Source organism: Culex pipiens, chromosome 3, assembly GCF_016801865.2.
Source record: "Culex pipiens pallens isolate TS chromosome 3, TS_CPP_V2, whole genome shotgun sequence".
Taxonomy (NCBI): Eukaryota; Metazoa; Arthropoda; class Insecta; order Diptera; family Culicidae; genus Culex; species Culex pipiens.
Window position 1 is genome coordinate 185,178,423 of NC_068939.1, and position 59,625 is coordinate 185,238,047.

At 40.5% G+C, this 59,625-nt stretch overlaps 5 protein-coding genes across 8 annotated transcripts in view; 1 reads left to right on the forward strand and 4 right to left on the reverse strand.

Annotated features, from left to right (window-relative positions):
- Window positions 1-8,566: 8,566 nt before the first annotated feature.
- On the reverse strand, window positions 8,567-41,346 carry LOC120414317 (ATP-dependent Clp protease ATP-binding subunit clpX-like, mitochondrial). 2 transcript variants are annotated; one of them, XM_039575454.2, is made up of 7 exons: window positions 41,189-41,346; window positions 32,324-32,596; window positions 13,460-14,378; window positions 10,125-10,401; window positions 9,918-10,067; window positions 9,634-9,855; window positions 8,567-9,576 (listed from the first exon to the last, which is right to left on the reverse strand). In XM_039575454.2, exons 2-7 carry the CDS (start codon window positions 32,394-32,396, stop codon window positions 9,361-9,363), a joined length of 1,857 nt encoding a protein of 618 aa, XP_039431388.1. In that variant the 5' UTR covers window positions 32,397-32,596; window positions 41,189-41,346; the 3' UTR covers window positions 8,567-9,360. The 2 variants fall into 2 exon arrangements, with proteins under 2 accessions (XP_039431388.1, XP_052565404.1); XM_052709444.1 differs by lacking the exon at window positions 41,189-41,346 and adding an exon at window positions 32,733-33,041.
- Window positions 14,388-20,701, reverse strand: LOC120414318 (uncharacterized). The gene is made up of 2 exons (XM_039575455.2): window positions 17,135-20,701; window positions 14,388-17,071 (listed from the first exon to the last, which is right to left on the reverse strand). Exons 1-2 carry the CDS (start codon window positions 17,567-17,569, stop codon window positions 16,895-16,897), a joined length of 612 nt encoding a protein of 203 aa, XP_039431389.1. The 5' UTR covers window positions 17,570-20,701; the 3' UTR covers window positions 14,388-16,894.
- LOC120414365 (SET and MYND domain-containing protein 4-like) lies at window positions 41,189-43,663 on the reverse strand. The gene is made up of 3 exons (XM_039575529.2): window positions 43,538-43,663; window positions 43,159-43,473; window positions 41,189-43,097 (listed from the first exon to the last, which is right to left on the reverse strand). Exons 2-3 carry the CDS (start codon window positions 43,455-43,457, stop codon window positions 41,711-41,713), a joined length of 1,686 nt encoding a protein of 561 aa, XP_039431463.1. The 5' UTR covers window positions 43,458-43,473; window positions 43,538-43,663; the 3' UTR covers window positions 41,189-41,710.
- Window positions 43,664-47,147: 3,484 nt separating this feature from the next.
- Window positions 47,148-49,655, forward strand: LOC120414341 (E3 ubiquitin-protein ligase Iruka). 3 transcript variants are annotated; one of them, XR_005605070.2, is made up of 5 exons: window positions 47,150-47,395; window positions 47,506-48,144; window positions 48,207-48,351; window positions 48,422-49,103; window positions 49,188-49,655. XR_005605070.2 is itself a non-coding variant. In XM_039575497.2 (4 exons), exons 1-4 carry the CDS (start codon window positions 47,309-47,311, stop codon window positions 48,721-48,723), a joined length of 1,044 nt encoding a protein of 347 aa, XP_039431431.1. In that variant the 5' UTR covers window positions 47,148-47,308; the 3' UTR covers window positions 48,724-49,655. The 3 variants fall into 3 exon arrangements, 2 of the variants coding, with proteins under 2 accessions (XP_039431431.1, XP_039431429.1); XM_039575497.2 differs by having other exon boundaries at window positions 47,148-47,395; window positions 48,551-49,655; XM_039575495.2 differs by having other exon boundaries at window positions 48,422-49,655.
- Window positions 49,656-53,066: 3,411 nt separating this feature from the next.
- LOC120414316 (DNA topoisomerase 2-binding protein 1) overlaps window positions 53,067-59,625 on the reverse strand; it is a 34,714-nt gene continuing 28,155 nt past the window's right edge. Inside the window, exons 3-5 of the mRNA XM_052709990.1 lie at window positions 57,055-59,446; window positions 53,634-53,962; window positions 53,067-53,570 (exon numbers count right to left, since the gene is read on the reverse strand). Coding sequence (XP_052565950.1) covers window positions 53,154-53,570; window positions 53,634-53,962; window positions 57,055-59,446 — 3,138 coding nt within the window. The 3' untranslated portion in view covers window positions 53,067-53,153. The remainder of the gene's footprint in view (window positions 53,571-53,633; window positions 53,963-57,054; window positions 59,447-59,625) is intronic.

A 59,625-nucleotide genomic window follows, 5' to 3' on the forward strand; every position in this document is an offset into this window, starting at 1 on the left:
GACAACAATCGTACAATCTAAACAAACAAACAAAAAACACTGGAAAGAAGCTCACAGGATTTCACACTCAACCACACACACACAGATACTTGCTAGTTCTTTGTAGAGAGAGAGTTTGTAAACGAAGCTCAAGACGTTCGTCACTCGTGATAGCGATAGCGTTCGAGCTGATAACACAACAAGTTGTAACGATATCACAAGAAATTACCAAACAAAAACACACAGAGACAAAACCAGGACCAGTCTTTCCTTTACACACCGTCGTAAAAGTGTCGGTATATTTGTTGTTGTAGATAGAAAGTGAGCAGAGATAACAAGTTGATATTAACACGTCAAATCGCAACCGCGAGTGTGTTTTGTGTATTGTGTTGCTTAAGCATGATGTACCAACTCAATAAAACTATTTATCGCTGATGATGATGATGCGCGCTGAACCAAGAATAAAAGCAGAAAGGAACCGCGAAACCGGGGCGAACGCAACACGGATGATATTTTGATAGTCAAAGATGAGAAATAATAAAATTATGAGTGGAGAGAAGAATGAACTGTGTTTATCTTCAATATCACAACGTTATTCGAAAAGACTAGACCTACCAATACACATATAGGGAACGGTCAAAAACGGTGATTGCCTGAAATTTTAAAGAGCTGGTCAGTCTGCTTTTATCATCTGCTCGACATTACGAAGGGACCGTCAGTGAACGCACACGAAGATGAAACGAACGAATGCCGAGCTCCACACTCAAGCAGGCGCGCGACCCGAAGGCTCATGCTCGTTCTTTCTTGTTTTTCTTTTTCTTCCTTGTTTGTGCAGTGCTGCGTAGTGACAGCAATCATTTGAATGCAGTCATGGGTAACCGGTCAAACCGGTAAAATTTGACGAAATAAATCAGATGTTTACAAGCCCTGGTCTCTTCCACGCTACACAAAATTTGTATGGGAAACTTCTTTTTTGTGATGGCTTTTACCTTAAAAAAAAGACTTCTTTTGAGCTATGGCACAAAGAAATGCTAATTAATTTGCACATGTTATTTTTTTTTATTAAGGAGATGTTACATTTGCACAAGTTATGATTTTTTTGAAAAATAATCATTTGCAAATATCGAAATCATGGGCAAGATTTTTTTTAATTTTCTGAGCTTTTTTTTTAAACGTTAGCTGAGTTACTTTAAAAGTCAAAATCAAGCTTTATCATCTTTGAAAATATGTTTTACCTCAAAGTTTGTTCAAAACAAGAAAAAATCCAAAAATTCCGAATAACGTATTGTTTATCAAAAAAAAAAAGTTTTTAGAACCTCTGCCATTTTTTGTTACTCAACTTAAAAAATTGTGGCACGTGTAACAAGGGAAACATAATATCCATTTCAAATCTGCGATAACCCAGAAGGGTATTTTTTTACATAGAAAAAAAACAGTCTAAACCGTTCGACCAATTCTCATCACTGTTGCCGTTTTCCGCTATCAAATCAACATTTTCAGATGTATCAACAATGGAGAGTTGCTTGCTCACTTTTAATTGAGCTATTTATTCTTTTGGAACAGTAAAACACACTTTATTAAAGCTGTAGTAATTCATGATCAAAGTGCTGATAGGCCGATAATAGAAATAGGTTGAAAAAGGGTATAGTTCCCCTATTTCGTGATGGTTTCAAAAAAAACCCTTATGTTTACACATCAAAATGTGTGTAATTGTCTGCTCAGTAGCTCGGTTGAACATTGATACACTCAAAAAAAATAATCCTGCAAAGTTACAAAAAAATCCGAAATTTAAAAAAATATTTCCGACAATCTTGTTGCTGTTCTAGCGTATTTAGGTTTTACACCGTGACGTCATTTGACAGCTCGTGTGCACTGTTTACATGGTCTTCGTCGATTGTCGACGATTTTCCCCGAACAAACACTGGCGAAGACAGCAACCAAAACAAAGCCGCTGCGAAAATTTTCCAAAATTTCGGTGATTTCCGCGTTTTACACGTAGTAAAAAGTGTCCAGTGCGCATACAAGGCCGCCTCGGAGAAAATAAAAGTGTTTGCCAGTGATTCTCAGTGTTTTTAGAGGATTTTTGAAAACTTTCTATTCCTCCTCTGGGGGAATTATGTGTTAAGTTTGTTTGTTTTGAAACGTCAGCGCCGCGAGTGTCCAGTAGCGCAAGTATCACCCAACGTCCGACATGCCGGGAGAAGACATTTGCGCCGCCTGCAACCGTGGTTCGCCTCGTAAGAGCAGGGGAAAGAAGCAGCCAGTGAAAGTACAGTGGATCTGTTGCGATACCTGCCAGCGACGGTTTCACTCTGTCTGCATGAGGATCTGTGACTCTCTGATGGAAAAAGCATCCGAGTTTCGCTACGAATGTGATTCCTGCTCGGTGCGGGGCCGACTGATCCCGAAGTCACCTGGTCCTTCTGCCCCTTCCTCCAGTGAAATCGGCGAGCTCAAGAAGATCATCGATGACCTCTCCGCCGAGGTAATCAAACTGCGAGCAGAGCTCGAGACCGTCCGATCCGCGAGCAAAAAGCAAGTTGACCGGCTCCGTAACAACATACACAGCACCATCCGCTCTGAAGCCACCACGACTCGTCTCTCCAGCGACCTGCAAGGAAAACTGGAGACGATCGAGAGAGGTGCCCAACTTGCGAACACCTGTTCCCGGACGGTCAACTCGTGCAGGCTTGCGATCAACAAAATCCCGCTCAAGGATGGTGAACAGGTCAGCAAACTGGTCGAGGATGTTTTGACCCTGCTGGGATGTGGAGAGGAAGTAACGAGTGTCTCGAGCTGCTTCCGTGTTCCGGCGAAGCCGTCGAAATGGTCGGACCGTTCGCTAACCCCAACGATCGTAGCTGTTTTCAACAACAACGAGGCAAGGCAGAGGGTGTTGAAAAGGTACTTTGAACGGCACAAGGAGGCAAAACTGTGTAATTTGAGGACTGGTCCTGCCATTGACTACCGATTCACCTTGAATGAGGTCCTCTCCATCAACACGTTCCGGATACGGAACTACGCACTCCGCTTGAAGCAGAGAGGTCAGGCCCGATCGGTTTTCGTCAAGAACGACAGAGTATCTGTGCTACTCCCGGGACAGCAACGGTATACTCCCGTCATCTCCATCGAACAACTTCAGGAACTCACAGGCTCCACCACCGAAGACTCTTCACTGTTCTACGATGCCTTGTCTGCGGATGTCTCAGCTTCATCGCGTTGCTGACACTTCGTCGCCGACGTTTCTATTGCACCCCCCATTATGACAAACATCTCAAACCTGCGAATCGGTCACCTGAATGTCAGGGGCCTCGAACACCACATCGATGGTGTGAAACTTCTTCTTGACACCCAACAGTACCACTTCTTCGGTGTTACTGAAACCATGCTGAAGACATCTGCCCCGGTTGGCCCGGTGCGAGTTCCCGCCTACAACCTCCTTCGACATTCGTTGCCATCTAGCCGCGGCCGCGGGTCGAAAACCTGTGGAGGAGTGGGGTTATACGTGCGACAAGGGCTCAAAGCAACATCCGTCATAAAATCCACGCACGATAACACCGTTCCGATCGCGACGAGGTTTGAGTACATGGTTGTCCAAGTCAAGATCAACGAGCTTAACATCGGCGTTGCCGTAGTTTACAACCCATCGTACTCTAATCCGTCGTTCGCCCAACGGTACGAGAAGGTCCTGTTGGAGATGATGGACTACGGCTTCGACAGAACTTACATAGTCGGGGATTTCAACATCAACGTTGCCGCCACCGTCCCTACAATGAACTCGACCTCGTTATCAAGAATACACTCGACCTTCAACCTCACAGTCCTGCCTACCGGCCCCACAAGGATCACGGACACTTCATCGACTACGATTGATCTGCTGATAACTGACGGTCCTCAGTACATCACGAAAGCCAAGGCCACTTCTGCTGGAGCCATCTCTGACCACGAGCTAGTCTACCTGCTCGCCGACGTTAAGGTACGGAAGCAAACTCAACGAACTATTCGGATCCGGAACTTTCGGAACATCAACACGCTGCAGCTGCAAGCGGATTTCCAGGCTACAAATTTCCGGCGTTTCTACGAATCGGACAATGTAGACGAAAAAACCATGCTGCTCACTGCCGAGATTAAAACCCTGCTTGACGTACACGCACCAGAAAGGACCGTACCTGCTCGAGACGAAAGAACGCCCTGGATCACGCAACAAATCAAACAGGCCACGGCGTTGAGAGACCTTGCCCTGAAACTCTACAAACGGAACCCGAATCGGAGAAGAGGAGACCAACAATGGATGGAATACAGCCGCCTACGTGACCGTGCAAACTCGCTGATTTATGCAGCCAAAAAACGTTACGCGGATCATCATTTTGGTCATGACCTTCCCGCTAAAAAGCTTTGGTGCAACCTTAGACGGGAGGGAATCCACAACGCCGCCAAATCCAGCTGCCCTACAGGTGATATCGACGCCGACGAACTGAATCGCTTCTTTTCCGATGGCCATCGCGCGCTCAGAACAGCGACTCGAACTGGTAACCAGCAGCAAGAAGAACCAGCCCACAGGACAGCAGTTGATCATGGCGAGAACGGATTTAATTTTCGCCACACCAACGTCGAGGAGGTGAGTCGGAAACTGTTCGAAATACACACCAACGCTACCGGCACAGACGGAATTCCGGTTTCGTTCATCAAGTTACTGTGTCCTTTCGTACTTCCGCAACTTTGTCACCTCTTCAATGCAATCATCGCTGCCAAACGCTTCCCGTCGCTGTGGAAAACTGCTCTCGTGACACCGATCCCCAAGACCCCTAATCCCAACCTGCCCAAACATTTCCGACCGATCAGTGTCCTACCAGCTGCTTCCAAAGTGCTGGAGAAAATCTTGCTCGAACAGATCACGGACCATCTCGACAACCCGAACGCTCGTCTGTTAGCCAACCATCAATCTGGATACCGAAAGGGATACGGGACGACAACTACCCTGGCGAAAGTGACGCATGACATCTACAGCAATCTCGACAACAATCGCTGTACCGTGATGGTCCTCGTTGACTTCTCGCTTGCGTTCAACTGTGTCGATCACCGCCTGCTGGGAACCAAGCTCAACGAAGAGTTCGGTTTTTCGAGAGGAGCCTGCCAACTGGTCTCTTCGTTTCTCGAGCAAAGACAGCAATCCGTTCGCCAAGGCGATATGGTCTCAGCAGCACGCGACGTCACTGACGGAACACCTCAAGGCTCCTGCCTGAGTGCCCTCCTCTTCAGCATGTACATAAACAGTCTACCAGCAGAGTTAACGTGCCAGTATCAGCTTTACGCTGATGACCTCCAAATTTACGCCTCCGGGCCAGTCGAGGCGATTGACGAACTGATCGGCAGAATCAACAGAGATCTCGCCACGATCACCAGCTGGGCCCTCGTGAACCGTCTCCACCCGAATCCTCAAAAAACGCAAGCCATCATCTTCACGAAGACCGGATCGATCGTACCGCGGACAGATATTGTCTTCAGCGGTGAAGTTGTACCGCTGTCCGACAAAGTGGTAAACCTGGGTCTGCATCTGGACAAAAATATGACCTGGATTCACCAAATCAACACCGTGACGCAGCGAGTTTACAACACCCTGAGGACATTCCGCCGGTTTTCTCCAGTTCTTTCCACATCAACGCGCCGCAAGCTGGTGCAGGCCGTGGTTGTACCTATTTTCACTTACTGTGATATAGTTTATTACCACGGTCTCACTGCGGCGCTCAAAGAACAACTCCAGCGGTGTTTCAAATCGTCGGTGAGGTTTGTCTACAATCTACGACGACGGGATACTACGGCTGCTGTACGGAACACCATACTAGGACACGATCTACCAGCCAACTACCAACTACGAACATGCTGCTTTATGAAACGGGGATACGACGGCGGCCTGCCGGAGTATCTCCAACAACACCTCGTACGTGGACAACTGCAACGAACCAGATCGCTCATCACCCCCAGGCACACAACGATAAGTGGGAGGAGTGTGCTGGTTTCCGGGGTTAAGTGCTGGAACAACCTCCCTCTGGAGCTGAAAACTAAACCCACATTGTCGGCATTTAAAAGTGCAATCAGAAGCTCATTTCTAAATTAGTTTTAAACTTTTTAATTAACTTTGTTTGGAAAATTTGTTTTTCTTTATTTTGGCTCTATTGTAAAATCCTACAGTTCCTTCCTTGACTTGACAAAAAGTACACACTACAAGTTATCGTATCCAATAAAGCAACAAATTACAATTAAATTACAATTAAAAATAAAAAAAAATGTTCTTTAATCCACGTTTAGGTGGTTGGTGCCTTCCTCTCATTTAAATAGTAATTGGCCCCTATCGTGATACCAGAACCTAAGAAGACCTGATAAAAATAAGTTATGAATTAAAAAAAAATCAAATTGCCTACAGGCTTTTTGTCAAGAATATACAGACTCCGCCTTTGAAGAAAATGGCAACCCACGGCTTTTTCGTGGCGATCAGACCGGGAAATTTGAAGTTATGCTGAAAATCACCCTTTTTATAGTTTTTTAATCATAACTTTTAAACGACTAAATGAAACATTACAATTTTCATTACCGAGCTGTAGGACCTGAAACTGGGTCGAGTGGATCACATCCGGACAAAATTGGTTCAGCCAAAGCCTAGAAAATCAAGTGACATTTGTTCAGAATTTGATTCTGAGTCGATGAGTATAAATGAAGGTGGGTCTAGGATGGGTGGGTCAAATTAAAAAGGTTATTTTCCGAGTGATTTTATAACCTCTCCTCAGTGAGAAAGGCAAAAATAACCTTCTGGGTTATTGCAAATTCGAAAAGTACATTAAATTCCCTTGCTGACACGTCCATACATTTTTTTTGCAGTTGAGGAACACAAAATGGCTGAGGTTGTTGTTTTTGTTGTTTTTTTCTGAATTTTGAGCAGTAAATTTACATAAATGTTTATTTTTAAGCATAATTCCATATCATTACCATTCCAGGCTGCAAATTATTTAAAAAAAAAACACGTTTTGGAATGTTCAAAAATTAACAAGATTAAGCATTTGTATTTTTTTTTTATGCATGCATGCAAATTTTTCAACATTTTGAGGCAGATTTCCACAATAATAAAAAAAATGTCAAAAAGATTCCTAAAGGGCCTAAATTCGCAATTCGCAATTTTCAGTGTAAGAACGAGCCTTGACCGATCTTATGCACCAGGTTCCCGACGAACACGCACTGCCCTTACACCTACATCTCACCCTTGCTCTGAGTCAGTACGAGCAGCACGCTAGAACACGCTTTGAGTGTTCGTGCCAGGCATGCACACCTTCTTTTCCGGTTACGCATTTTAACTCGGCCGGGGGTGGTACATTACGTAGGGTTTGATGTAAGTATAAGCGCCTAACCATTTATAGTGTGCCTATCAATTTTCATTAAAGCAAAAACTGTTTTATTTTAGTTTGAATTCAAAAACTAATTGTTATTTACTGTGTACTGTTTTCTCCTGAAATCTTGCCTAATGTTGAATCGTGTTAATCTGTTGCTATTTCTTCTGTCGCGGTGTTTTGTTACAATATTTTGGTCCTAAGCATTTTATAAAAGTTTTTCAAAAGTACAACAGTAATATTTGTGTTAATCCTTTAATCATTCCATAAATTGAGTCAGGGCTCGAACCTCACTTGCTTAAGAAAAAGGTGAAGTTTCAAAACAATGGACAGTGAAAGAAATATACTATGTAAAGAATCAATAGTAAAAGAAAGATAGTAATTTATGAAGAAGATAAAGAAATTAACAATAGTTAATAAATAGAGGTAACAAACATGCTTAGATTGTATTGGGGGCAGTTTACAGGGAAGATGAGAAATTATTGAAATAGATAAATAAAGAAAAGGCACATGATAAACAAAATTGACATTGCTGCCAAATTAAGGGAAAGCAGACAGTTTGTTGCAGCAGCATCAATTGGTAAAATGGAATGGAAAAGCGTTGAGAAATAAGAGAATCAAATAAGTAAAATCGAAATCAAATGGAGGATAGTAAACAGAAGCCGTTTAAGAAAATCAGTGAAACAAAATAAACAGATGATAGATGGTAGCTGGAAATGGAAAGGAGAGAGGAAACCCCGTTTTGCAACGTTCAGGTACATCCACAGCAGTTGACTCAACATACTACGAATCAAAACAATACCGTCTACAATCACAAATTACTTCCCTTTCCCACATTGACGCGCCCCTTTCTTCTAGCCGTCTCGACTCTGACCCTCGATGGTCAAAGGTTTACGATCCGTTTCCACAGGCCACCAGCTAGGTCATCATGAAAACCAAGCCAACGTGGAGGTAAGAAAATAGGACACTTGCAAGGAACCAGAGCTATACTGTCCTGATCAAGAAAGATCTAACAGGACTACGGGCGTAGTCAGTGACGCTCCTTCCAGGATGTTCCTCGCCTGAGCGTCAACTGAAGAGATATCATCAGAATCATTCGCACTTGGCCTGCAAGATTCCTAAAGGGCCTAAATGCTAATTATTTAAAGAGATGCAATGAAGAGTCAGGGAAATGTTCTCATTATTTTCCGTCAAAATACAAGCCAACGAAATCGAATCAGTTCGAATATATTCTCTCATTTGTAAGGGGCTGAAATTATTTTACCTAACACTAGCCTATTATTCACGTTTGTCGCTTTCTTTCTGTCTATCGTCTATGCATATATTGTTTATAGTTACTGCTATTACCACTAGCAAATCCAATTATATTTACACGAAACGTTTGATTTTTTTTTCCAAGAAGCAAAGTTGCTTCTTTCCCATCAGCTCGCTGCGGAATAGAATTGTATGATGTATTGCTCCTTTCATTTCCATTTTTAACGTGTTAATCGTATAATAAAGAAGTAGGGACGAATCGGAACACTTTTGTGTCGTTTGTGGGGGGAGTTAAAGTAAATTCTTTCACCTTCGAATATGCTCCTGGATTTGCTCAAAAACAGGAAATCATCATCACATTTCGTGCAGAAGGGTATCTCAACCTTCTACACTTTAAAAAGGAACCTGAACACCGCTAACGGTTTTTTGATGAACGTTTTAGAACCATTAGCAAGCTATGTTTACATTGTTGTACGTTTGATTTGCTACCACGTTCCGTAATTTTATTCTCTTTTTTTGTGGCTCTTGATTCGGAATGAATCAAGAAGATATTTACAATGTTTTTTTGCACTTTTTTCTAAAACAATTTTGTAAAGTATTTTTTCACAGTCGTCTCGATGCGTACGACAAGTGTTGCAAACAAGCAGCGCAGGAAATACAGTTTAAAAATTTCAACAAATAGAAGCCATCGCCTTCTAATACTTCCTACCTGTATGTTGTGAAGATAAAAGTGTGTCCTTCCGTGATCTCCTCACTGTTTTACGCGCAGCTTCGTGTTTTCCTCCTCGTCGGACGCCTGCGACGAGCTGTTGCTGTTGGGCGTGTCCGGCCCGCTGCTCGTCGAGTTGGACTGGCTGCGACGGATGTACTCCGGCTCGGCCTGACCGCGCACGCAGTCATCCGTAATGTGGACCGTTTTCACGTCCGATCCAGGCACTTCAAACATGGGCTCCAGGAGAAGCGTTTCCTAAAATAAGTTTCGCTTAGAACTGAACTTGAAGGTTTGGATTCCGTAATCGCTTACCATGATGGCTCTCAACCCGCGCGCTCCCGTCTGCCGCTCCATCGCAAGCTGGGCGATCTGCTTGAGCGCGTCCTCGGCGAACGTAAGCTCGACCTGGTCCATGCCGAGCAGTGCCTTGTACTGGGGCACCAACGCGTTGCGCGGTTCCGTCAGGATGCGAACAAGCATTTCCACGTCCAGGCTGTGGAACGGAACGAGCACCGGGAAGCGACCGACGAATTCCTACGAAGGAGAGATATCGACGTTGAGTTGCACTGATTAACTCCTAGCGACACTTTACTTACAGGAATCATTCCAAACTCAACGAGATCCTTGGCCTGCACCTTGCGCAGATTGGCGTCCCGCTCGACCTGATCGTTGTCCATCGGCGAAGCGGACGCTTGCGCCGCTCGTCGACCTTCCGAAGAACTAGCCGGCATACCGAAGCCCAGATACTGAAAGCAACCACAAAAGGTAAGCACCACGAACCTCTCTATCTTAACTCGACCCACCTTCTCGTTGAGCCTCCTGGCGATCAGGCGATCCAGCCCGGTGTACGCACCGGACGCCACGAACAAAATGTTAGTGGTGTCCACCTGGACGGTTTCGCCGCGCAGCTTCCGCGGCGAGTTGCGCTCGGGCACGTTTACGATGGTACCCTCGAGCATCTTGAGCATGCCCTGCTGGACGCCCTCGCCGCCCACGTCCCGAAGCTGGTGAATTCCGGGCACGGCGCCGATTTTGTCCACCTCGTCCAGGAACACGATGCCGGTTTGAGCACGATCGACGCTGGAACAAAGAAAAAAGGGGATGAGTGTGTTGCAAATTGTACACATATTACAAACTATACAAACTAACACAAAGTTCAAAATAATGATACTTTGGAAAAAAAAACTGTGAAAACATTATAGTTTTTAAAAAACGTTTTTAACAAATTTGAAATTAATAAAAAATCCTCAAATTTTAAAATTTCAATACTTGAATAAATTGAAAATTCCAGAAATTTTAAAAAATATGTATAAATTATTAACAATTTTAAGAAATTTAAATGATGTACTAATTATTTAATAATTTACAAAATTTATGATATGTATTTAAAAAGTTTAGAATACTCTTCAGGGATGTTCATCTTAGGAGCAGGGTATTATTTACCTTTATTTACTATCCATTAAAATTCTAGGAATAACACAAAATTGAAATTTAAAATATAAAAAAAATAAACTTAAAAAACCTTAATTAGAAAAAAATATTAGAGACTGACTGACATTTTACACACCTAATTTTTTTATAATTTTTAAACATTTCACGAATTTCGTAAATGCAACAATTAAAAAAATAATATAAAAAAAAATATTTTTTTTAAATCAGATTTATAAATTTTAGAACATTTAAATTTAAATTCCATACTTTACAAAATACATGAATTTTACTAGTTCAACAAATTTACATGTGTTTTTTTTAATTTAACGATTTTACAAACTATGTTACATTATGGTTTAACAAATTTTAAAATTTGGTAAATTTTAAAAAGTAATAAAAATTTTGTAATTTCACAAACCAAAAAAGATTATCAAAAATGAACCTCCTTTTTTAAATTTCACACTCTTAAAAATTTAGTATTGACCCTTTTTTAAATAACAACTTTGAACAGTTTTATAAATTTTAACAGATGTAACCATTTTGGGACCATCCGTAAACCACGTCACACCATGGGGGGGGGGGGGGGGCGATTGTCCACGCTCCATACAAAAAAGATTTTATTTGTATGGAAATTTTCCGCAATGGGGGGGTGAGATTTACCAAAAAAGTGTCCACGTGGTTTGTGGATGGTCCCTTTACTAATTACAATTTAGCAAGTTTTGCAGAATCAGCTTATTTAAAAAAAAATACAAATTATACATTTTTCAAATTTTGGCAATTTACAAATGTTATAATTTTTTACCAATTTAAATTTTTTACTAGTTTTTCAAAAAATAGAAAAATTTGGCATATTTTTCAGATAAACCAAGTTTTTAAAATTAACAAATCTTAAACATCTTAAAAAAAGTTAAGATTAAAAGATTTTTGTATTTAAGTATCTAAAAGAATTGTGATACCTATTTTGAATTGTATTATATCTATATTTTAAAGCGAATATGGCGTTACGAATGGTGCACGCTCGAAATGTCAAAATCACGCAGTGTACCAACATTAGAAAAAAAACCTGGCTGTCATGCCACGGCAAATTTTTTTGTAATTTTGGTACTACTGTGTAATTTTGACATTTCGCGCGTGCACCATTCGCTTAAATATTTGGATAAGAATTTCAAGCTGAAAAATTTTAGTATTCCAGAATTTATAAACAACAATAAGACTGTAGAATTTCATAATTTTTGAAATTGAAATTTTGGATTTTTATACTTTCAGAATTTCTGATTTCTTCTTATTTTAGGATTCTAAGTTTTAGAATTTTAGCATTTCAACTTTCTAGAATAGTCAAATTTTAGAATATTAAAAGTTTAGAATTTTCATGTTGAAGGATTTCAGAAATTCAGAATACAAGTTTTTTTTTTGAATTTTAGAAGATTACAGATGTATTGAGAATGTTTGAGAACTTAAGCAAATTTTTGATTTTGGAAATTTTATAATTGGGTACTAAAGCCCTGTGTAAATTTTTATGTACAACGGTAAAAAAACACGATTAAAAACCATTTCTGATTACTTTTTTTCATTTTAATGCCAATTTTTTTTTGACAAGACAACATTTTTTCGATGGATCAACTATGGTCCCCTTGGAACGAGCTGTCAAGTAGGAGCTTTTCTGTCAAGAAGGACCGCGAGGTTAATTTTTCAAAATTGGTTTAAAAATCAATTTTAAACTCTTTGTGGTCGTACAAAGGGTCATTGTACTCAGAAAAATAAGCTTTATCGCTGTAAACAATAATATCAGCAATCTAAGCTTCATTTTAGGACCCAATTAGAATTTCTGAGTTGTTTCGAATTCAGAATTTCATAAATTTTTAAAACAAGAACTAAAAAACAGAAGATCTTAGAATTTTATCAAATTTTAGGAAGTTACAACTTATTATTTTTTTATTTTAAGTTTTAGGAATACAAGAACTTGATGATTCGAGTTCAGCGACCCCAAATTAGTTAAATTTGAGTAGTTGATTAAACGTGAAAATCCTTTTATTGTGATTTTTCAATTCAGCCGCCATGTTGGACGCCATCTTGTAAATCTCGGTTCCCTTTGAGAATCGGGAAAATCAACAGGCAGATTCGGATTCAGGAGGATCGATTTAGTCTAGGTCACTCCAAAACTGGCCTGTTACACGATTTGCTTCTAGACACGAAAAATGAGCACCTATTTTGAATTCGTGTAGAAAACTAAAAAAAAAACTCTGATTTTTTTATAATATTAGAGAAATTAAGAATTTGTCAATAATAGAATTTTAGGATTTGAGAATTAAAGAAGTTTAGAATTTAAGATTTCAAGAATTTAAGAATTTCAGATTTTTCTAATATCGAAATGTCATAATTTTTGAATTTCAGAATATTAGAATTTTTGAATTCTAAAATTTAAAAATTGAGGAATTTAGCAACTTAAGGGTGCACAGCAACCAAGAAAGTCGTTGTCTTCTTATTCCTAAATTGTCAAACTTACGGACCCAATCCTGCCAGAACCTGATTGTACAAATAGTCAAACTTTGTTGTAAATGACTACGAAGACAGTAATTTAGGGGATGAATAAAAAAATATTTTGATAGCTCCCGTAGTATTGAAGATACTAAAATATCTGTAACAAATATCTGGGTGCAAAAGCAATGGTTGATGTGTACCGTTAAGAATTATATCGCACGCGTCGTACCTGTAATTGGCATCCTGGAGCAGCTTCGCGATGACACTCTCGATGTCCTCGCCCACGTAACCGGCCTGGGTCAGCGTGGTACAATCACAGATTGCGAACGGAACGTCCAAACATTTGGCGATCGTCTGGGCCAGCAGAGTTTTGCCCGAACCAGTCGGTCCCAGCATAAGAATGTTGCTCTTTTCCAGCTTGAGCTCGTGGGTTTTCTTGTCCAGCAGTTCGGAGCCGGGGTTGTGCGCTTGGGAAGCGCTCGACGTTAGCGGAGGTCGCGGGACTTCGGACGGGGCAGAGCTCATCATGGTGTGGCCGATGCCGGAGATGTGCAGCAGGTCACCGCTGCGGGACATGGCATCGATTTGCTGTGATCCGGACTGAGCTCCGGTGCTGGACGGTGGCGGGAGATTGTGGTAGATTCGCTTGTAGTGATTGTACACCGCAACCGATAGCACCTTCTTGGCAAGTTCCTGACCGACCACGTGTCTGTCCAGGTATTCCATGATCTTCTTGGGTGGTGGCGGTGGCTTCCGTTGACCCTTGGCCTCTGTGTCCTTGATGGTTTTCTTCGAGTCTACCTCGCTGAGGACCACGAAGAAATGATGGCATTTTTCACACTTGACGAACCTCGTCGAGCTGACAAAGGTTTCGACGTGTGTGCACGGATCTCCGCACTTTGGACAGGACAGGACGTTCTTCTTGTTGGGGGGTTCCTTGCCGTTGCCATTCTTGCCACTACCTCCACCACTGGCCGCCGATGATCCTCCACCGCTGCTCCCCGACGGGGTGTTTGAACCATCCTTTGACGATTTGGCGCTCACCGTCGACAGATGAAATCGGCGCAGCTGCTGGTGATCATGGCTGTAACACTGGCACTGATGCTGATGCTGGTTGTGCTGGTGTGACGCTAGCAGACATAGCAAACCTGTAATCAAACCAAATACGCTCGTATTAGTATAACGGTCGATAATTGAAGCAAGCTCAACCTTGTCAAGGTGTGTACGATGTTCTAAGTACGGGCGCTCGCCTAATTCAATCAATCAATCAAACGCAATTTCCCTTCATTTAAGGCCATTCCAACCGCACGTGAACCAGTTCCAGTTGGCAAATTATCAACTTGGGCACGAACGCGGCACGTTGTGTGCAGTAGGTTGACCTTGAGATGGTTGGAAAAAGAATATGGACAAGAAGGCAAAACAGCTGATCGAGTAGCTACTAACGCGCTGTCGATTAGTTGGTTTGCATTTTTTTTTCGTTATTTGAACATAAGTCAACGACCGGTTGCAGAAATGTGTCCCGTTCACTTCTCGGCGATCAGGGTTGATATTTGTACACTGCCAAGTTGCCATGTTTTTATTTTCTACCGTTATTCGCCCAAAATATTCACCACTTGGGATTTTAACTATCAGCGAAATAGCGTTCATGACCAACTCAGCTGAGAGTTATTCATTTTGCTGATATTTGCCAAAAATGTCGTTAAACCAGCGAAATTTTCGGCTAAAACCAGAACCTGTGCAAAATTATACCAACCACTAAGTTCTGCTGGTTTGTTTTCGCTAATAAATTACTGATTTTTTTTTAATTTAAGCCGTTGCAAAAGTTACTCAACGAGTGTAAAATGCATTTAAAACTATTTTTTCATCCAAATGTTGAAACCAAGGCTTGTAATTTCATTTTTTATATTTATTTTATTTTTGGACACCCTATGCAAATTAATTCTTAAAATTTAGAAAAAGTAAAAAATAGATTTTTCATCACATATATCATCTGATATTTTTTCTTGAAAAAGAGGCCTTTTTTCAGGAAAAGAGGCGCATTAAAAAAATCTGATGAAAAATTTATCTGGGCTGAACAAAAATCCCGAGGGGCGTCAATGCATTATATTTTCTTGATAAAATGTAAAAATAATAGTTACCAAATATTTTTTTCAGAACAGATTTTTCAAGTTTCCTTTAATTGCGATTTGAAATTTCACAAAAACAAAAAAAAATATTTATTACACTTGATTGTTGGCCCCTCGGTCATTTTGGTTTGTTTTTTTGACGTTTGTCTTGTTTAAGTGGGCTCAGTTATAAATACAGATTGTCAAGGGAAACAGATTGGCCAATGTTTGACATACCCAAACGCGCTGGACCTAGATTTCAAGATATCAGTTAGAAATGAAAACATATAGAAAAACTTTTTTTTTCTCGCAAAATAAATCTTTAAAAAGCTGATGTTTGAATTGATCATCATCGTCACGGAATTACGGAACACTGTAGAAATTTTATCAACAGTATTTTGCAAGATTTTTTTTTATCTGGAAAAGGTAAACGCTTAAGGCTCTGAAAGGCATCATTCCGATCGGACTTTGGCGGCCATGTTTGTTTTCGAAAAACATTCAAATCTTGGTTCAGAATGTTTCAATCAAAAAATGGTTTTCTTTGTGTTGTTTGTAGAAATTTTTTACATATGGTGATTATGTTTTCATTTCAATTTACTATTTCTGGATCTGAATTCAGAACCATCATTGACAGTCATTGCCAGTGCTGAAAATGTCAGGGGTCATGACGCGAAAATCGGCGACGCTGACACAAATTTTTGAGATCCATTCACTGAACCGTAAAACCGTGACATAAACAAACCCGACGCAGTCGTGAGTGCCCTAGCTCATTGAGCAGCTGCAATACGAGGCAGTAGTCGACCAACGCTCATTCGACGTTGCACGCACACACATAAAGAAACAAGTTTTTACACAAAAAGTTCGTATTTATGCGTGGAAATGTAATTTTGAATATAAGTTAAGATTGTTTTAAGTATTTTGCACAGTTTACAACCATTCAATTGTTTGAAAATAGTCAAAATAGTGTTTAAAGAGGATTTTACGAATCAGTCATATGACACGAATTGAGTGAGTGTAGCTCATTTTTTCACGTCTCTCATTCTCCAGCAGCCGACCGGCACAAGTCAGGCGGCAGTGGTTGAATAGACACAGTAGGCTTGCAGTCACATGCTAGCAGTGAACTGACGTTTTGGTTTGCTTCATGTGTACGTTGGGTTGAAAACTTTTTGCAAGCCTGGTCATTGCCCCAAAAGTGAAATACACCATCCACCACCTTAAAATTTTGTAACAGTAACCTCCAACATCTGTCTCCAACATTTTTAAAACTGTCCAACCAAAGGGGTATAACACACTCGTGTCTGACGTCAACGACCCCCCCTCAAATTGCCTAATTTGCTGGCCAAATTTTGACCTGCAGCAGCGGGGTGCGCAAAACACAGAAACAGTGTCAAGCCTTCTCGAAATATTATTGCAGAAGGAGGCAGGAGTTCGCCTCCACGATCGTTCATGACGCACTTCTTTTCGTGGGGATCTCGGTCGTGAAAGATCACAATGTTCACAGTTGTATTTCTGTTTCGAAGTTTTCGATTATATTTTATTATGAACACACCGGATTCTGCCTATCCCATGGACAGATCAAACAGTCCCTTCGCTCGCACGCTGTAGAATATTTGAAAGTCCACGATGGTCTCGTTCGCCTTGTCGAAGATTCTGGTGTCGGCCCTGAAGTCTCCCGCGGGTAGAAAGCTCGGCATGAGACCTTCGTCCAGCACAAAATCGGACATGTTCTGCAGGCCCTGGTTGTGAGAATTTGCAAAGGGTTACAAGAATAATATTCAAGAAGTCACAACGATACTCACAACGTACGGGCACTTGTGCAGCCAGGTGATCTGAGAGGTGGCAATTTTGTACATAAAGTTCATCAGGACGTTCGTTCCGCCGCCCTGTTCAGCCATAAAGCGGCACATGTCGAAGGAATCGTCGAACAGAAGCGGCTTGTATGTGGTGTACTTGTAGTTCAGCACGTAGGACAGATACATCGAATTGACTGGGCGCTGAATGTCGAAGGCCAGGTTCAGCTTGGCCGGTTGATTCCGGGCCAGTTTGGCCTTGCACGTTTTGACCACCGTGTAGGCGTACGGCTGATTGACGCAGATCATCTTCAGAACCTTGATGGTGAAAGGTCGGGAACTGTTTTTACCCGTGGCCACCTCCAAATCGGGCAGGTTGACGTTCGCCAGAGTAACGGCCAATCTTAGTAGCAGAACCCACGCGGTAAACCTGGTCAGCCACATTGTAAACTAGAAGTGGAACTGACTAAGCTATCTCGAAATTCAAATTGCGATAAGTTTGCATGTTTGAAGTACAATTTTCCGGTGTCTAAACCCAATAAATATGTCACCAAAGTGGTTTAAACATTCAAAATATTGTCGACTATGATTTTGGCACTTTCAGCAATCCCCCATCAGCTACGTGCATCGATCGCAGTGACCTTTGCCTCCGATCCCACTGGCGACCATGATGGCGCGCGCGCGTACTTGCACGGCGACGTGATCGTCCCTGGCTGTATTCGGCGCGCGATGTGATGGAAATAATTAAAATTCGGTCAACGTGCTTCTGGTGCGGTCAAGCTCCATTTTCGAGCATCCAGCCTACTACTGGTGCTGGGTGACTTTTGCTACTGTTTTCAATATTTACCGCACGCCACGCCAAGCCTGGCTGCCCCTGAATGGTCCAAACTATGGTAAACAAACTAAAACCAACACAGTGGGGGAGACAAAAGGCGTGAGGCTTGGCCTGATGGCGAATAAAACTGCAGCAAACAGCAACGGATTTTATGGGCTCGCTCGAGCGCGCGGCGCGGGTACTTTGGCGGTTGAGATGATGACCGATGACGCATGGCCTGCCTGGTCTGTTGTTTAATTTGCAATCATTGACAGAGTAGTGTTTACGCGGCAACAATGAATGCAGCCTAGTTTGATGGACGGGTCACGTGTTTGCTTAATGTGGTGCTCTTGCGCCCGTAAACACCTGCAAGGGACGAGGCGAACACCTTTGTACAACAAGCTATTTTACATAATTTTTCGCACTATTGAAACTTTAAGTTTTCATTTCCCTTGAGAGGATTGGCTACAAACGAGGAAAGTGATCGTCCAGACTCGATTATTCAAAACCTCGATTGTCCGAAGGTTAGAATGGGACTTCGGATAGTCAAATCCTCGCTTTCGCTAACTTGTCTATTTTTTACCTTTATAGATCCCCAAATTCGATTTCAATCCTGAGATATTCAACAAAAACCGAAAAAACTCCGTGCATTGTTGTAACTTTTCATATGAAAGAAGCTTCAATCTTGTCGTGCTATCTTGACACACCATGATCATTACTGTAAGTGCGACAACTGGCCAAAGGGATTTCAGGTCATAACGCGTTTGACACACGTATATGCCCGACTACCGTAAACATTTGTTATTACAACTCGGCAACCAAATTTAACCAAACTTTGGGAAAATGCACAGAATGATTAACCAAACAAAACGTGTTTGTTATTGTTTACATAGCCTGCTCTATTGTTGGTTTATTCAAGGTCAAACGAAACCAAAAAAAAAATTTGTAACATATTTCCCATACTCAGAACATCGAGGTCAGGGCTGTGGAGTCGGAGTCGGAGTCGGAGCCGGAGTCGGTGGAGTCGGGTCTTTTTGGGGACCTGGAGTCGGAGTCGGAGTCGTCAAAACTCGAACAGCTGGAGTCGGAGTCGGAGCCGAAGTCGGCTAAATTTTAAGAGCTGGAGTCGGAGTCGGAGTCGGAGCCGAAGATTTCTGATAACCCGGAGTCGGAGTCGGAGCCGGAGTTATCTTAAATTTAACAAAAAATATGTTTTTTTATTATTCGGTATTTCCTATAGAACAGCTTAATTTACAAAACATCTTATATTTTTAATTGATTTATCAGATCAGTTTTTGAAACTTTTTATTGTGATTGAAAAGCTCTAATTGTGTTATTACACTATAATGACTAAATGATAACCTCTTACCCAAGTTTGTAGTATCATAATTAAAAAAATAATAAATAATATTGGTTAGTAGTCAGACATATCTCATTGATTCTTGAATGCTTCCTTTTTCCTATTTTTATGTGCCTTTTCAATTCAAATTTGACCAAATTTCATCCAGTTATTTCTGAAAAAGTACACACACAGTCATCTTTTACCCCGATAGCATATGTCTTGGAAGTTTTAAGTTAAATCATTTTTTAGGAAAAAATTACGAGGTACATAAAAAGATTAAAAATAGTAATCACTGTTTTTGCAAATCGAAAAAAGTCACTGACAGTTTAACTTTTGTAACAAATAATCAACGATAATAACAATCTCTTACTTGGAACTCAACATGCGCATTTTGTTTATAACTGAGTACAAGAAAATCAAAGTGTTGCATTTAAAATAATTGAAACTAACAAAAAATATCAAAACAAGTTGCAACAAATTTTGAAATAATCATTGATTGTTGATTTTAGGTAAACTATTTTGATATCGTTGCAAATTATCGTTGAACAAATCTCAAGAATTCAGTACAAAAATGAACTAATAAAAAAATGTGTAGAACAAAATATAGGATTTTAATTTATTTTTCAAATATTATAAAAAAAAAACAAAATCAAAATATTATCAACTGGTACGAATTTTCTCATACTGTTTGTCCCACGCCAATATGACGGAAGGTGATAATCATTGCATATCAATGTACCTTAAAAAAATAAAATATTTGTGACCTAGAAAATATTTTACTTGTGGATATTTGTTTTTTATTATATTTTAAGTTTTTTCATATATTTTGATGGAGGCGCAAGATCATTCATAAAGCTTCGTTTTAGGTGAAGATTTAAGAAGTATCGTGCGCCTCCTTTTTAAAGCATAACATTTTAAAATTAAAATAAATTAAAAATTTCCAGGGTAAAATATTTTCCTTGTCACAGATATTTGAAAAGGACATCTTAAGCGTCCTTTCCACGAAGAAATTGTTTAGATTTATTGATTTGCAATAATAATCTCCTTCAGCCATGGCGTGATGTCCATGTACGTCTTAAAAAAAAAAAAAATGTTTCGTTTAAAATTGTCATTTAAAAACAAGGTGCCTGTCACTGTGCTACTTACAAATGTCAGCCTGAATGTGAGCGAATTGAATTTTAATGTTCAATAGATCATTAAGGCCAGGTTTCTTTTAGTGATTCATTTAAAAATAACAATTTAATATTTAAATTTATTAGCTTGAAAAAAAATATTTTCAAATTCGAGGTTAAGTAAATAAATCCAAATTTACTTACAAAACTGTTCTTCTTAAAATGCCTCTAAAACTGAAGATATTTTTTGATTTCTGTTTCCATAACGTATAAAACTTGTAACCTAGAAACTTTTTTTCCGTTTATTTTCTTTACTTTACTTTTAGTTAACTTATTTTTCTTGAGAAAAACATGACGCTTAGAGAGTATTTAAATAATCCTTTTATCAATGTTTAAAAAATAATTAACTGATAATAGTTAACTAACTTTTGAAACATTTGTTGCAGGGTCTTAAACGTGGTGGAATTAGAACGTACTCGGAGTAAAAGGGAAACACAACTAGCTCGTGTGATACAAGAGGGAAGAATGATTTATTTGCTACGTGTATTGGCACAACTGCGTTGATGTCGATCAAACCAGGGCTGCCAGTAAGGCAGTCGACGAATCAGTCGATGTTCGGTCGAGCCAGTGGGCTCAACACTCCTCCTCAGCGCTGCATGAGTCGATGCCAATCGCCTTCTGAAGTCCCAGTTCCACCACAGGCAATGGCTTCGCCAGCAGACCCGCTTCCGCCGACGGAATGTACTCGAGGCGCACCATGCCCGTTTCCAGCAGGTTCGCGATTCTGGTGTTCTCGGTGAGCACAACGCACGTCCATTTCTCCTCCTTTGCCGGAGTCGGAAAACAGGCTGGTCCTCTTACCCACTTGAGCTTCTGATGATATCTGACAAAGGTGTACTCAGCCTCTGCGCTGAATGACCCAACACACGTTTGTTTATTGTGCCCCCACCCGATGACGTCACCACCGAGCTTGAACAGGTAACTTGCAGATGTACTCGGTTTGTTTACGTCGCCTGCCTTCTTCCAGCCAGCTTTCGTCAAATGTTGCACTCGTTGACCCAGAAGGCTGGTTTCCGGTCGGCTTATCACGGTTGCGTACAACAAAGCTCCAACTAAGCACTGATTTTGTTTCGCCGACACCAGCTGCTTACCCATCTCCTCCTTTTGTTGTTGGAAACCGGAATCCATCAGCACTTTCGTCAGCACCGCTTTTGTCAACTGCATTTCGCCTTCCACCGCTGAATCTCCATCAGCGCTTGGTACGCCAGCTGTCGAGTTCTGCGAACGCCGTGGTCCCGGCGCTGGAGATTCTGGAACTGGTTTTTGCGGGTCATCATCTTGTCCAAAGAGTTGAGAAGGACATTCTTTGTTGTTCCCCGATTGAGCATGCTCCTCCTCAAAGTGAGCACCACCGTGACTTGCAACCATCTTCGCAGCTGGTTTGCCGAAGTACACTTGCACCGTTTCGCTATGTTCGGCTGCTGCTTTTGCCTGCTGCGATCCATCCTTCTGCTCCAACCCGCTTGCCAGGTTCTCCCGCTGGTTCTCGCCGAGCACCTCCGGATCGTTTTGATCGTCGCGGTCTTGCCAGCTGTTCTTTTCGTGCGGTTGTACCATCACTTTCGCGACCCGATCCGGGCACGTCCGGAGCCAATACATGTCGCACTTTTTATCACCGATCGCGATAATTTGGTTCGCGAACACGAGTTTACAAACCGCACTGCCAAATTTAGCGCACACTCCTTTGGCCGTTAGTTTGCTGATCGAAATCATGTTGCCACTAATACTTGGAACGAACAACACGTTGGTGAGTGTGAGTTCTACAACTTCACCACTACTGTTCAAACATTCGATCCGGCAGTCACCAATACCCTCGGCGCGCTTCTCGGTTCCGTCCGCGACAACTACATTCGAATGCGAAACACTTTCTAATCGCACAAAAAAGTTCACATCACTACAGATATGGGATGTCGCACCCGAGTCCAACAACCACGAACGCGCGAACAATGGACTTTTGTTCCGACGCACCATAAAGGTGAACGACTTTTCGTCGTTTTCGCGCACTTTTAGAACTCTTTTCTCTGCCTGCGCCTGCCTTTTCATTTCCAGATACTCTTGGCACTGTCTCTGCAGGTGCCCCTTCTGGCCGCAGAAAAAGCATTCCACGCCCCGTGCCCTCGTCTCGCCTACCGCTTTTAGAGCACGTTCACCGACAAAACTGTCGGTTCCATAGAGCTTCTCGCTCTCGTCGATGAGTTTCGACCTGACCAGGTCCATCGTCAATTCCTTGTCCGTACGGCTCTCCAACGCTGTGGTTAGGGTGTCAAAAGCCGATGGCATGCTCCGGAGCAACATGGCGACTTGCATGTGCGCCGAGAGCTTTTCACCAGAGTTTTCCAAACGTGCAAAAAGGTCTTCCATCCCGTACAAAAACTCCTCCATGTTCTCACCCTCCTGGTAATTTGTGCTGCAGACCTCCTTCAGCAGCGCAACTTTTCCGGTGAGACTCGCCTTGTGGTGGTGGGCCTTGAGCGCATCCCACGTGGTTTTCGCCGTTTCCTTGTCCATGATGAGGTTATGTTGATTGTCCTCCACCAATAACACGATGGTCGCCATTGCCTTGGCGTCCCCTTCGGTCCAGGCAGCTGTTACTGGATTTGGTGGTGTTCCCGGTTCAATGCGGTTCCATAAGCCTTCTTTCATCAGGATCATCTTCACTTTAAACGACCACGAGCGAAAGTTCCGGCTGTTAAGCCGAGTAACGCCAACTTTGGAAAAGTCCATTTTCGCTTTCCACGAAACTTCCCGTTTTTTACGAGTCTCGCACGAATTTACTATAACTTTTCGCGTCACGTTACTTTTCCCGAATTTCCCGGCCGTTCCAGTGGTGGCACATAACCTGTTGCAGGGTCTTAAACGTGGTGGAATTAGAACGTACTCGGAGTAAAAGGGAAACACAACTAGCTCGTGTGATACAAGAGGGAAGAATGATTTATTTGCTACGTGTATTGGCACAACTGCGTTGATGTCGATCAAACCAGGGCTGCCAGTAAGGCAGTCGACGAATCAGTCGATGTTCGGTCGAGCCAGTGGGCTCAACAACATTTAACAATATGTGGAGTCGGAGTCGACGCCAACCATTTGTTGAAAGCTGGAGTCGGAGTCGGAGTCGGCTAGAGTTGGTAGGCCGGAGTCGGAGTCGGAGTCGGAGCCAACCATTTGTTGAAAGCCGGAGCCGGAGTCGGAGTCGGCTAATCTTAGAAAGCCGGAGTCGGAGTCGGAGTCGTTTGAAATATGACCCGACTCCGCAGCCCTGATCGAGGTAAGTGCAAATATTTTTGAAAAAAAAATCATTTTCTGTCAAGAAGGACCGCGAATTTAATTTTTCAAAATTGATGTAAAAATCCATTTAAAGTCCTTTGTGATCATTGTACTCAAAAAAAAAAAAGCTTTGCCGTTGTGAACAGTAATATCACAAATTTAAGCTTAATTTTAGGACCCAATTGTCCAGCGCCAAAATTTTGCGTGGGACAAGTATAAGTTGATGGAGTGGATTTAATGTCTCAAAGCCATTATTAATCTTCTCATTGAAAAGTGCCGGCGACAAAATTGGGCGAAAAGTTCACCGCCCGGAGATCGCGAGTTGGCGCGAGCGAATGAACACCGCGAAAAAAGATTCGGGGTTGCATTGGGGTTAAATGATCATTTCGTCATTCGGTTTAATTTAAAAATAATTATTTTTTCGTAAATATCGCTACTTTGTTGCGATGTAATTCATTTTTACAGTAAATTAGGCATTGTTACATCAAATTTGACCTTTCAAACGCACTAGAATGGCCAAATTTTAAAACATCAATGTTTGCCAATTTGACCGTTTTACCCCCAATTCCCCTTGTAGAACAAAAGAAAAGTTCATCCGCGGTCTGTCAGCAGCGCGCTGTTTTGTTTGCTGGATCAACATTTGGAAATGTCGAACGTTGAAGGAAATCGCTCAAAAAATGGAAATTAACCGATTTCAAATGTTATGGCCGCAAATGAAAGGTAAGGGTGGCTAATTTTTTATTCCGATCTGTAAAACTAGTTCTGGCGAGGGTTCTGGGCACTGCGGCAATAGATTTTACCGGCGGGTTGCTTCCGTTTGCATTTGATTTGAGGAGAAGGTTTTTCAATCCACCAGGGGCTTATTCGGGGGCAACAGTTTCGGTAATCCGGAACTTCCGGTAAGTTTCATATTTGCAGTGTTTAGCATGAAAAACAAACTCAGACCAATCTTTCAAGTGTGCGCTCTTTTGAGGAGAGGCGCAAACCGAAGAAGAGCGCAACTCGGGGGAGCGTTATTTCGGGGTTTGAGCGCAAATCGAAGGAGCGTTATTGCAGGGTTTTGGCGTAAAATGGGATTTTCTTTTTTAATTTTATTTACAATTAAACGAAACATTTATATAACCACAAAACACTGATAATGGGCCATCCTCAAATCTGGGTATCCAAGAACTCCCGGATGTCATGGCCTAGATAGCTACCTGATCAACGGAGGTCTATATGGGTGAATTAACCATCGCTATACACTCAACCCCCGATGGTTGGTCACTTTTTCGTTTGACACTTTTTTAGTTTGTACCCCGTTGGTTGGTCAAAGTCAAACTAAAAAGTGACGAACTGTCACTTTTTACACGGCGCTCACGCACACTATCAAAACACACGTTTGGTAGTGTGCGTGAACTACGTGTAAAAGGGGTGTCAAACTAAAAAGTGACCCCGTTCGTCTGACAACAGTTGGTGTCAAACCATCGGGGTTTGAGCGTAGCTTCAGTGAACAACGATGGACACACTGGGGTACGTTGGATTGCTATAAGTCTTCTAAGAACTCCTTGATGTTATGACCTGGATATCAACCAGATCAACGGAGGTCTATATGGGTGAATTAACCATCGGTATAGCTTCATTTTGCTTCAGTGAACCACGATGGATACCCTTCGCCATGTTGGATTATTATGGGTCCTCCAGGAATTCCCGGGAGTTATGACCTGATGATCCAAGGCTGTATATCATAGGTACTCACGATCCTGCTTTGCATTAGTGTGAGTGCATGACTCCGTGCCACTAAAACCAAAACAATAACAAACGAACAATGGACCGTGCCAGGAAAAGCAAAACATAAACAATGTCACTGGCAGTGGAGTGAGAGAGTCAGAGATAACGATTTTGACAACCGCACTACTACACACTCGCGAGTACCTTAGGTAGAAAGCCATGCTGATGATCTACCTAATCAACGGGGGTCTATATGGGTGTATTAACCATTGTAACTATAAGCTTTTTTAGACTAAAAAAAGTTTTTTATTCAAACCTGGTCATAACTTAAAACTTTGCCAATGGTTGGTATTCAGAAAATCTTATCTCAAGATACAGATTTGCGAAAACATTCACAGCACTTGTGTATAGACAGACACCATTTTGTATGAAGAATATGAGGCAATAGTGCACAATAACTATTATGGTCATAAAAAAACATCAATGGACAAGGTTTCATACAAATCTGAAAATGCAATCAAAAGTCGATTTGCAATAACGAAAGGAATTAAATACTTTGTTGAATCCAAATTAACGCCTCATTTTTCTGTTATGTTTCTGTTTCAATTGGGCCCAAAGGTGAATCTTACATTTGTGATATTATTGTTCACAACGATAAAGCTTATTTTTCTGAGTACAATGACACTTTGTACGACCGAGAAGGATTTAAAATCGATTTTAAATCAATTTAAAAAAAATCACAGCTCGTTCTAAGCGGACCTTAGTTGATTCATCAAAAAAATGTTGTCCTGTCCTATTTTTTGCATTTAAATGAAAAAAAAAATTATCAAAAATGGGTTTTAATCTGTTTTTTACCGTTGAACATAACAATTGACTCAGGGCTTTAGGACCCTATTGTCTATATGGGTGAATTGATCATCGGTGTGGCTTCAGGTAGCTTCAGTGAACAACGATAGATACTCTGGGGTACGTTGTTATCGATCATCCAAGAATTCCAGGAAGTGATGACCTGATGATCTACCTGATCAACGCGAAACTATATGAGTATATCAACCATCGGTATCGCTTCAAGAAGCTTCAGTGGACCATGATGGACACTTTGCACCATGCTGGCCACCCTTACCTTTCATTTGCGGCCATAACATTTGAAATCGGTTAATTTCCATTTTTTGAGCGATTTCCTTCAACGTTCGACATTTTCAAATGTTGATCCAGCAAACAAAACAGCGCGCTGCTGACAGACCGCGGATGAACTTTTCTTTTGTTCTACAAGGGAAATTGGGGGTAAAACGGTCAAATTGGCAAACATTAATGTTTTAAAATTTGGCCATTCTAGTTGAAAGGTCAAATTTGATGTAACAATGCCTAATTTACTGTAAAAATGAATTACATCGCACCCCCGAATCTTTTTTCGCGGTGTTCATTCGCTCGCGCCAACTCGCGATCTCCGGGCGGTGAACTTTTCGCCCAATTTTGTCGCCGGCACTTTTCAATGAGAAGATTAATACATTTAATGTAGTTTATTTATTGCTTTCTAGCTTTTCTGAGACAGATTGATTTAGGGACCAACAAAGTGGTTAAATCAGTACAAAAGTTATTTTATTGTTTTCTACATATCTCGAAATATATTTGCTTTGAAAATATTCCTGAAATCGAGAAATAATGGAGCCGGTGCTTACGTCAATCCGCGTTAGCTACCTTGAAATTCCATTTACAAGCATTTCAGAAGTTGACATTTTTGTCTCTTACGTCGGTTTGTGGTGTGTTGAAAGTAAATTTGATTCACAATGACAAGAAGCATTTATAATTACTATTTCCGATACCTATTTTGAATTACTTGCTGAGTTCCCTCGACTTCATAGGAAATTTTCTTCAGAAAATTTTGATAACAATTATCATCCTGAAGCATCCAAGAAGCCACAGGCAAATTACTTCGACGTGTACCGCGAGGTGACTACGTGCGCGATTCAAGTACCAGCGAATCCGTGATTAATGAACCATAAATACCTCCAACAACAACAACAACAACAACAGCATCGGTTTGACATTAAGGACCAACAAAGCAACCAGCGGAATTGGGTCAATGTCTTTCTGGCTGGTCCAGACAAGACACAACAACACAATGAATGATGATGAAGCATCACACACAGAGCCAGAAAGAGAGAAGGAGAAGAAAAACAACTTTTGTTGCACCCCGATGACATTGCGTTGCTCGCGATGCAATGCATTTTTATGCATATTATGATGTGCGTTTTGCATCGTTAAATGAAAATTAAGAAGGAGTAGAAGTTGAAAACTGGTTGAGAAGTTTTTTTTTTTTAATCGAAATTATCGAAGAGCAAGTACAGAGCTCAACCATAGAGCTGCAGCTGTTCACATTGAAAAAATAAACTCGTTTCACGTGCGGCGATGCAACGCGTTTCGTTTGCAGCACCAGAAACGGATATATTCTGAAACTTTGCATCGAGAGCCGGTCGTCGTCGTTGGTCCAAGGATCCAAGTTCTCGTTAACCTCTCTGTGCATTGAGCCCCTGCCCAGGGTATATTGAAGGCTGACCGGCCGGTTGGGGGTTGCATCGCCACAAGGCGAAAGCAAACGCACTTTTTGAAGTGCTTTTGCGTGGAAATTCAGAGATTCGTTTTGAATGAGTATAGTTCATTTAGAGAAATACTAAATATACAACATTTCGTTCTTTCGAAAGTTGTGACCTCGGTGCTATCCGTGCCAACACGTTTGCAGAAGTTCTGTTCTGCCTACATCAACTGTAAATAAATACTGCAGAAATTGTTGTCCTAGGTTTGTTACATTCAGTGATTGCTTTTCAGTCAAAATATGCACGCTCAATTTTATTAAAATTAGTTCCCTTTGATGGTTCCCTTTGTTAATTTCGATCAGCCTATAGTTAGCAAGTAGCCACACGTAGAAAAATGGGTTCCCAAAATCGTGAACAAGCGTTCATGAATTTGGGAACCACGAACTAGGTGTCCAAATAATCGAAACTCCAGATAATCGAGGATTCGGATACAAACGTTCCGTTTTTTCGATTTGTTTATGTCAGGTATGTGAAAGCAATTTGTAGAATTCACCTAACCGAGCAATCCACAGCCTGATACGTACGGCAGCGTTGACCACGCCAAGACCTTGGCGCCTTAACATTTTTGTTGTACACACGATCGTCGATCGAAACATGATCGCGAACAATTGCTTTTTCGCGCGCGCGCGCACGTAACCTACACTAAAATGCTAAACTTGCCAAGGCCAATAATCGCAACAAAAAAAAATCGCGAAACTCTCCAAAAGGTTCTGGAACTGCGAGCAATCGAAAGCGTATCAAAAAGTAGTTTCCTCAGAGGGTTTTGATTGCAAAGGTATCATTTCAATTTTTCAAATTGAGATTTCTAAAGTCGATCTTGGAACACTTCCTTCGATTAAGACAATTGAGCAAATAATGCAATTTTTCGAATTCCAAAGTCGATATTCATAAAATATGTTTTCTTCCAACAAGAAGCTTAGATTCGTTAACGCTAATGGTCTGCCTTAGTCAATCAACTCGACAGTCTGAGAAATTGTGAACGCCATCGGCAGTTGCCTGGCCTGCACAGAAAAAACAATTATCAGCTGACATTGGCCGAGGTCGCCGGCTTCTTCCTCTGACGGGGTGTCTGTATTTGAGTGTTCGTTCTAGTGTTAAGATAATGGAAGCATTATTGCACTCACGTTCGTGTGCACATGTCTTGATTGAATTGTTCGAGTTGAGGATGGTTTGGGGCGAAATTTGGACAACAAAATGCACTTATCAGCTGATTAGAGCTTTCGTTGAATGTCTTATCAATACCATGGTTCGATGTTCCAAAAATAAAGCGATTTTCGCAAAATCAGCTTAATGTGCTTTTTAAACCTTGCAAAAAATGATATAAAATTGAAATAAACAAACGAGAACTACACACCCTTCTCCACCATAATAGCTCTCAATTAAATCAATATATGCGAAAACGCTTCGTTTATGACGACGCGACGGCAAGCAACAAACAACTGCGAATAATAATAAACAATTATGACGTGTGTTGAAGGAGGCGTCACGCCACCGTCCGTTGGCCGAATCAAGTGGACACATCTATCCATTCATCTGTCCGTCCATCCGTCATTCGAGGCGCAACAACGCGGTCAGTTCTATTTATCCACCCGGCGAGTGTTTGTTGATCTATGGCGAAACGAGCTTAAGTCATTATTTTTTGCTAGTTTGGTGCGGGAAAAGATTCTCTTTTAACCATGTACTATTCACGAAGGTAAATTTGATAACAGTAGTTTATGCAACAAGTTGCAAAAAGAGGATTTTTTCAGCACGAGTCGTACATTTATCCAACGAGGTTCACCGAGTTGGATAAATACGTCGAGTGCTGAAAAAATCAAGTTTTGCAACGTGTTCCATACAACATTTTTTGCAATTTCGAAAAACACCAATTGAGTGAAATTTTAAGTCGAATTTTCATGTATTTTGTCAATAAATCGTTTAAATCAAAAAAATGTTGAAAAGTGTTACTTTTCGAAACAAGTACTGAAAAGTTCAACTTTTCAGCACCCATTTCAGTGCTGAAAAGTAGAACTTTTCAGCATTTATTTTGAAAAGTGTTGCTATTCGATTCTTATATTTTTGGTACAGAAAAGTAGGCTATTTCGTCGTTCAAGAATGACAGGAAAAGTAAGTAGTTTCACGACGGAATTGCAAAAAAATACTTTTCAGAAAAATATGCCTATTTCTAATTTGACTTTTTCGCTGAAAGTTGAATTCCCAAAATACGTATTTTAAACAACCATTTCAAATCAAATGCATTTGAGGATAACATGTGTTTTTTTGTGATCGCCGAGTATTTTAACTTTTTTGTTTGAATTGATATTTTTCGGCGAGAAATTATAACACTATTTTAAACGTTTTTTCATACGTTTCGGCTTAATTTCTTCCTTTCGGCAATCATCAGAACTTAAAAATCTCTTCCAGATTTTCCAGATAGTCCATGAACCACTTGGACACGTTTTTAAAAGGTATTTTTCGAAAAGCCCCCCATACAAAAAATATTTCCGAAAAGCAAACAATTTTCCTTTTTTGACTTTGCTGATCGTACTGCTGGTTGCTAGATACAGCATTGGGATGTATATATTTTTACTAACTGAAAATGCAAATGAGATATTTTTGCAAACAGGGTCAGTACTAGGCCCTCATTTCTCAACTCGCGATATCTCGATAACTATTAGAATTCTTGAAGAATAAAAAATATCGATGCCCGTGTGCTCTCTTGTACTATCTAGATAGGAATCCCAGCAAGGTTGGTACAAGAGGGACACCGGCATCGATATGTTGTTGAAGTTATTTTTTATTTTTTGGCGGTTTAAAAAAAAGTCGTGTTGAAAATATTATAAACCACAAAATAAATAACATTAAATAAAATGAAAGATACGAAACCTTTTAGAAAAAAAACTCAAGAAATTTTTGTTTTTGTTGGTATTTTGAAGTTTCAACAGAAATTTAAATTTGCAACTTCATTTTGGTGGTACCTTTTTTAAGTATATTAAAACATGTATTTGCCTGGGGACCATCCATAAACGACGTGTACATTTTTTTTTAAATCTCGAACCCTCGTCTATACGAAAAAAATCTTTATGTATGGAGCGTGGAACGTGTCCACGTGATTTATGGATAGTACCCTGGTTGGTATTGACAAACCATTTTAAAAACTCAACTCATTTAGGGAAACCGTGGAGATTTTTCCTTATCTCCTTAAAAAAGTGGAGCAACACATCTTGTCAATAAATGGCTGTTATGGTGGTGAGAATTTGGTTCAAGAGGAATTGGTTCTATTCCCAATTATCAATTCCTAGGCAACTTGAGCTTAGACAATGATCACATCACATGGCGAAATCCAGTCTGTAATCGAAAAGTCGGTACAAAGTTGTAAGTTCTTTAAAAAGATCCCATATTATCTCATTGAATAATCTTTGGATTCCCCCATAATCCGGAATCCGGAAGACCAGTCACATCTTACGATAAGAGCCACCGAAACGCATTGACCTCTTGAGCAAAGCGCTTCATCTTCTTTCTAAAGGGGGAAGAACGCAGGCAAATTCCTCGCGCGCGCCATTTGGATTTCCATAAAATTTGAATTTCCGATTAAGCCGGGGCGTCGATCGCAAAGAAGCAGATGATGATGATGATGGATTGGTGGTGTTTGAAGTTTGTTGTTTTCGGGGGTAGAGAGAAAAAATATTAGCGCTCCTCTGTCCGGCCGGAGCTTCTGCTGCAGCTCATCGGACAGTAGTCGAGAGGGACTTTGAAACGAGTTTGTACAATTAATTCAATATTTGACGAGGGGGGGCACACCAACCACCACACAGTGAGACGTTGAGACAACCAGACAGAGAGAGAGAAGCAGGAAAAACGCCGGGTCTGACCTTGATCTTGACGTAATCACACACTGACTTAGACGGTTGCAGTGCCGGGGCCCGGGCCCACGAGGAACCGGTTTTTCGTAGGCCGCATGGAAATTTGCGGATTGGAGTGATTTGTGTGTGTTGTTTTATCTAATTTTTTTTTTTTGATCAATTGAGAGGCTTGAGCATGAGGTATTGAGATTTTGTTACAGGTTCAACGGCCTGTGGTAGAGGGGCGATAAGCCGAAATTTGAGTACTTGTGAGGAAGGCTTTTGTGTTCCTCTAGCAAATATTGCAAATACGTTCAAAGAGTTAATACTGCGACGACAAATTTAATGAAAAACGGCGCCGTCAAGTGAGCAAAGGTCATCCGTATGATCGTTAAACAGACATTACTGACGACATCACATCACATCAAGTCAGTCTCCAGATTAAATCACACAAACACACAAGGTCAAGGTCGGGGCCACTTACCGGTCCGTATGTTGGAGTTCCTCGGATATATGGCCAGTCGTCCAATGGTGAGGCTGCTACGAACACTGCGCATTTTCGCTGCCTTTTAGACGAACCTAATGTCGCACTCTTTAGCTCTGTTACGGTACACACTCTTAAATCCCCAACACAAACAGAGATGTTATTTTCACAGCTTGGAATCTCTCACACAGCACTGCCCTAATTGATACGATTTTCTTCTTCTCTTTGAGTCTCCAATAATTGATGATCGTCCAACTTATGCACTTTTAATTTCTGGAAAATAAAATGAAAAATAAACAAAATTAGTAATGTTGCATCAGCAGATTTAGTTCAGATTAAAATCTACCCTTTCCCAGCGAACTTAGCTTCTATTGTTGGCTTTTTGCGTTCTCCGCCGTTTTAAAATTACCTTCTCTCGTCACCAGAAGAGTGTGTCTCAAAACCGCGCGCGCTAACAAACCGCGAACAACGACGCGTTACATCACAAACCTCTCGATCAAACTCATACCACCTTCCCTCCTAAATATGAGTCTCGGTGTTCACGACTCGTGGTGGTTCAGAGAGTTCACCATTACACGAATCTATACCTAACAGCTACAAAAACTCACGATCACGATCGAGAGATTCTGTTTTGCTTCCACCGATCGAGATCCTGGCGTTGTTTTTGGTTCTACTTTCACTTTTTTTCTTGTTTTACTTTTTGAGTTTCGATCGAGTCAACCCGAGACCGATCGACCGTACAGCTTGGTGGTTCGATCACGATTAAACCGGAGCCACCGACCCGACTCTACGCCTCGAAGCACAGGTCGCTTTGAGACGTGTACACGAGCGTTCTTTACGATGTTTACCAACGCCAGACGGCGGCGGCGGCGGCGACGCGATGACGAAGCATTATTTGATCGAATTTATGTTGGGTTAAAGTTGAGACTTTGGTTGTATTTCTGCGTCACATCAGTACCAAAAAAAAAAGGTTTTATTTGCGTTCTGATTAGATCTATTTTAGTAGAGATATGTCGAAGATCGCCAGATTTTTTTTTTTTTTTGGGAGGGTGGTCCAGCCGCACATTGTTGATGTTGAAACCTCTTAACTGGGCCCTCGTCCTGTCACGTCCGTCAGTAGTCTTGTCGTACATTACAACAAGAATCAGATCTGTCAATGAATTGGTACACTTCGACCAAATAAACACTGACGCTGAATGGATCTGACTCTAGAATAAATGCACAGTTGTGTGTTATTCATAAGTCCAACTTATTCAATTATTCATTTAAGTCCAAATATTCATTTGCTAACTACTTTGGATTGAAAATCTAAATTTTAGTCTAAAATCCTCTAAACTTAATGTTCAAAACTAAACGTTCCTTTAACTGTTGTCTATCAAAAAACAGTATAAATTGTGAACTGATATACAAATAGGATAGAAATCGCGATTTGAAAAAGAAATGACCATTTACGTCAAAAGATCCGTTTCCTCAATTCGCAACAATGGTCAATACAACCATAATCCGAAAACCGTTAGTTCAACAGATCAACGAATTTTGTCCGATATCATTACATTATTGATTGATCGAGACTCTATGGACAATTTGACATAAAAGAATGCCTAGTATTCTACATCAATCAAAGTTTATTGACAGCATTACTCTTACTTAACAATTGCAACGAACTTAAACATCAAATAGATTTGGAAAGCATACAGATTTACTTTAAATGCTAATGCTAAGCAACAAATCAATTGTACTATCCTAAAGTCCCACCTAAATCCCACATTGTGATAGTGAAAAAGTCACAGAAGCAGCGGTGTCTTGTGCAATTGTGATATTTTCACTATCGGAGAACTACCTAGTTCACGAAGACAGCTTATCGGTCAACGCTTAAGCCCTGGGCTGCGACAAAGCGAGTTCTCGTAGCATGAAGTGGTATCCATAGTGCTTATAAAAAAGAATTTATACCCAAATTTTAACTAATGCACTAGGATCAAATCATGCCCATTGACTTTACAAGGCCCAGGGTGTCGAAGATCGCTAGATTTATAAAATTATATACAGTCCAGACTCGATTATCCAAAGGCCCCTGAAAAATTTCACTTCGGATAGTCGAATCACGTAAAATATTATTTTTTTCTTTGTCTTATTTTTTTATTTTCTAGCTTAAGTATGCCCCCTAACTATGTTAGAGTGATTTAGAATTTTTAAATTCAAGGTGGCTGCCTATATGCCGGAAATATTAAAAAAAAGCATATTATTATTTAATAGGCAATTTTATTTCAATTTTTACTTAAGTGGGGTCGCAGATTTCGAATTTGATGTTAAATAAAAACAAGAAAATTAAAAAAAAACGAAAACAAAATGTTTTGTTCGTGATTTGAATACCCGAAGTCCCATACAAACCTTCGGATCGGATTTCTGTGGTTTAAATAACCAATAGGCCACAAACATCTTGAGATTTTTCGATTTTTAAGTTTGTATTTTTTGCTTTGCATGAAACTTTGTCCGTTCATTCCCTATAATAAGAAGTCTTCATACAGTTGTGGGGGATGGTCATACATAATGGGTACGTAAATATATGAGAGTCTGTATCTTAAGAGAGGATTTTCTGATGGATTATAACTAGTATTATTCAGAAAATTAGTTACACTCTGACAAAAGTTACCCATTTCTTTAATAACTTTTTTTCTCTTAAAGTTGGATTCCCAAATTACGTATATTTTCGAAACTTTAAAAATCGAAAAGTACTTTACCGAATTTTTAAAAAAGTGAACCGTTTTGGAGTTACAGTCCTTTTAGGTTATAATTTTCGCAAATTTGAACATTTTTCGATTTTTTTTATACTTTATAAAGGAAATCCACATCTGAAAAAATATTTTTGGAAAGCAGAGCAAATTTCCAAAAACTATTTCTCCGAGACTTTGAAAATCGGACAGTTAGTTTATGAGATACTACAGCCTCACACAGAATTCGAATCGATGAAAATTAGTTTTTCTATGTGGCAAAAACTAAAAAAAAATATTAAATGTTTTTCGGAGAAATGGGAATTGTGTAGGAAACGAATTGAGGCGGATTTTAAATTATTTCAAATATGACCCTAGTATTTGTCCCTATTTTGGCACTACTAAGCCGAGCGCACTTTTAATTTGATGTATTCTCAAAGGCTGCTATAAGCAGCCTTGCTTATATTACATGAATAAGTTGGCTAATGCTCGTACTAAATCACAATTTTGATAGAAATATTTTATATCGCTGTATAAGCCCGAAATACTAAAGACACATTCCGGCGTAGCAACGTAACGAAACGGAATGAGAAATAGCAAAATTTTGACCCTTTTCGGTTTCGTACAAATTAATAAGTCATGTTTTAGTTATTATAAACATTTATTATTGTTTATCTAGCAGCTGTGATAAATAATTAAAATGTTAGACTTATCAGTCAAAACGTGTCGTTTTTGTCGCTGGAGAATGTGTCTAATACATTTTTCGTCCCTATTTTGGGTCTATTGCTCCTAGGATACGTGCCTATTTTCGACCTACCTTCTGAAATGCACAATTAAGTTTGGTAGACCTAAAATAGGTACTAGGCCCAAAATAGGGTCAAATATCCTAATTCATTGATTATATTTAAAAAAACTATTTTGATTATTATTTTCTGTTTTTTTTCGTTTATTTTATTTGAACATTAACAGTTTTTTACGAAGATAATATTTTTATTGCATTCTCTCAAAAAATCTGAACATGATTTTTCTGGAAATTCCATATTTGTTCTAGTTTTCAAAAATGAGCTGTACTTAGGATTTTTTTGAAAAGATTATGTGTGTTTTTACTTCTTTTTAAAAATTACCAGTTTTTTTTAATATTTAAAAAGGGAGAATTTTCTAATGATTTGGTATTGTTTTAATTCTGTTTTAGATTTTTGTTGATTTATTATTTTTTTTTAAATAAAACATTTCTTTGCGAATAAAATTAAATTTGAATGGGAGGTTTTGCATCTTTTTTTTGCATTATTTTAAATATTGAACTTTGAAAAATAATTTAGTTTTCAAATAATATTTTGTGAGATTTTGTTTTCTTTTAGGGAACAAAAAAATACGTCATCTTCAACGTGTTTGCTTGTAAAAAAGATCGTCAAAATTGATGCAAGTTACTGATAATTTTTTTTAGAGAATTCGCATGTACGAGAGTTGAAAATTAAAGGGGGACACAAGTTCTTGAAAATAAGCCAAGGGAGTGGGAAATGGTTCGAAAAATGGTTTATTTAAAACAAAAATCTTCATCATGTTTTGACACTTTAAAAGATTTTTTTTGTAGATTTCTAGATTTCTGCTAGGTTTTTTTTTTTCAGAAAAATTAACAATTGGGTCCTAAAATGAAGCTTAGATTGCTGATATTATTGTTTACAGCGATAAAGCTAATTTTTCTGAGTACAATGACCCTTTGTACGACCACAAAGAGTTTAAAATGGATTTTTAAATCAATTTTGAAAAATTATACTCGCGGTCCTTCTTGACAGAAAAGCTCCTACTTGACAGCTCGTTCCAAGGGGACCATAGTTAATTCATCGAAAAAATGTTGTCTTGTCAATAACTTTTTTGCATAAAAATGAAAAAAAAGATCAGAAATGGTTTTTAATCGTGTTTTTTACCGTTGTACATAAAAATTGACATAGGGCTTTAGTACCCAATTCTCGAAAAACAAATATTGTTGTGTAATATTTATTTATGCTGTAAGTTTGTGCATTCTTTCGATTTTCTCTGAAAAATAAGTGATTTTCAAACAGCAATTTAACTTTTTCAGTCTGCACGAAATAGATTGGTCATGCTCATGAGTCGCAATTCTGCAATAATTTTTCAATTGAGAGAATCCATGACTGATTTTGCTTATTACAGAAGTATTGTATGATTTTGCTGAACACTCTGTATCATAAAAAAAAACTTTGAATATTTCCATTCTTTTAAACAGGAACATTTTGTTCTCATTATTTCAGACTTTGTGGAGAGAGAGGGAGGTTGACATTTCTAAAAAAAAAAAGTGTCTCCCTTGTTTATAGATTGCACCATATTAATTTGAAAATGGCTTATAACTTGAAAACAGTTCATTTATTGTTTTTTTTTAAATTTAAAGTGCTAATCAATTGAACTAATAACAAGGAAAGGGCCAAGCACACCAAGTCGATCAGATACATAAAATTTTGGTATGAACAGTAAATAAAATTGTATGGAGACTATTATGAACTAACTGTATATACATTTTGTCTAATATAATTATTTATAAGCGAACGTTTTTGATAAGTATAAAATAAATAGCTTAAAACAAGATGTAATTTTCGTTAAGAAATCATGCCTTAGTCCAATGACTTATTCCAAACATTCAAACTGGACATAATTCTTACATATTCAGCAGAAAAAAAAGCTCGATCATAAGCAAGCAAAGAATAATTACTTCGTCCAGCGAATAACCTGTTCTTTCAGCACTTGCTTCCTACCAAAAAAAGATATCAGTAATGGTAAGGAAGGATATTGGCAATATTTTTTTTACGATCGTTCTGAACACAAAACAAGTTTTCTTGAGCTGCTTTTTTGTACTTCACAGTGCAAAATTGCGTACTTTCTCATTTGACCTTCCATGCTGATAAAGCAATTAAGACAACTTTAGTCCAAAGGTCAAACGAAATTCCTGGGAGGTCAATCAATTCACCGGAAGCTGGACCATCCCAGAGAGAACCACCATTTGTTTACAAAACACTAGATCTTTTGCTAGAGAGTGGGCAGTTTTCCAAATTTTCCACCTTGCAAGTGCGCGGAAAAACAAATCACTTTTGCGCCGCGGCCACTTGCGCTCGGAGGTGATTACGAAATACTATTTACTTTCGCCTCAGCTTTTGAAACCAGTGGATCAACGCGTGCGGAGAGTTCCACAGCCCAGCTAGAGTGGTCACAGCGAGGGGAACCTGCGCAACTGGATGAGGAGGAGGCCACGGCCACGGACAGATGGTAGAACGGAACGACTTTAGGAAGAAGAAAACAATCTAACTCAATTACGTCGCCATAAAACTGTTACAATAATTCTTTGCCGGCTACTCCTTGAGCTCAAGTAATAAGAAAAACAAGCACAAAATTCGTCTTTTAACATGTGTATTGAACCGATTGATGGTGTGAGTGTGAGTGTGTGTGTGTGTGTGTGCGTACAACATCTTCCTGATGCTCTTCTTCTTGCTCTCTCTTTTCTTCTTCTTTCGTGCTCCACACGCCCTTTCGGCATCTCGCAATTTTCCGTTTTCTTCTTCCTCCTTCTTTTTCCTTCCCCAGCTCTTCTCACTTTGCCTCCTCCTCTTGCTCTCTCACTTGCTCACCCTTCGATCGCCAATTGCCGCGTGGCGTGTCGCCTTTTGCCCGCGTCCGCGCGGGATTCTTCACCTCGGCCCGACCGGCCAACATTTCCACTCACGAGCACCGCCGCGGAGCAAGCGGATTCCACGTGCCTCCGCCGTCGTCCAAACTTTCTCCCCGCCTGCGTTGATCTTGCGGAGATTGTTCACTCCCAACATGCCGCGCGCGCCGGCGTGTTCCGTCCAATTCTCCAATGCAGCAGGCCGGCTCCGGTGCCGATTCGTACCTTCGGCGCAGATGTCGTCATCCGTCATTTTGGCCCTACAATTTTCGTTTCGGTGAGCAAAAGGTGCAAAAGATGCCCACGTGTAGTAGATTTCATTACCTCGCCGGCGGACGGCGCCGGTTTTTCTTCCCGACGAGGGCCAGTCACGGTAGATGCTTCCTGAGGACGTGAACCTCGGGCGTCCTCCTGCGGGACTTCACAACTTTACGGCGGGGCGAGCACTTTTCGCGGAGCAGAACAACTGCGCACACGGTTTGCGTGGAACTTCTTCCACCGCACGACCGCTCCTCACGTTGGCGAACACTGAATGAGCTTTCCTTTTCAGCGGAAGTGAGCGCGCACGGCTGTGTGAGTGCACAGCGGCCAGACAATCTTGTCTGTCAAACAAGCAACGTTGACGTTCGCGTGGTAGCGGGGGGTGATTTACAAATTTCGCACAGACTTTTCACATCAAAATATACAGACTAAACATAATTGCTATACAACCCTGCCATTTGGGAAGAATTTTCCGTGTGGGATGACAGTCCCACACGGAAAATTCTCAAAACAACTTCCGCCAGAAAGCTTGCTGGAGACCGTCTGACCCGTGACCTACGTCACATACTTAAACTAGACCAAACTCAAAAATACTAAAGTGCGGAAGCCCAAGGCTCCCCAGATCGTGTTGATCGAAACATAACGGTACTAACGATACACAGCAGCGTAATCTGCTCAGACAGGTGGTCAGATGGTCATCTCCTGCATGACCCAAAACGTCTCCAGCTTAACTCCCACAATGGCTACCTCTCCTGAGCCTGACAGCCAATTGCCTACAACTGGCTTCAACTCCTCACTGTTACCGCCTAGCGTTTTTTGTTTTCTTCTTGTTCACAGCCTACTCCTACTGCTGTCATAGCTTGTTCACTGTAGCAGACTCTAAAGTACACACATTTAACAAAAACTAGCTAAATTTCCTGATTGGGTTCGTTTTGTTGGGCGCCATGTTACAATAATTCTTTTCCGGCTACTCCTTGAGCTCAAGTAATAAGAAAAACAAGCACAAAATTCGTCTTTTAACATGTGTATTGAACCGTTTGGTGGTGTTAGTGTGAGTGTGTGTGTGTGCGTACAACATCTTCCTGATGCTCTTCTTCTTGCTCTCTCTATTCTTCTTCTTCTTTCGTGCTCCACACGCCCTTTCGGCATCTCTCACATTTCCGTTTTCTTCTTCCTCCTTCTTTTTCCTTCCCCAGCTCTTCTCACTTTGCCTCCTCCTCTTGCTCTCTCACTTGCTCACCCTTCGATCGCCAATTGCCGCGTGGCGTGTCGCCTTTTGCCCGCGTCCGCGCGGGATTCTTCACCTCGGCCCGACCGGCCAACATTTCCACTCACGAGCACCGCCGCGGAGCAAGCGGATTCCACGTGCCTCCGCCGTCGTCCAAACTTTCACCCCGCCTGCGTTGATCTTGCGGAGATTGTTCACTCCCAACATGCCGCGCGCGCCGGCGTGTTCCGTCCAATTCTCCAATGCAGCAGGCCGGCTCCGGTGCCGATTCGTACCTTCGGTGCAGTTATCGTCGTCCGTCATTTTTGGCCCTACAATTTTCGTTTCGGTGAGCAAAAGGTGCAAAAGATGCCCACGTGCAGTAGATTTCATTACCTCGCCGGCGGACGGTGCCGGTTTTTCTTCCCGACGAGGGCCAGCCACGGTAGATGCTTCTGAGGACGTTAACTTCGGGCGTCCTCCTGCGGGACTTCACAACTTTACGGCGGGGCGAGCACTTTTCGCGGAGCAGAACAACTGCGCACGCGGTTTGCGTGGAACTTCTTCCACCGCACGACCGCTCCTCACGTTGGCGAACACTGAATGAGCTTTCCTTTTCAGCGGAAGTGAGCGCGCACGGCTGTGTGAGTGCACAGCGGCCAGACAATCTTGTCTGTCAAACAAGCAACGTTGACGTTCGCGTGGTAGCGGGGGGTGATTTACAAATTTCGCACAGACTTTTCACATCAAAATATACAGACTAAACATAATTGCTATAAAACACAACTCGTCCGGAACCATCCAGAGCGAATTTTCGAACCTTGCCCAATGTGATCCGTTCCGGAAATCCAGAAATCCGCCTCCCCTCGAACTGGTTACGACATCCAACGCAATTCAAGCCGCGGCAGACATTTTAGTTTCTCTTTTCTGCCTTCTCCTTCGAGAGCTCAGAACGCAGCAAAAAAATAAAAGTTCCAACAAAGAATCCGGGTGCTGCGGAACGTCCCGGAACTCGTTACCTTGCGATGCGCGTCGATTCCGATTCTGCGGGTTTCACCTACCAGCTGCTGGTTAGAACAACACGGTTCGCGGATTTCACACGACGTCACACGGACACACAACTAGAATTTAGAAGGGACCGAAAAAATCGCTTCACATGGAGCTGCTTTTGCACGGAGGAACAACACTTGGGCAACTGCGACGGACGACGGACGACGGGGATTTGGAAGAGAAAAATCACTTTGACAGTTGTCTCTCGTTCGCTCGTTTGCACGCAAATGTCGCACAGCCCTACCGCGGGTGCCAACTTGGGCGGAGTTTGTACTGCGTTCGCGATAGGTCTGTTGGGGATTAGTTGCAGACTTGGAAGCAGATAAAAGCAAGCAAAACTGATCTAGATAAAACCACTAAAAACGATTTTTTTTATGGGATTTCCGACTTTTTCGCAAGCTTGGAAGCTAAACTAACGGATTAGGTTGGAATTCAGTTTTATTCGGTTAAAATAATGTAATTACAGTAGCAATTTAAATCAAAGTTAATGCTCAAACCGAGTCCGGTACACATTTCAGCGCTTTGGCTCGGTTGAGCTTTGCGTTCTCCGAACGAAGCACATCGTACAGCGTATTGTAGTAATCCAACATCGCTTCACCGAACAGCTCCCCCGGGTAATGGCCGTCACGTACCAGCGTCTGAACCATACGTTGCATCATGAGCAGCTCATGGGTCTCGAGACACCCGAGTGCAATGTTTTCCAATTCCCGTGCTGCTTTACGAGAAATTGAGCGCACTTTATTGCGAGCCTTGCGCCACTTGGCTCCCTCCGGTCCTTGGTCACAGACCACGCACATACACTGGAAGTCAAATTTGGTCCCGCCGTTTTCGTCCCACCAGGCCGACGCACAGCTTGTGCAGATCTGGTCACCCTTTCGGATGGGGCGCAGTACGATGACCTTGATGCTTCCGGAATCGATCTGGGCGGTCACGTTGGGGTCGCACGAGTGGTTTAGGAGGGAAGCGATGGGGGAGAAAATTCCCTGACATCCCTCACTTTCGTTACCTTGATTAAGAAGCAGCGATTTGGCCACACGGCCGTGAATCAGCAGGCAGCGAAGCATAAAATTACGCTGCGCCTTGGTACGGAAGATCGATTGGACCAGTGGGTTCTTCATGAAAATCGAATAATAGGTAGCTGCATGCAGCTTCAAGCCGTGGTCAAGATTGGAATTGTCCTGCTCAGGATTTGGTTTGAACTGGTGCAGTACCTTAAACACGTCCAAAGGATTCGGGTTGGTGAGATCCAGTTCAAGCGGGTTAGAACCGACGGCAGCATTTGCCATGCAGTACTTCATCATTTCGGTGACGTTGTCGTTGAACGCCGTCAAGCCATAAAAGAACAGCCTTGCCATGGCCATCATATTATTCGCGGTCACACTCCACAATTTCGTAATCACGCAGCATTCGAACCGATGATTGGTCCGGAAATCGTCCTCGCGGCACTTTTCGCCACAGTACATAACTGCAACACAGGAAGGGCACGGAATCAAACTTTTCTCAAACATGGATCCACAGTGGCAACAGCTGAAAAAGGATCGCCCAAACGACACGAAACAAAGCTCGCTCTTCTCATCCAGAATAACGTCTCCGATGTTGAAGTCACGCTCGGCCACCAGACCACGGCCCATCTTCTCATAACGCTTCATTCCGATTCCCTTGGCCAGGAAAGGAATCTTCGGATTGACCTCAACGTTGATGTCCAAGAATGAGTGTGGGACAGTGCCCTTGGAGTGACCACCGGCGATTCGTTCCTTGCAGTTGGCTTCCCGTGCAACCAGTTTTGGCAGCAACCTTTCCGGATAGTGGTTCTTCCTGGCCAGATCAATGTTGTACAGGGCAAACTCGTACTCCTCAATTTCGTAATAAATCGCAGATCTGCAAAAAATAGAACATCATTCCTCAAAAACCCACAATCCAAAAAAACCAACCCATTTACCGATTGGCGTAGCCGATGCCCAGGTGTTCCGACAGATTCTCCGCGAAGCAAATGCTTCGGTTGTACTGCCACAGCGCGTCGACGAACCGTTTTTCCAAATAGGCACGATTGCCAAGCTGACGGTGGTGAACGGCCAGCGTGTTGTCCTTGGCGGTTTCAGCCGGTTCGCTGATCAGCGCGTCATAGCGCGCCACAAAGTCCCGGTACACCGAGATGTCCGCGTTCCAACAGCGGCGCATCTCCAGGAACCACCGGAGCTCGAGCCCGGTGAGGGTTGCCCCCGTAGAAATGTCTTCCATTCTTTTCAAAATGTACCTTCAATTATGGAATGGAATTTAGATAAAACGAACTTTTTTAATGTAAATTATTTGCCACGTACTTTTAACACGAGCTGCACGAGCTGGAAGAACTTTGTTGTTTTACTTTTGGCGCCAAAACGACACAACTACTTCAAAACAAAACGGTCAAACACTCAAAATCAGAACTATCCCAAAACAGGGTACTTTCGACCCTTTTTCAACTTCATTCTTGGCATAAAAATAATGAATTCTAATAATCTAATAATTAAACTCAAAAATTCTAATTTTCAAAACTTAACAAATCCTAAAATTTTAAAATTCCAAATTTACAAAATTCTCAAAATTTTAATATTCTAGAATTTTAAAATTTTAAAATTGGGTCCTAAAATGAAGCTTAGATTGCTGATATTATAGAGTTATCTAAGCTCGAGCTCACGCACACTAGCACCACTGACGAACTGACGTGCCACGCGCAAACCACTTTTGACCGCAGCTGTCTTCTTCTTGTTTGGCGTTTTTGCTCCTAGCGAACAATCTGTCAACCGATTTTTCTCTCTTCCCTCTCTTCACTAGCTCTCTTCTCTCTCTTCGCGCCAATGTTTACATGCAATGTATTGTTGAATTCAACGTAAACTGACACACGCTTTCGCCGAAACGAACAGCGCGCTCCAAAATCGTTCTGAGCGCATACTTTTTTGAAACGACGCAGATTACAAATTGAAGCATAATCGCAATATCGAAAAAACGTGTGGGAGAAGGAATTAGTTTAGCGAACCTGAAGGTAGATGGAGTTGGTGTTCGCTGGAGAATTTGCGGTCAGAATTTTCTCAATAATATGTATGGGGTGGCACGTCAGTTCGTCAGTGCTAGCACGCCATTTGTTTTGCTGGCCGGTACAAAATTTAACCTCACTTTTTTTCGTGTACGTGCTACGTGCGCACGTAGATATCTCGATTGTTTACAGCAGGGGTGCTCAAAGTTTTTGGAGGCCGGGCCAAATTTGAAGCTCAAATGACCTTGCGGGCCAAATTAACAAAAAAGGTTGTTAAAAAAAATAAATTACGTTATTTTAATGTAAAAGATTACATTTCTGTCATTTAAAAAACATGTCTATTTAAAATTATAGAAACCACAAAATAACGGGTTTCTATCGGTATTGTTGATTTTGTTGTTTCTGGTATTTGAAAAAAAAAAGTTTTTAGCTGAATGTACTTGTGTTTTCAAAAAAAAAATTAATGTTTCGTTTTTATATTTCGAAAATGGTGGTGACATTACATGTTGAACAAATCATCTATAAGTTAAGTGTGGCTAATGAAAAATCGTTGAGAGCCAGAATTTCAACATTTGAATGAAAAAAAACTTTTAGAAAATGTTTTAAGCTTCCGTATAGTTAACCTGCAATCATTATTTTCAAAAAAAGCGAAAAACATTTATTTATTTCATCGAAAATTCACTAAAATTCAAATTATTTTTAAGAAACCCAAACATGCTCAAATGTTTTTAAATGCAAAGGAATGCATATTTAATTAATTTCAGCTGAATGCATTTATATTTCATTTTTTTAGTTTTTTGGAAATATATTTTTGCTGCTGGTTTTTCGAGCCAATTTTTTAATAATGGTGGAGGGGTGGGTTGATCGACGAAAGCTTTGTTTAATATTTGCTGCAAACTTGATCCTCCGATTTCCAAATTTTCTCTGCCTGAATCAGTTGATAGTCAATCAGATTCGTTATCTAACTGTAATGAGTTCGAATCCCTAAGGAAGTGCTATGTTAGTTTGAGGGTCAGTTCATCAAAGGGTCAATATGCCTTGGAAATTAATAAAGAAAACTGTTATTTTTGCAACTATTACAGAATTCTACCTAAGTCAAACTTGAACGTTTTTTTTTTTTTTTTTTTGATATTTCTAAAATGTTTGATGAAAGTTTTGACGATATTTACTAGTTTCACTCACATTGAAACGTGTGAAATTGTTTCATTTATAAAATATGTTGATCAAATTATTTGTATCCTAAAGTGGGGATCAAAATGTTGATAAATCATAAGTTACTTTTTATTAACAAAAAATAAAAAAGATTAGCATATAAAAGCTTAAAATAAACCTTAATTTTGAAAAATTATAAATTCACTTTACAAGTGATCAACGGGCTATTTAACATGATCATTCAAAATGGGTCCGGGGGCCACAAAATATCACCTCGCGGGCCATACTTTGGGCACCCCTGGTTTACAGCGATAAAGCTTATTTTTCTGAGTACAATGACCCTTTGTACGACCACAAAGAGTTTAAAATGGATTTTTAAATCAATTTTGAAAAATTAACCTCGCGGTCCTTCTTGACAGAAAAGCTCCTACTTGACAGCTCGTTCCAAGGGGACCATAGTTGATCCATCGAAAAAATGTTGTCCTATCAAAAAAAAAATTTTGCATTAAAATGAAAAAAATGATCAGAAATGGTTTTAAATCGTGTTTTTTATCGTTGTACATAAAAATTTACATAAGGCTTTCTAGTCAGAAATTTACCAACACATTCAAAGTATGTTTACATGACAGCTGGACGTTTGTTTGCATCAGATCTCCTATCTCTTTCTAGCAAAAGTTTTTTGTCAGGCGTCTTCTAGCTGTGTTTTTTTACTGACCGCCCGATAAGTCAGCCGACATACTTCGCAGGGTTGTGACAGTTACAGCTCGGTCATTGTTTGCATCAAGACACTGTGACGAGAATTTCGTCATTTTAGGGTTAAATTATATGTTTTTCACTGGGCCTAGAAAGCCTTATAAGGCTTTCTAGTCAGAAATTTACCAACACATTCAAAGTATGTTTACATTACAGCTGGACGTTTGTTTGCATCAGATTTCCCTAGAGATTTCCTATCTCTTTCTAGCAAAAGTTTTTTGTCAGGCGACTTCTAGCTGGGTTTTTTTGACTCACCGCCCGATATGTCAGCAAACATATTTAGCAGGGCTGTGACAGCTCCAGCTCGATCATTGTTTGCATCAGGACACTGTGACGAGGAGTTCATCATTTTTGGGTTAAACTATATTTTTTTCACTGGGGCTAGAAAGCCTTATAGGGCTTTAGTACCCAATTCTAAAATTCTTAAAATTCTAAAATTCTAGAATTCTAAAATTCTAAAACTCTAAAATTCCAAAATTCCAAAATTCTAAAATTCTAAAATTCTAAAATTCTAAAATTCTAAAATTCTAAAATTCTAAAATTCTAAAATTCTAAAATTCTAAAATTCTAAAATTCTAAAATTCTAAAATTCTAAAATTCTAAAATTCTAAAATTCTAAAATTCTAAAATTCTAAAATTCTAAAATTCTAAAATTCTAAAATTCTAAAATTCTAAAATTCTAAAATTCTAAAATTCTAAAATTCTAAAATTCTAAAATTCTAAAATTCTAAAATTCTACAATCCTAAAATTCTAAAATTCTAAAATTATATTATTTTTGTATTTTTGTATTAATGTGTTTTTGTATTTTTGTATTTTTTTTATTTTTTTTGTATTTTTAGTTTTTTTGTATTTTTAATTTTTGATTTTTTTTATTTTTGAATTTTAGATTTTCTTTTATTTTTGAGTAAAAAGTGTTTTTTTTATTTAGGTCACCCTGGCAGCAGCAGCTTCCCAGAATCACCGTTAGACGTCGCTAAAGCTGTCAAAATTTCTCTGACGTTTGACAGATATCGCGTCAGATCTTCGTGCCGTCAGCTCGCGAGTCGAACAGCAATCTGTTTTCGCCTGAATTTTTTTTCTATTATTGGAGGAGGCATCGGTAACAAATCCTGATCGGACCACCGGAACCACCACCTTACTACCAGAGAGCGCTCGCGGGGCGGTCCTCACAAAATGGAAGCGCTGGTCGAGAACGCGGCCAGTCCGGCGGCGCGATTCTACTGCCACTCTTGCTCGGTGGAAATCGATCGTGTTTCGTCGGTGAGTAACTTCTGTGTCTTTTTTTTTCCTCCGTCGTCGTCGATATTCCGGTGGAAGTTGGGGGAAGAGGACGGTTCTGATTGTGGGCTTTTTTTTTGTTGTTGTTGCAGGATTTCACCTGTCCACACTGCTCGCAAGGTTTCATCGAGGAGCTACCGGCGGTTAACAATCCGCCCTCGCCACCGCCGGTTCCGCCCGAGCAGGATTCGAACGATTTTATCAATCCACAGGCAATAAGATTAGCTAGCGAGATCTTTAGCAACAGTATTCTGTCGCCGTTGCTGCTTTCGACCAGTGGTCCACGGGACTCGGATTCGGACGGGGCCGTTTCGTTGGGCGATGTCGTGGGAGGAGATGCGGGCGGTGGAGGTCCTACGGCGGTGCGGGTTCTGGGCCGGCACCGCAATCGTGGCCGTCGCGGCATTCAGAACGTTAACAACTTGGACAATATTCTGCGCGAGATACTGATATCGGTGGCGGACGGCGCAAACGGTGGAGTTGGAGGGACGCCAATGTTCTTCATGGGAAATCCGGCGGATTACGCGTGGGGCCGGGAGGGACTGGACACGATCGTGACACAGCTGCTCAACCAAATGGACAACACCGGTCCGCCACCGCTGGAGAAGGAGAAGATTGCCGAAATTCCCAAGGTCACGATCAGCGCCGAACAGGTCGACATGAAGCTGCAGTGTTCCGTGTGCTGGGAGGATTTCCAGATCGACGAAGTGGTCCGGAAGCTGACCTGTGCGGTGAGTTAACCGGGGGGAAATTGTCACATTCAATCGCGCTTATTTCATTAATGATTTTGCAGCACGTTTACCACGAGACTTGCATCATCCCCTGGCTGGAGCTGCACGGAACGTGCCCAATCTGCCGCAAGAGTCTGGCCCCGGAGCAGCAACCGGACGAGCAGCGAGGACTGGCCGCCGCTGCCAACGCCGTGGCCAACACGCTGAGTAAGTTCAGGTCCCCCGTCTCGAATGTTCGAATGTCCAACCGTCCGTTTGTGTGTCTGTCCCCCCGCAGGATCTCTTCACTCCGATGCGTTCCCCGGTGCCGGCGCGAGCCAGTCGTCCTCGTCGTCCGTGGACGAGGGTGGCCCCTCCACGTCTAGTCTACACATTGATTTCAGAGAGCCACTGCTTTCGTTTACAGCGCGTGCGGCGGCCGGCGATTCCAACGGTCCGACGCCGGCCGGCTCGACTTCCGGTGGCGGGGCGGCGGCGTCGTCCAGCAGTAATAGCGGAACGGGAGGTGGCGGAGCTGCGGGATCGTCAAACAGCAGGTATCGGGATGACGATGGCAACATCGATTACGAGTTTGACTAGGGATCCGGAACCGGCACGAAGCTGTGTGTGTGTGCGCGCGCTTGTGAGTAAACCAAAAAAAACACAATTAATTCCTTTTGATTTTATTCTTTAACTTTGCATCGGATTGAAACGTATCTGCCCACACACTCTATTTGAATAGTTTTGTTGTTTTATTTAAGCGTGCCTATTCTGTTTCAACATTCAACTAGGAAATCTAAAAATAAAATCAACACCGAAATACCGCTTCTCACGATTGTCACGATTAGTTCTTTATCATCTGAGTTGAACCGCAACAAAAAAAAAAGCTTGCACCCGACACAATTCTTTGATTATTCCACACACACGATGGCTGGTCTATCCTTAAGAACTGTGCTATAGTAGAATATTGCAGAGGAAAAGTAAGTAAATTAAACTAAACTATGTACTAAGAATAAGTGAAAAGTGCGCATATAAGAAAGAGAAAAAAAACCCTAAATTTTCAGATATTAAACTATTGACAAACAACAAAACAATAGTCACATCAAACAAATCTTCTAAATATTGCTTTTATTATTGTGTAACATTCGCTAAATATTCCCACATTTTGATTTATTAACCTCCAACCGCGATTCAACCGAACTATTCTTTTTTATCTGTGGGAATCCGTGCTTTTGAGAAGAAAACAAAAAAATATCCCAAATTTGGCAAAGACAAGAGGAAGCAAAAATATTAATAAGCAAAACAAAAAAAAAAAAAGCATGCGACGAGTGATGGTGAGTGCAAGCAAAGTCAGCTACAAAAGAAGCAAGAAAAATAATAACGCATATTTTTATGGTTAAGTACTACAACACGTGACTAAACAAACAAACACACCTTTGAGGATGGTATAAGAAAGAAATAAGAAGAAAAAAAACAAACTTGCAAAGATAGGAAACTAATGAATAAAATAAAAAGTTTTGGAGGGAACCAATCGAACGGTGTTTTATTGATTAGATGAAAAAAATCCTTCTCATGGCATCTAAGCTCGGCAGGCACATCGTCGAAATATTTGTTGTCCTTGAAAATCAACAACTTCATGGTGTCAACCAGGACTAGCAACAATCGAAGCAACCATGTCATCTCATCTGAATCTTGTCATCATTCCTAATCAAACACTTGACCGAGATGAATATCAGCAGTTAACCTTCTTTTGCCTTTTCTTCAACATTTGTTTGGGGGTTTTTATGAGCAATTTTTGTTCATTGACTTTTACTGCCCATGTTCGCATAAATGTCCCATATGCAAAAACGGCAACCTGAGAAAAACGCAAGGCAAGTTTGTCCCACACATAAGGCTACGTGTTAAGTTTTCACGAAAAAACTGGATTTCCTCCAGATTTCTAGAACAAAGTACTGGATGTTATATGCTTTTCTGAAAGATCTCCCGATTTTAAACAATACTGCATCAATAACTCAAAAACGATGAAAATGCATATAGGACATTTATGCGATCATGGGCAGTTTACATTTTTAGAGTTTTTTTTAATAGGTCCTATAAACATATGAAACACAATAGCTTATAGGACTTGAAAATAAACTAGATTTCTTGTTATATGCTGTGTGTTTTTGGACCATTAAAAATTTAGTAGTTGGTTTAAAAATTTTGATTTTTTTTAAGGGTGAGGAAACTTTGCCAATTAAAAAAATACATTTATCGTTCATCCCTGATTATTAAACAACTTTTTAAATATTAGAATGTATTATTTAACAACAAGAAATTAAAAAAAATAATAAGATTTTGTATTAATTCAATTGTATTATTATCACATTTGTTTTCTTGTTTCTTCAAAATTGCTGACAGTTAGTTTTAAATACAATAAGTTTTAAACCACGTATTTAGTTTTTTTTCCTTTTTTTAATTTCCGAAATGTTAGTTTTCTAGAAAATCATATCAACATCGTAGGATAGGTTAACAAAAGACCTTCCAAACGAGTCTAGGAGCTTGAAGATTCTTCAACTCTATCTCAAGTTATGCAGACTTTAAAGCGGGTATTAGACTATGACAAACAAACAAATTCGCATTTTTTCGTGTTTGATAGTTAAAATTTATGCAGGCTGACGTTTCTGCAAACAAATTCAGGTTGCCAAACTGTCAAAAAGGGACGAGTTTGGTTGTTCGTTTGTCACAGTCTAATACCTGCTGAAGTGACCTGCTTGATAAATATTTCCAGAGTTTTTTTTTTGAAAAGGTCCAATGAACTATTGTCTTTCATATGTTTATAGGACCTATTCAAAAAAAACTCTAGATTTGCAGCGGCCAATTTTTTTTATTTCCCTTTTCAATATTTTTTTTTCATTTGCTGTATATTAAAAAAAAATTGTATTTTTTTACATGTAAATCGATAAAAAAGTTAGAAGTTGGTATGAGCACACACTTAATTTTATTTAAAATCTGTTTTCAGGGCATTAAAATATACATTTTCATCTATGTATTATCAAAACAAATTTGGAGCCATTTCAAAAAACGGGTGCCACGATATCTCAACACTGCCTTGACCAAATCGGCTCTTTATTTCCCTTTTCAATATTTTTTTTTCATTTGCTGTATATTAAAAAAAAATTGTATTTTTTTACATGTAAATCGATAAAAAAGTTAGAAGTTGGTATGAGCACACACTTAATTTTATTTAAAATCTGTTTTCAGGGCATTAAAATATACATTTTCATCTATGTATTATCAAAACAAATTTGGAGCCATTTCAAAAAACGGGTGCCACGATATCTCAACACTGCCTTGACCAAATCGGCTCAAAATTTTGGTGAAGACTCATAAAACCGGTGCTGTGTGCATGACGAAGGCCGATTTTCAAAAAACTTATTTTTAAAAAAGATAAAAATATTTTTGTGTTTTTCATATAAAAAATCATCAGTTTTTGATTTTTGTATTTTTAAAAAAGGCAAAATTGCAAAATCGGGTCTTGTACACGGGATATGTCTTGAGAGTCTTCATCCCAAATTTCAAATTTCAGCCAATTTGGTCCATCCCATCTCAAGATATCGTGGCACCCGTAAATCAACTCGGTGTTTCGTGAAAAACGCTCAGAAAGTTTGACAGTCCGCTTTGCGCACGGCAAAATGTTGAGCTTAAAATCGTCTCTAACTCAGTTTAAGCATGTAATATCTTCATGAAACTTTCAGGAGTGATTGAAAATCATGTTTTTAGTGGATTCAATAATTTTTTGGTAATGTGAAATTTTGTGATTTTCTACATGTATGTAGTTTTGATTTTTGAAATGTCTTATTTTATTTTATTTTAAATTATTTTGGTTGCCTATTCAATAATAATTTGTTTTACCCAAATGTATTCAATTCAATGCAAAAATGTAAAACAATTTGAAGTTAAGAAAATAAATTTGATCAGTTAATAATAAAACGAAAAATACAACAAAGATACAGAGCATAAAGCTATACTGCCCCTGATCGCATAAATGTCCCATATGCATTTTCATCGGTTTCGAGTTATTGATTCAGTTTTGTTCAAAATTGTGTGCTCTTTCAAAAGAGCCTATAACATCCAGTACTTTGTTCTAGAAATCAGGAGGAAATCCAGTATTTTCGAGAAAACTTTACACGTAGCCTTATGTATGGGACAAACTTCAAATGCGTTTTTCTCAGCTTGCTGTTTTTGCATATGGGACATTTATGCGAACATGGGCAGTATACCACTTAGCATGTAAAAGAAATGTAATTATTATAAGAAACTTCAATAAAGTCATTTTTTTATTGTTCAAAAACTCTAAAGTGATTGATTTATTTTATTTAATCCAAGATGATGGCCAAAATGGCGGTTATGGAATATTGAATAAAAAAATGCATTTCTTAATAGGGGGATGGCGTCGCTATTTTTAGACCATGTTTTCCACTTTTTCTCATCGAAACCGACTACTTTATCGACCTCATTTTGCTGGGCGGGATAGGACGCCGTCTATTTTTAGACGATGACTCAGCACTTTTACACTCTTGCGCTTAAAAAAACCAGGTGGCAGCACGATGTAACGCCACGTCCCTATTGAATAGGCAATCAACCATTCAAATTTGACTAAAATGGGGTCGCAAAACTCGAATTTGATGTAACAAGTAAGAAAATAAAAAAAAATATGATTCGATTATCCGAAGTCCCATACAAACCTTCGGATAATCGAGTGTGGGCTGTAGTTTTATGGCTTTGGGTGAATTGTGCGAAGAGTGGGTACTGGGAAGTGAGGCACGATTTTCAACAAGTCAGTTCAACTCTTTGCTTATATCGATGACATTGACGCGATTGCGACATTTTCTCACGGTGATGATCGGAATACGCAACCAGGAATATCTTTTCTGTTCTAAGAGGTGAATTCGCCAGCTTCATATCAACAATTATTCGTATATATTTAGTTCCACCTCAAGCGGAATGCTCCTGTACTCCTGTAACAAATCGCCACCCGCTGCATCACCCTAGATCGCTAGCCGATACTTGGCCGGATCCGGCAGCGTTTCCGACGTGAGATACGCGTTCAGATACATGATCGACATTACGGCGATGCCAGCCTGGGCCAACACCCGATGGTCACTGGCCGCAATCTTGGTCTTTTTCGCGTCCACGAAGCAGTGCGTCGCGTTCAGATCTTCCACGTTGAAGGGCGGATCCATGTCGATGACGTAACCACCACCGGACTGGATAAGCCGGATGAACTGTTCCTTTTTGGGGGCCATCAGCAGCACCCGGAAGCCGGTGAAGACGCCATCGTGCTTACCTGCCTCGCGGACAATACGTTTGCGCCAGTTGAAGGCCGCCTTCGCGACTGTCATTTCGATTGGCTCTAGAGGGGGAAGGGCGGTCGCAAGTGGGTTGCCCCACTCGTACTTGTCCTCCTGTGGAATCAAATTTTGCTTAGTTTCTGACGATCGACAAACGAAAGTGTCCCAACAACTCACGGCCAAAAAGTGTCCCGCCGCGCTGCTGTCCTCAATGTACTTAGCGCAAAGAAGCCACTTGCCGGCGGCGATCCCGGAAAGGATCTTCTCGCCACGGTTCGGTTTGCCACACAGGATGTGCGTGCAGGCCTTGTCGTACTCGTTCGGTTTGCTCGACAGCTGTCCGCCCAGGTCCAGGATCTTCTGCACCAGCGTTGCCTTCTGCTGGTCGGCGACGCTGGACATGGCGAAGATCGGGCGGCCCTGGTGCTGCATCCGGTTGGCGTTTGTTCGCTCCAGCTCGGACGGATCGCGCCAGCCAACGCCGGGACCGTCTTCCGAGAGCATTTCTGGGGGAGGGAATACAAAATAGAGATTGAGACTAGAAACACCACTTTCAAACTTCAAGATTTAAGAATATTGAGATATCATGAAAATTCAACAATCATTGGTTCGGGAAAAGAGAAGGGGGGACTTTTCTTCTTCTTCTCTCTCTCCCATATGTCTTCCGAAAATTCCGTCGTGGGGGGAGGGGGGGTGCTTCATTCTAGATTTTTTAAATTTTCTAAGTTTAATGATTTTTGGATTTAAGAATTCTCGAGTTTAAAAATTTAAAAATATTAAAATTTAAGATTTTTAAATATTGTCTGGAATTTCAAAGAACTTATAATTTCAGATATTATTAGTTAACGGATTTTTTTTTATTTCAGAAATTTTGATTTCAAGAGTTTTAAAATTTCCTAATATTTTTATTTAATATTTTAAGATTTACTGATTTTGTTAATTTTAGAATTTTTATATTTTAGAATTTCAAGTATTGAATATTTTATAATTTTAGAGTTAAGGATTTGCATAATTTAGAATTTAAGGTTTTTGCTTTAATGAAAGTTGATAGGCACATTTTAAATGGTTAGGCGCTTATACTTACATCAAACCCTACGTAATGTACCACCCCCGGCCGAGTTAAAATGCGTAACCGGAAAAGAAGGTGTGCATACCTGGCACAAACACTCAAAGCGTGTTCTAGCGTGTTGCTCGTACTGACTCAGAGCAAGGGTAAGATGTAGGTGTAAGGGCAGTGCGTGTTCGTCGGGAACCTGGTGCATAAGATCGGTCAAGGCCCGTTCTTACACTGAAAATTGCGAATTGCGAATTTAAAGTTTTAGATTTTTTTAGGCTTTGAAATTTTTATGTGAAACAAGCCTTACCCGACAAACTTCGTCTTGACATTTTTTGTTTCTTGACGTTTTTATTTCTTTTACTTATTCAGCCTCCTGTGATCAAAATTTGATTTTACGTAAATTTTCCCATGCAATCTGCAGATGCTCCGGAATCGGTCCTAGAGTGGCCAAAGTGGCAATTTTTTAGCATATAAACCTTCCTTAGGCTTATACGAACCCAACGCAACAAAGAGCACTTCGATCCGACGTTCCGTATTGAACTGATTCGCGTTCGAACAAAACCGTCGAAATTTTTTATATATATAGATTTCAAGATTTTTGGATCTACTTAATTTTTTTTTTATTCAAGAAATTTAGAATTTGGAGGTTTTTAGAATTGATTCTCTCTAAGAGTTTTCAGGATTTAAGAGTCTATGATTTTTTTTAAATTTCGGAATTATAAGATTTATGAAATTAAGAATTACCGAGTTTTAATTTTTTTAATTTCAGAATTAAATATATTAAGAATTATTAGGACATTCAAATTTTAGAGTTCAAAAGATTTTAGGATTTTAAGCTTCAAGAATTTAAGTTTTAGTTTTAGAGGTTTAGAATTAAAGAATTTTAAAATTTCTGTATTTAGAAAATTTAGAATTTTGAGATTTGAGTATTTTAGGACTTTGAGTTTTATTGGTTTGGATTCAAAAAAATTAGAATCTGAATGTTTTATAATTTTGATGTTGGATTTTTGAATTTAATGATTTTTAGGATTTTTTTTTTATTTCCAGTATTTTAAAATTTTAGATTTTTTTGAATTTTAGAGAGCTGAATTTGATTCTTTAATTTGCTGCATTTAAAGATTTTAGGATTTGAGAATTTTTGAATTTTACAAAGTTAGAATAATAAAATTTTGGAAATTTTATTTTTAAATATTTTAGATTTTTTATTATTGTTTTGGATTAAAAGAAATTAAAATTTGAGACCTTCAGATTTTCTTTTGAATTTTGTTTTTAAAAATAAAAGATTTTAGAATTTATTTCCAGTATTTTAAAATTTTAGATTTTTTGGAATTTTAGAGAGCTGAATTTGATTCTTTAATTTGCTGCATTTAAAGATTTTAGGATTTGAGAATTTTTGAATTTTACAAAGTTAGAATAATAAAATTTTGGAAATTTTATTTTTAAATATTTTAGATTTTTTATTATTGTTTTGGATTAAAAGAAATTAAAATTTGAGACCTTCAGATTTTCTTTTGAATTTTGTTTTTAAAAATAAAAGATTTTAGAATTTGGGGGTTTCAGAATTTTTTGATTTTAAAATTTTACGATAATGGATTTAAAGCTTTTAGAATTTTTTATTTCAAAATGTTAAAGTTCAAGAGTTTAGGAATTTTTCAACTCTTGATTTTCAGATATTTTATAATCATTGATAATATTTTTAACATTTTTTTAAGTTTTAAAATTAAAATTTGAAAATTTTAGGATTCTGGGTTTGTTAAATTTTAAACTTTTAGTGTCATTTTGATTTAAAAAAATTACGATTATAGGATTTGAGGCTTTTAGAATTTTTGATTTCAGAATGTTAGAGTTCAAGAGTTGAAATTTAAAGATTTTAGGATTTATATCTTCAATTTTTGGATTTTAGAATTGTTAGGTTTTTAGAATTTAAAATTATAGAATTTTCCGGATTTTAGAATTTGTGATTTTGGTAATTTCTGAATTTGAAGATTTATGATTTTAAGAATTTTCGAGTTTTACATTTTAAGAATTTTTGGATTTGAAAATGTTATTATTTCAGGATTTAAATTTTGTTTTGATTTGTTAACATACAGAATTTGAGAGTTTTATTTTTTTACCTTAGGAATTTTAAAGTTTAAGATTTTAGGATTGAAGGTTTTAAGAATTATTATAATTTCAGAATTTTAGGATTAGAGCTATACAATTTCTGCATAGAAAAAGAGTTTAGGATTTTGATATTCAAGAAATATAGAGTTTATATGTTTAGAATTTCAATTTACGAATTTTGAGATTTAAATATTTTAGGATTTCGAGATTTATTGGCTTAGATTTTTAAAAATTAGAATCGTTTTAGAATTTAATAATTTTTGGTATTATTTTATTTCTAGTTTTTAACAATTTTAGAATTTAAAAGTTTTGGATATTAGTTTTTTTTTAATTTCAGAATTTTAAAGTTCAGAATCGTGCAATTTGAATTTTTTGGATTTGCTAAATTTTAAAATTACTCGCTTGCAGTAATAAGAGAAGATCATCGCACCAACTCACCCGAATCGAACCGCGGCAGTTCCGTGTACTGCGTCTCCTTCATCACCTCCTTCGGACGGCTGCGCAGCTTGGCCGCGGCCTGGTTTTTATTATCGTTAATCAAATCACTGAGCTTCTTAAAGTTAGGTTCGTCGACATTCGCTCGCTTAGCTGGCGGCTGCTCCATCTTTCCGGCGTCCTCTTCATCATCGTCACCGTCGTCGTCGTCTTCGCGGGGACGTTTCTCGCTAACGTTACTTCCCGTTGACTGGCGACTTTCGTTCTGCGGTTCTTCCTCCTCGGCGGTGATCTCCTGGAACACGTCCTTGCTCCGGGTGGTTCTGGAAGTGCCTGGTTCTTGTTGGTCTTGGGGTTTCACCGCGTCACTGTCTTGTTGTTGGAGCGGAGCTTGGGTCGATCCGTACTGGGATTCAACGTAGTCGCAATATTCGTCGCCAAGGTTCTCCCGCCAGAAGCGTCGCTTGAGCTCGCTCAACGGAGTGCTTTTGCGACGTTCTTTCTGCTGTTGTTGGTTTTGTTGCTTGGGACGATGGAGTTGGTCCCAAACGAGCAGTTTGCGCTTGTGGTAGAGATGGTTCTCCGGGCTGGCGTCCGGGCGGAAGCCGTACGGGGTGACCGGTTTGGTCATACACTCGGGAAGGGTTGGCGTTTTTACGTGGCCGTCTTGGCCGGAAGTGCTGGGTGTGGCTAGGAGTTCGTTCATTCGACGGGTTCTTGGAGTGATCTTTTTGTCTGCTTCTTCGGCCTCTTTGAGGACCTTGTAGAGCGTGTCCCGGATGGGGGTTTCAAACTCCATGACCCGCTGCGTCACGCTGAGCTGTTCGTAGTCTGAGGAGTTGGCGGATGTTGGGGTGGCTGGGGAGTTGACCCCGGTGAGGGTTGAGAGACGGCGATGCTTCAACACCAGCGGAGAGTCTACCGAGTGGCCTGGATCGAAGGGCTTGCGTTGGTCACGCTGCGATTGGACGAGATCTTCGTACTGGTGCAACTCCTGCGAGTAGACCTGGCGTTCTTCATAGCTGATTTTGCGCAACTCGGGCGAAGACAGTCGCTTGAACTCGTACGCAATCTCCTGGGACTGGTCCTTTCGGTTGTCAACCGCGATGTACTTGTAGTTGTCCGGCTGGTTCTCCTTGGGAGGATCAACGGAAGCTCGCTTGCCAGGCGGTGGCATCACAACCGAATCAATGTCCACGTCATCGGTGGAGGTCGTTGGCAGACAGGGGTTCTTCGAGAACTCCGGCAAGGCCGATACTTCCGGCAGCTCGGTGATGTTCTTCGAGGAGCAAATGGATTTGCCCACCAGGAACGATTCTTCGTTGACACGACGTTTCGCCCGAAGACACTCCCTCAGCCATTCGGCGGTCAATACGGTCAACTCCCACTTGATGGCCGCTTCGTACTTCGCTCCGGATGGTTCCTTGCAGATGACGATCGGTGCCGCCTTCCGAACCAACCGATCCTCGACCCGCGCTCCCAGAATTCCACCCAACGCGATCAGGAAGGTTCGCTCGGCCCCAGAATACGAACTTATCACCAGCACTTCTTCCTCCAACGGCTTCGGATCGTCCTCGTTGTTCAGAATTGGCTCATAATAATACTCCAACGGAAGACACGCGCTGTCCTGGATCGACGTTTCCAACCACAAACAGTTGACCGTTGCTCGACCTCGCACGTTGAATTCAATCTCCCCGGTACTGCACGTCGGCAGCACGATGTAATCGACCAAGTCGCTGTAGTTCTCGTTCACGATCATCCCACCACAGTTCTCACAATCGCTCACAATCTGGGTGGCATCCTCCTCGGAGAACCCATACACAAAGAACGTCTTCCCGAACATAAACTGCGTGTACTGGGACTCCTCTCCAGAATCTTGCAAGCTTGAACTGCTAGTCGTGGCCGGCGCCACCGACTTCGCCTCAACCGGAGGCAACTGCACCGACGTATTCTTCTCCATGTACTGCTGCATCAGCTCATCCTCCGCGCGACTCTGCCGACTCGGACCCGCTCCCAAATCGTCCAACCTCAGCTTCCGCGGCAACTCTGGCCGCTTAAAGGTACTGTTCATCGACTCCAGGTTCTTCTTGCTCGCCGGCGAAGGCGGTTCCGGCGCCTTCTCCCCATCCCCATCCTTCAACCCACCCTTAAACAGCAACTCGTCCTCCTCCGGCGCCGGGCCCTTCAACTCCATCGACCGGACCAACCACTCGACGGTGACCACGTGGGAGCTGAGGTTCTGCTCGCGGATCTCTCGGAAATCGGCGGCCACCTGCGAGCCCACAATCACGTGGCTGATGCCGTCGCTCAGCTCGTCGTACCGGGTGGCCCCGCCGCTGTTGAGAATTTTGTTCAGCTTGTCCTTCTCCTCGCCGGTGAAGCCGCTCAGGTAGATCTGCGGAAAAGGCAAGGTCGTAGATAATTCAACGGGTTTTTTTACGATAATTTTATCGTCATCGTTATCAATTCACGATTATTCCACAAATTTAAATAAAAAAATAAAAAATATTAAAAAAATATAAATTAGAGAGTCCTTGGGGTATATTTTAGCAAAATTAATGTTGTGCTATTTTT

What these genes read in the sequence shown, in the direction of transcription:
- LOC120414341 (XM_039575495.2), top strand. Translation starts at nt 47,309, where the DNA reads ATGGAAGCGCTGGTCGAGAACGCGGCCAGTCCGGCGGCGCGATTCTAC. An exon ending in AAATCGATCGTGTTTCGTCG is followed by an intron (nt 47,396 to 47,505) that starts GTGAGTAACTTC and finishes TTGTTGTTGCAG; the next exon opens with GATTTCACCTGTCCACACTG. An exon ending in CGCCGTGGCCAACACGCTGA is followed by an intron (nt 48,352 to 48,421) that starts GTAAGTTCAGGT and finishes GTCCCCCCGCAG; the next exon opens with GATCTCTTCACTCCGATGCG.
- LOC120414317 (XM_039575454.2), bottom strand. Translation starts at nt 32,396, where the DNA reads ATGCGCAGTGTTCGTAGCAGCCTCACCATTGGACGACTGGCCATATAT. An exon ending in CTCCAGGATGCCAATTACAG is followed by an intron (nt 10,402 to 13,459) that starts GTACGACGCGTG and finishes TCTTTGTTCCAG; the next exon opens with CGTCGATCGTGCTCAAACCG. An exon ending in GCGGGTTGAGAGCCATCATG is followed by an intron (nt 9,577 to 9,633) that starts GTAAGCGATTAC and finishes AACTTATTTTAG; the next exon opens with GAAACGCTTCTCCTGGAGCC.
- LOC120414318 (XM_039575455.2), bottom strand. Translation starts at nt 17,569, where the DNA reads ATGTGGCTGACCAGGTTTACCGCGTGGGTTCTGCTACTAAGATTGGCC. An exon ending in TGCACAAGTGCCCGTACGTT is followed by an intron (nt 17,072 to 17,134) that starts GTGAGTATCGTT and finishes TCTCACAACCAG; the next exon opens with GGCCTGCAGAACATGTCCGA.
- LOC120414365 (XM_039575529.2), bottom strand. Translation starts at nt 43,457, where the DNA reads ATGGAAGACATTTCTACGGGGGCAACCCTCACCGGGCTCGAGCTCCGG. An exon ending in GGCATCGGCTACGCCAATCG is followed by an intron (nt 43,098 to 43,158) that starts GTAAATGGGTTG and finishes TATTTTTTGCAG; the next exon opens with ATCTGCGATTTATTACGAAA.